Below are 72,089 nucleotides of genomic sequence, written 5' to 3'. Positions count from 1 at the left end.
ATGACGGTTGGCCCGTCACGCATGTGACGTCCGTCATCGTTGTGCAGAATGCGAAAATCAGCATTTTTGCCATGGTTGCACTTCCAGGCCTCAAATTTTGACCTCAAATGACCTTACATGCACAACAAACCATCAATCATGAATAATACAACATTTAATCACATTAAACATCAGAATTTTGACATATGCATCATCATTCAAACATGAAGTTATCCTCATATTTCATAAAGTCCTAACATAAATTCAAGAGCATCACAAATCCGAATTTAACACACATAATCCTATAATTCACAACAATTTTAGATCATAAAACAAAATCACATAAACACAATCTAAAGAGGTTTGCACAACTATCTCAAGATTCAAAACCACGGAGAAAAATGACTGGAACAAGGAAAAAGGATAAAGAGTCCTCTATATCCTTCATACTTAAACACACATATCATGAATAATTTCCCCATTACCTCAAATTTTCATCAACCTTGAAGCTTTAGCTATGGACATTCTCTATTCTCCTTCCAAAAACTCTCATAGGATTTCTTTCTGACTCTACTGGCAACTTTTTCTCCTAAGCAACACCTAACTCTAATTCTCCTATCTATTTAAATAAAACCCGACTATTTTTATTAATTCACCAACTCTCCTCAATTCTCACTAATTCCACCATTTTCTTTAATTTTAATTTAAATTCTAATTTCTTCTCTAAAGCTCAATTTCTCATTATTCGATTATTTAAATAAATAAAATTAATAATAATTCTAATAAAATTCTACCAATCCTCAATGATACCAATAAGTTAAATAGAACATTCAAATAAAATAATATAAAGTTTTTCAAATTCAATAAAAATAAAATAAACGAAAAACCGGAATGTTACACAAGTTGGTCAATAATTGCATTTGAATTACAAGGAAGAAAGAACTTGACAATGATGTGAAGAACTATTGGAACACAAAACTCAAGAAATATTTTTATGGACATGAATCAATTGCTGGAGATGAAATCTCAACAAGTTACCCTTTTATCCATTCTTCAAAACTCAACAATATCATCTTTATCATTATCATTCACGGATTCCTTTTCCTACTCATCAACAACATCTTCAAGTCTTTTGAGTGGAAATTATTTTAATCAGTGTTGGTGCACAAAGTGAAATGGATGAAAATGGAAGAAGAGAGAGAGGAGAGAATAACAAACTTCCACTACTCTGCTAAAACGATTACAGTAAATAGTTGCACACACACACACACACACAGTTGCACAGACTGCTCTTGCAGCTATTACATACTTAATGGCTAACCACAATACTACTTATATACACAAACAATAATGCCACGTAGGAAAAATACTAAAATACTAAATTACCCTTCAACACCATCCCTTAGTTCAGGGTTTAACTAATCAAAACTAACAACACCAATTCCATCCCTCAACTGGAGAAATTGATCAGTCTTGATCGTTTTCGTCAGAACATCTGCCAACTGCTTCTGAGTGCTACAGTGCATAACTTATAGCACTCTATTCTGAACCTGACTTCTCATAAAATGATACTTAGTCTCAATATGTTTGCTTCTCCCATACAACACTGGGTTCTTGGCAAGATTGATTGCAGACTTGTTATCAATCATCAGCTTCAGAAACTTGTTTATCTTGATCTTCAGATTCTATAGTAAATTCAGAAGCCAAAGAGTTTAACATGCATCCATAACACCTATAATATATTCTCTTTCACAGGTTGACAAAGAAACAACTGGTTGCTTCTTGGAACACCAAGAAATAGGACTTCCCATAAACTCAAACAAGTATCCAGAAGTACTTCTCATATCAACTCTGTCTCCACACTAATTAGAGTCTAAGTAACCCATCAACTTTGAATTATCCTTTCCTCCAGAAGGGAACAAAATCCATACTTCAAAGTTCCCTTTATATACCTCATAACCCTGGCAGCAACTTGGTAATAGGGTCACTTTGGTTTACTCATGAACCTACTAACCATTTCAACTGCATAACAAATGTCAGGTCTGGTATTACACAAATACCCTAGAGATCCAACCAACTGCTTCAAAGTTGTGGCATCTACATCATCACCTTCAGAATCAAAATCCAATTTATGATTTATTTCTAACGGTGTGACAACAACCTTACAATTCAGAAGCTTGAATCTCTTCAGAAGCTCAAGTTCATACTTCAGCCGATGCAAAATGATACCCTTCTCAGAGTAAATAAACTTCATCCCTAGGAAATATGTCATATTTCCTAGATTAGTCATCTCAAACTCATTCATCATCACCTTCTTGAACTTAGCTATCTCGTGTTCATGGCTCCTTGTTAGCAATCTGTCATTAACATAGAGACATACCATAATCATATTGCCTTCAAAAGTATGTTGAACATACACACCATACTCCATCTCACACTTTCTGAATCCTTGATGCTTGAAAAATGAATCAATCTTCAGATTTCAAGCTCTAGGAGCTTCTTTCAGTCCATACAAGGCTTTATACAACTTGTACACCATCCCTTTCTGATTCTTTTTCTCAAATCCATGAGGTTGTGACACATGTACCTCTTCTTGTAATGGACCATTCAGAAATGCAGATTTCACATCTAAATGCATCATAGGCTTATTCCTGTTAGCAGTTATTGCAATCACCAGTCTGATTGTCTCATGTCTCGCTACAGGAGCAAACACCTTAAAATAGTCTAACCCATGTTTCTATAGAAAACCTTTTGCCACTAACCTTGCTTTGTGTTTGCCAATTGATCCATCTGATTTCAGTTTCTCCTTGAAAACCGATATGACACTGATGGCTTTCTTGTCCTTTGAAAGCTTAGTCAACTCCCAAGTTTCGTTTCTTTCTATAGCCTCAAGTTCTTCTTTCATGGCCTTCAGCCACACTTTCTTCTTGAGCTCTTCCTCAACACTGACTATTTCAAAGTCTACTAACATGGTACACTGGATAACTTCTCCTTCAGGGTCTACTTTAGTGTCTTGTAACATATCAAACTTTGCAAATCTCCTTGGAATATTTCTGATTTTTTGTGGCCTCTGAACTTGTTCAGAATCTCCTTTGGATTCTGGAACCCCAGAAGTACCACCTTCAGAGGCATGACCACCTTCAGAGTTTGGAATATTCCCAGAGTATGGATCTCTACCAGAGAGTGAATCACCATCAGAATCTGGATCAAAATTAGATTCGCCTTTAGATTCAGACTCGCCTTCAAAGTCACTTTCAAAATCTGCTTTTGATTCCGACTCACCTTCAACTTCTGAGTCATCTTCTGACTCTGACTCATCTTCAGTACCCTTAGATTATGACTCTTCTTTAGAACCTTCAGATTCTAACTCATATTCATAATCATACTCGACTTCAAATTCATAGTCATTTTCTGACTTTGACTGATATTCAGAGTCTCCTTCAGAATCATAAATCGTCAATCACACATGTTCATCATCATCAGATTCATAAGCCATCAGTAACACATGTTCATCATCAAAATCTCCTCTGGCTATGTTTTCTTCTTCTGATTTCCTTTCCTTGTTTGACCAATAATCAACAGCGAAGTGGCCAAACTTCTTACAACAATAACACTAAACTTTCTTCTTGTCATACTTCTTATTCCCCTTCTAAGCACTCTTTTGCCTTCCAGAAGTTGAGGTTTATGACTTTTGAACACCATCAGATCTCTTTTGGGCTTCTGACCAAGACATCTTATGATATTTCTTACCAGAAGCTGCTTTCAGAGCCTGCTGTTCTACCTCTATTTCATAGTTTCTCTCAGTCGGACGCAACTTTTATGCCTCTAGACTATTTTGTAGCTCTTTTATCCTCATGGTGCTAAGATCCTTAAAATGTTCAATTGCTACAACGATGTAATCAAACTGAGAAGTAAGGGATCTAAGTACCTTCTCAATGATACTTTCTTCATAGAGAGTTTCTCCACACGACTTTATCTCATTCGTGAACAGAATCACTATGGAGATGTGGTCAGATACCTTCTCATTGTTCTTCATGCTGAGATTATCATATTGCTTACATAGAGACTGAAGCTTCACCTTCTTCACTAATGCATCACCATCGTAGCATCGTACCATTGTGTCTCACACAACCTTCATTGTTGTTGAATCGATGACTTTATCAAACACATTCACATCCACACACTGATGGATGTAAAACAACGCCTTATGATTCTTCTTCCTCAGATCATGCTGAGCATTTCTCTACACATCAGTTGCATTATCACGAAGTGCAACCTGTATGTAATCGTCGTTGACGAAATCAAGAACATCTTGAGCGTCAAACAACACACACATCTGAATCATCCAACGATTCCAGTTCTTACCATCGAATACTGGAAGCTTTGTACTTAGATTACTGTTTCTGTTCATCTTCAACCTTGTGCAAAACTCAAATCTCACCAAACACTAGTGTTTCTCAATCTCGCAAAATCAAGAAATGTGATTATGTTACGATTTCAATCAAAAGTTCAACATGAACTCAAGAAATGAAATTAATCATACAACGTCTCACCATTCACTCGTGTTTCCCTGTGCTTCCTAGTGGATCTGAACCGGAGCTTTAGATATCAATTATTGGTGCACAAGGTGAAATGGATAAAGATGGAAGAAGAGAGAGAAGAGAGAATAACAAACTTCCATTACTCTGCTAAAACGGTTATAATAAATGGTTGCACACACACACTACTACACAGATTTCTCTTGTAGCTATTACATACTTAATGACTAAGCACACTACTACTTATATACACAAACAATAATGTCACGTATGCTAAATACTAAAATACAGAATTATCCTTCAACACTCAACACAAGAAAGTTTCACTGGTCCCTCTCAGAGCAATATAAAAAACCAAACCTTCATGAAGTCTCCAAATATCTTCTACGAAAATATACTTCCGGATTTATTTCGAAAATATATTTTCAAACTAATTTTTAATAAAATAGGTGTATAGTTCACTTATGAAATATTTTGATGTGATACATCCGATAGTAGATTTTCGAATTTAGAGACATTATTGGTTTTTCATCTTGGTGCATTAAACATCCTTTCGTAAGCTAACAACATACTCATTTTACTAAAAAAAAATAGTCCAAAAATATACTTTCGGGTTAGTATATATTCGTAGGATATTATTGGTTTATTTTTTTTCCTTCATATTTATGATTTGCTTTTCAAAACACAATATCACACATTAATAAAATATCATGAAATATTCAATGTTAGAAAAATTATTCATTCAAGTGTGAGATTTGTTTTTTACTATTGAAATGATTTGTTTTTAAAATCAAACTCTTGTACATTTCATGGTGCTTTAAATTGGGGTTAATTGTTTTTAGAGTTCAAGGGTTTGTTTGGTTCAAATGAGGAGGAGGAGAAGAGAGGAATTTTAATGAAGGGAAGGGAGAGGGAGGGAATATTTTTAATTATATATTCTCCCATCTTTTTTTCTCCATTTATCCCAAATCAAATACATCCAAGGAGGTTGACATTAATTTTCTTTTGACATCAATTTTCTTTTGTAGAAAAGATCTTAGAGCAAATTTATTAAAGATGAAATGAACACGAATTTTTAATTAATTAATCTTATTTTACAAATTTTAGATTGAAGATTACCGTGCTTTGAAAAACAAATTATAAATATGATAAAAAAAAATAAACCAAATATTTTTGGACTATTTTAATTTAGGTTAATAGTAGTTATTCTCTTGCTATATAGACGACTTTTACTTTTTTCCAATATTTTTTTTATTTTGTTGGTAAAACTAAATTGATGAAGATTCTATTTGAACATAAGACCTTCACATTCCTTGCAAGGAGTGCCTACCACTGAAACAATTTATTTGTTATGATCTGTTTTCCCACTGAAATGAATATATTACATAATTGTTTACCATATTTCATATTTCTATTATATTTTTTGTTTAAACTATTTTATATTTTATATTTAGTAATATTATATTATTCTATCAATATTATTTAATATTTAATAATATTTATTTTAGAATTTAAATGCATAATTATTTAAATGTATGATTTTTTTTAATATTATTAAAAATTAATTTTAATTTGATACTAATTTTGTTTAAACATGAATATATGTTATTCAAAAAATGAATGAAAGTTATTAATTGTGTTAAAATTTAAATATGAATTTAAATGTGTTCAATAATCATTTCTATTTTTTTTATAAATTCCATTTCAATAAATACAATTGATCCCATCCGGATCCATGAACAACAAAACTCCTAAGATAACTATTCTATTCTAAGATGCTCTCCATTTATACGAGTACTTAGTCTTCAACGCATAGTACATCTCAATAATATATTATACATGATATTTTCTATTATCTTAGAATGAAAGCAATGTTGCGAAAATATCATTTCATTCCTTATTTTTCAAATGCTATAGATTATTTCCGCTACAACAATTTTTAGAATCTGTCTTTTCCACATTTTCTTCTTGGTCTCTAGAGTAAGCTAAACTTTCTAATTAGACCAATCTGTAGGATATCTATGATAGCTTTGTTGGTGCACAAGGTTGAAGATGAAGAAGATGATGGAAGAGAAAAGAGAGAGAAAGTAATATGTAACTAACTTTTACTATTAAAATTGAAATTCTGTTACAAAATGATTCACACTACAATTCTCTTACAACTGAAAACTCGACTTTTGCTTATATACTATAAGAACTTAATTGACATTGATCCGCCGTCGCACACGAGTTAAATAAGAGTTTAGAAAAATGTAGTAAACGGGAAGCGACACCTCGAGTCATATCGCAAAGACTCTTGACTTAATTAACCAAATAAGAAAACGAAATAGGAGGATTTAGATTTCATTGAGAATAAATGCTTATAAAAAGTAATTATGAAATAAGCCGATCTACTGATTCGATTTCCTAACTTATCATTGGTTAATATAATTTTCATGTCCTAAGAGGATTCTAATCCCTTTTAGATTACCGTAACAATAACAAATGCATTGATACTAATATATGATATTTGTTCATAATTTCTGAATTAAACAAATGCGGTTATGGAACATATATCAATCAAAATTAATCAACACATATTATATAGAACTTAAATAACCTCAAAGTATCGGCAGAAACCGATTACAGCAGATCAACCTTGTAAACTTTAGTTCTATATGAAATTGGTATCCTAACCTCTAATTTTCGTGAATGTAGAATGTAATTACTGTAGCAGCAAAAATCCTAATATAACAAAGGGGAAATTCGAGCCCTTATGAAAACCGACCCAAAAATTAAAAAAACTAACCCACATTAACTATTTATTTAAGTCTGGAACTTCAACGAATTATTCGACCAATCCTCACTCTGAATCAGCTTTTGACTTCAACACTAAACTTGTAGCTCTTTCTCTTAGATTTGCAACACATATAAGAATGCATCAATCTGATTCTCGGAGCTCAAGTTATGGTCTGCACAGTGACAAAGTATCAAATAACTATTTAAGTTGAAAATAAAGTATGAAAATAAAATAAAGTCAAAAATAAACTTAAATATAAAAACACACTAAAAGAGTAAAAATAATATAATAAACTACATAGTTGCATAAGTGCAATAGTAGAATAAGGTGCATCAAAACACACTGATCAAATTCCCCCACACTTGAACTTTTACACTCCGAGCAAAATTATAAAAATAAAACAGAGCATGCAATTCCAAAAGTTCTTAGGATACAACGTGCAAGCAAAATTCTAAGTATAAGCTTCAAGAAAATGGCATTAGTAAGTAACTCTTTTGTTATATTCAAAGCAAACACGAAAAACTGATTTTCAAAGAGTACATCAAAAGCAGCAAAATCCTCACAAGATGAAATTCACTCAACTCTCAGGTGTTTAGGTTGACTGTTTACACTCAAAGCACAACATGAAAATTAGGACTACCGTAAGCTTAAAAAAACTCTAACATCCACAATTGAATTACATGCACACAAAGATCAAAAAGACTTTTATTTGTTTGTAACTTGGTGAGGGTACGGGTGAGATGAATCCTAAGGTGAACTAGGCTAAGATTTAAAAGGAGAAAAAAAACATGAAAGAACTTGCGGGAGTTGAACTACATTGGTCCACTTTCAAACACAACTTTTCCGCTATTTTTCTTCTCTTTTATCGTTTTTTCTTTATTTTTCAAAAGGACTATGTAATGACATCTTTCTTTTCTTTTTCTATTTTTTTAATTTTTAATTATTTTTTTAGATTATGTGTGATGCATCTAACTATGCAGTGTGAGCGGTCCTTGCACAAAGTGTGGACAAGGTTGTCCATGTTATTTATTATGCTTCTAGAACTTTAGATTCTGCACAGTCTAATTACACCACTACTCAAAAGGAACTTTTAGCTATTGTTTTTGCTCTTGATAAATTTAGATCATAGTTTCTAAGTTCCAAGGTTGTTGTTTTTATTGACCATGCAGCTTTGAAGTATCTTTTAAAGAAACCAAAAGCAAAACTGAGATTAATTTGGTGGGTGATGTTGCTCCAAGAGTTTAATATTGAGATTAAAGATAAAAGTGGAGATGAGAATCTAGTGGCTGATCACTAAAGCATAATAGAGCAGGATGAAGATCCTTCCCCCATTCAGGATGATTTTCCATATGAGCTGCTTTTATAGTTGCATGGGGTAACTCCTTCGTTTGCTGATATTGTTAATTATCTTTTTGCTGGTGTTTTTTCTGCAGGTGCATCTAGGACACAAATTCACAAGCTCAAGAGTGATGCAAAATATTATGTGTCAGACGATCCATATCTATGGAAATTTGGTCACAATCAGGTTATTATGAGGCGTGTCCCTGACTATGAGATTGAATCTATTTTGCATCTTTCTCATGCTTCTCAAGTAGGGGGGACACTTTGGTCCTCAAAGGACTACAAGAAAAGTCCTAGACTTAGGTTTCTATTGGCCCAATATTTTTAAATATGCTTATGAGACTTACCGCACTTGTAAAGAGTGTCAGATAGCAGGTACAACCATCACTCGTATGAAATGTCACCCAGATCTGACATTTCAAATTCCTTGTTGATATCACCTTTGAAGTCTTCGATCTTCTTCTTGCAGCTACCTGTTATCAACAAGTCATCGACATAGAGGCATAATATAAGCAATTCATTCTTGCTTCTTCTTACATATACTCCATGTTCAGATTTGCACTTCACAAATTCCTTCTCCCTTAGAAAGCCATCTATCTTCTTGTTCCAAGCTCTTGGAGCTTGTTTAAGTCCGTATAAGGCTTTATGCAGCCTTGAAGCTAACGAAAATATACCTGAACGCATCGTACGCTCGAACATACAACAGAGTCCCCATCAAACTTTATTTATTCTCGAAGGAAAGGGAAAACATCGATAAAACCCCGGGGGAAAGAGATATGTTGCGTAAGGAAGTCGGTTATGCAAGGGGGAAATATTAACACTCCAACACATCCATGGTACTCCATGGGAACCGTTTTGATTGTTCTCACTCGAATGAGTGTTAGATCTAAAGATTGCTCGCAAAAGAATAAGGGAAAAGGAAAAGAAATAGATAAAGTGCTCGGCGAGGATTGAGGCCCTCATGCCTACGTATCCTCATGGTGTAATGAGGAATTCAGAGCTCTGTAGTTCAAAGAACTAGAGGCGGTAGGTGAAAAGAATTGTGATCGAAGTATGATCTAAATCAAAGGATTATCTGATTTGAAACTCCAACAAGGGTGAAAAGATGAACCCAAGAGTAAGGTGAAGATATAAATGTTTGGGGACGATCCAAACATCTCTTGGTTCACAAGGTGACGCGGGAAGGAGCACAAAGAGGTAGTGTATTTGGCTCAAAGGTAACTGGTATATCACATGGAGTGAAGGAAGGTAGTATATGAGTGCATCGTGGAGATGAATGGAATGAAGTGACCAAAGTCACAGAATAGAATATTTGGTGACAGGTGACTGAATAAGTATTGTTTGAAACTGAAAGGTGAAAGTGTATTGGAATCCATAGGAGAAACGGGATTTGCACCCTAGAGGGAAACATTTTTTAGCCAAAAAAGAAGGAATTAAATGTCTGGATACGAGCCAAACAACTCTAGGTAGAAATGCAGACTTTTTGCTAGGCGTCCTAAAAGGGAATATATGGAATTCCAAGGAAACTGTGTTTCGTTGTCAAGGAAATGATACGTCACCAGGTGAACGGTTTATAGTCAAAGGTAGATAATGAATCATGAAAGATATGAGTGGGGCCCTAAGGCGGAAGAAAGAATAATTAGAAGTATGCTCACCAAGGATTCACATCCTCGTGCCTACATATTCTCATTGTGCAATGAGAAAATCAGAGCAATCGTAGTTCATGGAATCACGAGGATAGAGAAAGAGACAAGGGTGATGAAAAATATAACTTGCACCAACAGGATGGTATCAAGGGAACCCACAACTGGATGGAACTTGGAATCAAAGAGTAAACATGTGTCTTAGCCAAAAACATGATGAATTAAATGTCTAGGTACGGTCCAAACAACTCTTGATTCACAAAATGAATTGTCGCTATATCGTCCTAAAAGGGTATAAGCGGGGCCCAAGAGAAAGTATTGTTGTATACAAGGAACAATATATCATTGGATGGGGAATAAATAGCTCGCGATCAAATAAGAATAGTATCTTGGATCCATGGAGAGATAGATTCTGAATCGAAGAGCAAGGTGGCATCTTAGCCGAAAAAGAGTCAATTAAATGTTTGGAGACGACCCAAACAACTCTCAATTGATGAGGTGGACTATCGCTATCACGTCCTAAAAGGATGTACAAGGAGTCCAAGGAGAAGTATATTTAATATCAAAAATATGGTATTGATTGAATAAATGGAGAAAGATTGGTTGATAAATAGGGTAGCTCGCGAAGAAACTGGGTTCTCCTGCCTATGTATCCTTATAGTGCAATAAGGAAATCAGAGCTTTCGTAGTTCAGCCCACTAGGGATGAAAATAAGGTGATTAAGGAGGCAAGAAGAGATGATAGAATGATTGAATGAAATGATGGAATAGACTTGATAGTTATTGGATAAGAATCATACTAAAATCTATGAGTAAAGGTGGATACGATAAGCAACGAGCCAAACGTCTCGCATCCAAAGATATCCAGAATGAGTGTGGGAAAGCTTCAATCTCATTCCTTCTTTACCACTTAAAGCTTGTGGCGTATGATCCGCATCCTAACTCTTAAGTTGCTGGAGGAGAATCTTTGTTATTATTGTTGTAATGGTGAAGAGAGAAAGACTTGCCAGTTGATTGACGAGAATCACACTAAAGTCTATGAATAAGGGCTAACACTTTGAATAGCTGAGGCCTACGCTCCGTACGCAAAGTCTCTCTAGACAAGGATGGGAGAAACTCCGTCTCATCATTCCCTATTACTTAAGGCTCATGGCACATGATACTTCTTATAATTGATAAGTTGTTGGGGAAGAATCTTCTTTGTTACTCCTTATGTTGATGTTGTTTTGTGTGAAGATGACTTGGTAGTTTATTCGACTCGTATTGCACTAAAGTCTATGAATAAGGGAGAACGCTTTGAATAGTTAGGGCCTACGCCCCGTACGCAAAGTCGCTCTAGACAAGGATATGAGAAACTCCGTCTCATCATTCCTTATTACTTAAGGCTCGTATCGTATAATTTGGATCGTATTTATCAAGTGTTAACCTTTGATTTATCTTGTATAATCCACTGTTTGATATGACTGAGGATGCCTTGACTGAAGATCTTGACTTGAGGCCTCGAGCTCCACAACTTAGAGAAAAAAAGTCTTATTAAGTGACCAAGGGTATTTTGGTCACTCAAGTTAGACTGTGGGATTATACAAGTTCAAAGGATTTAATTGATCAAAATTGCTTTTGATCAATTTAATCGGAGGGTTAAGATTTGGTTTTAAAACTAGGTAAGAACTTAATCTAATGGTTAGGATTATATAGACTATCCTAAGGGGCCATGTAATTGTTAAGACTTGATTAAAATTCTAATGTCAAATTCTAGTCCTAAGGGAGCATGTTACACTTAGTCAAAATCTCGATTAAAATTAAATGTTAAAAATGCTAAGGGAACATGTGATTATAATGCTAAAACACCAAAATCACCCCTAAAGGGTAAAATGGTCATATCACAAAATATTGGATTAGAAGCACAAATTAACCTTTAATCAAAATCTAACTATCGCCTAAAATTATAATCGAACTCAAACACTATCCAAATGTTAGAAATTCATCTAAAGCAAATCAATTAAATCCTAATTTCTTACCCTAATTACAAAGGTATTTCTAAAGATTTTAGTTAGTTATCCTACTAATTTAATCACTAACTAAATTCTAATAACCTAATTAATCCTAAAATATAATTAACCTAATCATGGGATTAATAAATTAGTTAAGACCTAATCAAGACTAAGCAACTCCTAATTACTAATTACTAAAGATTATGGTTGTACCAGATTAACAAAACAGCAAAGCCCACCAAAAAGGAAAACTGGGCCAAGAACAGTGGTCCTGGCCCAAGAGGATGTGAGTTAGCGCTATTTGGGCCCGGAAACAAACCAAAGGGATGATCCCAAAAACAGGGGGCGATGTGGCGCCGGATTTTTTTTTTTACCTTATACCCCTACAGTTAGCCCCATACCCCTACATTTAAATTTTTTTGACCAAAATACCCTCATATAAATAGGCTATATTTTCCATTTCAATTTTTTTTACCATTTTCGTTGAAGAGTTCCAGAGAAGAGAAATATTTGACTTTTTTGCATTGTAAACCGGAACACTCAAAGTAAGTCTTCCGGTTCATTAAATGTATACCGGAACACTTCTCTAAAGAGTTTCGGTTTGTTCCATTTTAGGGGCACTGAACCGGAAGTCTTTTAGAAAGTCTTCCGGTTTGGAATGTTGTATACCGGAACACTTTCTTAAAGACTTCCGGTTTGGATGATGTATACCGGAACTCTTTAAGAAAGTGTTCCGGAAGGCTTTTTTTTTTACTAACCGGAACTCTTCTTTGAAGTGTTCCGGTATGTAATTTTTTTTTTTTTAATTTTAATTATTTTTTAAAACATTTTTTTTTGCAGTGGTTCGAAGACGAGGTGCAGATGGTAGGATTCCAGTCCGCACGTTAGACCGAGGTGAATCTTCATCTGCAGCGGAGCCGGCTGGATATCCAGGAGGGCCGTACGATACGTCTCTTTTGGTGAAGTATGAGCATCATGTTGCTCGACATTTATGGTTCGGTGAGGTAAGTAAACGGGCTATATTTGAAAATGAATAATAGTTGAATATAACATATTTTGTTTTCTAATATGTGCTTTAATTTTTTTTTAGGAAAGAGGTCCAAAGAAAGAGTTGAAGGTTGTTGGACATGGACTGAAGTTGACTTCTAGGGTTCCATTGGCTCTTCCACCACAGATGGAGAGTTGGGTATCTAGATCCGGTTTTCTTCACTGTAGAGAACCAGTTTGAACAAGATAGACACAAATCTTGTCTCTGCATTTGTGGAAAGATGGCATCTAGAGACATCTTCATTTCATATACCGTTTGGTGAAATGAGCATTACTTTAGATGATGTCGCATGTATACTTCACTTGCCCATCAGGGGTATCTTCTGGAGTCCTCAGGATGTGACTGAAGAGGTAGCTGTTGAACTTGCTATTGACTACCTAGGAGTGTCACGGGGTCAGGCACAATCACATGTTTGTAGCTACAGGGGGTCGTATTACAAGTTGTAGTGGTTATACGATTTATTCGTACATCATAGAGCTGCTTCCAGCTGGGCATATGCGACTAGAGCATATCTATTGATGTTGGTGGATTCCACCATATTTGCTGATAAGACCTTTACACTTGTAGAGGCACGATACCTCCTCCTGTTTACGAACTTGGATGGATGTTCAGGATATAGTTGGGGAGCAGCTGCACTAGTTACCCTCTACAGATATCTTGGAGATGCGTCCATGTACAGTTGCAAACAGCTCGGTGGATATCCTACTCTCCTATAGGTATAAAATTTAATTTTGTTTATTAAGTGTTGGATTCATTTTATAAAATGTAAAATATGTTAACTTAATTTGTTTTATTTATTATGTTTGTATTTTGTAACAGTGTTAGATTCACGAGTACTTTCCAACTGTTGGAAAAAGAGGGGAGAATTGGAAACCTGCTGATAACTGTGGTCTTCCCCGAGCGATGAGATGGTCGTATAGGCAGGGAGTCCTGAAGGTCGATGATTTACGACCTATTTTGGACGAGCTGACACCTGCCGACGTCATATGCCGACCATTTGAGCATCATAGAGCATGGTGTGTATTTGATGAGATATGTCTTTACAGGGGCTGTTTGAAGTGGGGTGAAACAGTTGTCCCATACTTGCCTGTTAGATGTTTACGTCAGTTCGGGTATAGGCAGTATGTTCCATCCCCACCTCTGGATTGTATGATGGCGACGAATATTGATGTTGATTGGATCAGTTACCATCAGAGTGTTATCGCTGTGATCGGTTCATCTACCGTGGCCACCACTCCATCTGATGCAGTAGACGGTTATCTGGAGTGGTATTATTGTGTTTCCCATCCACGGTTGGTCCCTCCCCATCGTGACGCTCCTAGAGAGGTACCAGTTCCTGTATATGACGCCGGGCAGTTCCTGTATATGACGCCGGGCCATCTGATCCTGATTGGGCTCGTGTATCTACATTGATTCATCGCTATCTGAGACAGGTTAATGCCGAAGAGGAAGATCCACAGTTTTCTGATTTATTTGAAGCTTTGCATATTTCTCGTTCACATTGATTTTATGTATTAAGCTTTGAATATAATAGACATATTAATATAAAATTCATGTTTTGATTACATATTTATGTTTTGAGTACATAATCATGCTAATACAGGTGTAAGTAATTGCCAATGTTGCATACGTCCTGCAAATCCTAACATCCAAGTAGTTGCTATATGAGAACGAAATTTCTTCCAATCTAATGTGACCGGTGGCAATGGAAACCCCTCTTTCATGTTAACCTGATAAAGTAAAATAATTAAAAGATTAAGTCATATAACATAAAATATTAACTGAAATAATGTTTGTATTTAGGCATATAAATACGTACCTGAACCCAATGATTGCGGTTAACAAAACCAATGCAATAAATAAAGACATTTGGTGAATGTGAACTTGTCATCGGAAAGAAAGTCATGCACGGATTGCCTAAACAGACAAGTACAACATTATAGCGATTCGCTATCAAGTAACCCATATCTGGTAGACTCATCCATTTTTCAGGTGGCTGTGAACCAAAGGATTCTATCATCAAAGATTCTCTCACTACTGACAACCGATTAGAAAATAACTTGTCATACAAAGTTGACCTATCCTTGTCTATTAATTCCAACCCCAACTCTCTACGAACCATTGGCCAACCATCCTCACCATATCCATGCAATGATGCAATGACTCTAAATCCACAATTACCATCTGATTCAACATTAACTACATCTTCAATGTATGACCTAATATGATTAGGAAATTGAAGAATGAATTGTGGTTGCTTCTTTGATAATTTGATCTTCTTCGAAGTCTGTGATGGTTGAGATTGCCTTTGTGAAGATTGAGATTGCCTTTGTGAAGATTGAGATGCCTTATCAACATACTCATGATACGAAGGGTCCCTATAAACATCATAATCTGCTGGTTTTTTCCCTTTCTTCTTCACTCCTCCTTTGGTTTTTATTTTCTCAGGTGGTGGACACAATGTTGTCATTGTTGGGTATGCTAGTTCACATGCCCTACTCTTTAATGCCCTTTTCCCAATAACATCTGACCTAAATCGTCTCCACAACTCCTCCATTTCAAAAGTCATATCCACCTCTGATCCATCGTCTTCACCTACCTCTAACTCAACTTCCATAGTTAGTTTCCTCCAATGAACATGAACAGCATCAATGGGTATCGGTATACCACCTAGTCTGTATCTTCCTAACTCACAAGCACAAGGTAACCCATAAGATGTTCTAAGAGTACAACCACATATTTTCCTGTTAGTTCCAACATAATCAACTCTCGATAACTCTTCAGCAATACGTCTCAAAGCAACTCGAGATACGGAACCACGCAAATAACCATAAAAGGGACTTACGTGCGCGTGCTCAACTTCGTAAAAACTCTTTTGAAAAGAAGCTCTAATGTTTCCTAGTTGTAACCTCAAGTTGTTATTCATTGCTTCCCAACATTTGACCATGTCACCTATACTGTTTCCTAACATCTGCTTTAACTTCCAATGAGCAGATTCAACCCTAAAAATATTGAAAATAACACATAAAAAATACATAGAAATAATATCAGATATAAAAATAACAGATACAAATTTATAAGACGTACCGATTAGTCGTTGTGTTACCCAAATGTAGCACTCGATTAATCCATGCTCCAACAAATCTATGCCTATGTGGAGTCAACCATGTGTCTTTCACATAATTAATAAATCCACTATAATCAACACATGCTTGCTTAAGTTGATGCAACCGCTGACCATACTCAACCTCATCACTAGCCCAGACAACTTCCATCCATAATGTGTCTATCGTCTTTTGCAGGTCATTCACCACATGTTGTTTGCATTTGGCACCAATGTTTTTGTTAATGTGAAATCTACATAGCAAATTAATTGAGCTGGGAAACACAACTTCAATTGCTTTCATCAAAGCAAGATCTCTATCTGTCAAAATCACTTATGGACACATGTCTTTCTTCACAAAAAACTCTTTTAATTTCTCCAATACCCAGCAAAAATTCTCTGTTTGCTCAGACTCCATATACGCAAATCCAACAGCAAAAGTCAACTCGGTCGATGTCATGCTGATCAGTCACCATTTATGCTAGACATTCCACTATTTAACCGTAAATAAGTCAGGTAAACTGCGTAAACTGAAACATTTTTAGTTAGATATAAGCTCAATTCTATAATATGAAGTATGTTGTTACTTATGAATTTCTTGAGGATATTTTACACTTTTGGGTATGTTAGCAGGTCAAAAAGTAGTCTGGAAGCTCAGGGAATCAAACTCAGATGCTAAATTAAGCCCAGGCAAGAAAACGGAAGAAAAAACCAAATTCTTGGAGAACCTACTGGCCATACGCGTATGGCCTTACTTGATACGCGTATGGACCTTCCCAGTACGCGTAGCATACGCAAATGCCCAGAGGGGTTGAAAATCAAGCAAAAAGACAAGCTTTTGGTGATACGCGTACCAAACTGGTGATACGCGTACCAGACTGGGCAATACGCGTACCAGACTGGGCAATACGCGTATCAGAGGCTGGCTTACGTGCAGTACGCGTACCAGACTGGGCAATACGCGTACCAGACTGGGCAATACGCGTATGGCCCCCAAAATCAGGAAAAGCCCAACTGCATAGCTATTTAGAGGGGAGAACACGATTTTCCGGGGGTTGGACGATTTGGAGAGAAAAAAGACGCTTTTCGAGAGCTGGAGACTCTACGATTATCAAAGGATTCATATGTTCAAGAGTTTTCCGACGATTGAAGATTGATTCCTCACGAAATTCTGTAATGACAACAATGTTAATCTTTGTTTTTATTTCGATTATGAGTAGCTAAAACCCCCCATTGCTAGGGGGGTGACCCTGATTCTGAATGTGACAGATTTTATGTTTATGAATGCATTGACTATTTCTTCTTTTCCATTGATTTGTTCTTATTACCGTTCTTTATGCTTTATTCGTCGGACCAACGAATGATGATTAATATGAATAGTTTAAGCTGGACAGCGATTATTCATTGATCTGGATAAGAACTTTGGATAGTAAAAATAACCTAGGACTAGGGATTTTCTATCTGACCGGTAATTCTTGATATTTGAATGCTTGAGTATGAACTTAATTATTTATGGACATAGTGATTAGGTTACATAATCAAAGGTCTGTTCACTGAGGACTTAGGAATAGATACCCTTGAGGACCGGAATTAATTTGACAGGAATAATGTCTAAGCCTTCATAAATTATATCTGTTACAGGAAGTTTCATTCACCGAACCCTAGCAATCTTCTCTCATTTGTATCTTGTTCAACCTTTTTACTTGTTTTATTTATTTGCAATTGGTAGTATAATTACTCACAACACAAAAACCAAAGGCTTTTGTCTAATTGAAACAATCTATAAACTCTGTATCGTCAAGCAGTCCTTGAGATCGACAAACGGGGAATTTCCCTTTTATTACTACAGTGAGAAAAATAGTACACTTGCTTTTTTCCCATCAAGTTTTTGGCGCCGTTGCCGGGGACTGCCAAAGATAATAGAGTTTATTAATTTATTTTCAATTAGAATTTTGTTGCTCTGCATCCAAAATTTTATTTACTGCTAATTTTTTTTTTTTATTGTTATTATAACTAATTTCTTTCTAATATGTGTATGCGAGGTAAGGCCTCAGCTGATTTTCATTTTGACGCAGAACCAGAGAGAACATTGCGTGCAAAGCTCAGAGAAGCTAGAAGAAAGAAACTGGCAAACTCTGACACCGAAGAACCGGCCACACCTAGAACACCAGCTTCTGTTCACTCCAAAAAATCTGAGTCAGACACATATTCACATCCAGACACTGTTAACATGGCTGCAGACCCACCCCCAGCGGAAAGACTTTTAGGTGACTATGGTAGACAGAATAACCCAGCAGTGCGGTTGACCATTGTTAACCAACCGGTTAATGTTGCTCACTTCCAGTTACACCCCTCAACTATCCGTCAGTTAGAAAGCAAACCTTTTGCAGGAAAGATCAATGAGGATGCAAACAAGCATCTGCAGAGGTTTCTTACTATGACTACATCATTGAAAATTGATGGGCATTCTGAAGAGGCAAAAAGATTGGTCATGTTTCCATTCACGTTATCTGAGGACGCTGAGGAATGGTTCTATTCCTTACCTGCAGGAAGCATTACTACATGGCAACAAATGGAAACAACATTCTTGAATGAGTATTTTCCTGCTTCTGTGTATATCCGTAAGAGGTATGACATTGTGAATTTTAAACAGAAAGAAGGAGAGACACTCGGAGATGCATACAAAAGATTCAAGAGATGTTTAGTTGCATGTCCTACACATAATCTGGATGAAACTGAACAAATGCAGAATTTTGTAAACGAGCTGAAGATGAGAACTAAGCAGCTCATTGATACTGCTGCTGGTGGCTCGTCTAATTTTTCTACAGCAACCGGTATCAAAAAAATCATCGAAGCTATTGCAGCAAATGAGCATTTGGAATTATATGACCGTACTGTAAATCAGCCGGAGGGAAAAATTGACTTGAAATTAGCAAATCAGGTAGTGAAAATGGAAGACCAGATTGCTGCTGCGGTTGAAAGAAGATTGAAAGCTATGAATTTAGGTACCCAGACTGTTGCTCAAGTTCAACCGGTTCCGACCATGATTTGTGAGATTTGTAGTGGACCACACTTTACCATGCATTGTGTTGCAACCGCAGAACAAGTGCAAGCTATAAATTACCTAAGGCAAAATAATCCCTACTCAAATACATATAATCCGGGGTGGAAAAATCATCCTAATTTCTCTTGGAAAGATCAGCAAGGTAATATTCAGAATCAAGGACCTCCACAACAACAACCACCTTACCAACCACAATATCAGCCGCAACAACAACCTTATCAGCAACAAATACCGAAGAAAGCGGATTGGGAGATTGCTATAGAGAAGATGGCAACTCAGAATATGCAATTTCAGGAGGAGACCAGGAATAATCAGAAGAGCACCAATGCATCCATTAAAAATCTGGAGATTCAATTGGGTCAGATAGCACAACAGATAACAAATTTTCAAACACCGGGCGCATTACCTAGTGCAACAGTGACAAATCCGAGGGAGCACCATAATGTGAGTGCGGTAACAACAAGAAGCGGAAGATATGTTGAAGAGCGTACGAAGAAGGATGAAGAAGAAGATCAGTTGCTTGAAGTGGACCTGGAAATCTTAGAAAACAAGACACCACCTGAGGAAGAAATTGTAATACCGCCGGTGGTACAAGAAAAGCTCCCTGAACCAAAACCCATCATTAAGCTTCCATTCCCACAAAGAAACAAAAAGAAGAAGCAAGATGAGAAATTTTTTCAGAAATTCATGGAGTTGTTCAAGAAATTAGAAATCAATATTCCATTCTCTGAGGCACTCGAGCAGATGCCTATCTATGCGAAATTCATGAAAGACATCATCTCCAAGAAGCGCACCACTGACACTGACCCTGTTATACTAACTGAAACTTGTAGTGCTATTTTGCAGGGTATGAAGATTCCAGTAAAGAAGCCAGATAGAGGTTCTGTGACTATCCCGTGTACCATTGGAGATAGGTCCTTTAAAAGGGCGCTGATTGATTTGGGGGCTAGTGTTAGCCTTATGCCTTTGTCTATTTACAGGAAGCTAGGAATTGGAAATGTTCAAGATACCAGAATGACACTTCAATTTGCTGACCACTCAGTGAAGATACCTTTTGGGGTAGTTGAGGATGTTCTGGTCAAAGTTGATAAATTTGTTTTTCCTGTTGATTTTGTAATTTTGGAAATGCCAGAAGATGAGGAGATACCTCTGATTCTAGGCAGACCTTTCTTAGAAACAGGGAGATGCAATATAGATATGGAGGGAGGTACCATGACCCTAAAGGTGTATGATGAAGAGCTCAGAATTGATGTCCGAGATACTATGAAACATAAAGAGAATATGTGTACAAACTACTCCGTGGAAGTGATTGATCAAATTGTAACTAGCACAATTCAAAGAAAGTTTCCTGAATTACCGTTAGAAAGAGTTCTTAGTCTGTCGGTCAGAGAGATAGAGGAAAAGGATGAGGAAAAAGAAAAAGAAGTGCTTGCTATGCTGGATACACAAACCCCTTGGAGGAAATACAACCCACGCAGGTGGGAGGATCTGAGAGCTTCACCAGAATTAGAAGATGAAAAGGTACTGAAGAAACATAAAAGTGGTATTGGTGTTTTAAATGAGAAGAATGGCGACACCTTCAAGGTTAATGGTCAGAGGTTGAAACCATATGATCCCGGTGAAGGGGGACCAATTGAAGCTTTTAAACTCATCTGAGTATGAGGTGTCCCGTCGAGCCATGCGACGTTAAACGAAGCGCTGCTTGGGAGGCAACCCAAGGGAGGTTTGAAATTTCTTTGTGTATTTTTCTTTTTGGTTTATTCAGTTTTTATTTTCTTTTGCTTGGATGTAATCACCTATTATGGGGTGGCTTAATCTAATGAATTTGATTTGGTTTACCCCCATTTTCCTGTTTATTTCGTTAGATACGTGACTATGTCTGGCTATTGGGTTTCTTGATCACTTACACCAAATACTTGGGCGTTCTCTCTTTCAGTCCCCTGACTGTAGATACTGTTGTTTATGATTGGACGCGCTGGTTAAGATTAACATCAAAACCACGAGCATGAGCTTTGAACTCAGAGGTATGATAGAACAAGTCAGCTTAACCCGTCCTGGTGAGCTCATAAAAAGCCAAACACTTATCATCATATGAGAGATATCAGGTATGTCTTTATCAATCTTGGTTTGCGTATGTTCTTTTATTATTATTAGCTGTACGACTACACACACTGAGGCATGTTTTTTGTTTATCACCTAGAGCCTTTCTAGCCATCCCATTATTATTATTATCCATTGTTTTACCCTGTTGAGCCTGTTAATCATTTATTTTTGATATACCCGTTGTTTTTCTAAAGCCATGACCTTGTACCTATCCTACCCTGTTCAGAGTATGTGAGGATTGATTTCATCTCTACGTTTCTATCTAAGTTTGGGGTTGCTGTTGGAATAGCAACCTTTAAGTTTGGGGTAGCTTTGCAGTACGTGAATAGTAAGTGAATGTCGTATAAAAGAAAAAAAAAAGAAGAAAAAAAAAAGAAGAGAAAAAGAAAAAAAAAAAAAAAAACAACAACAACATGAAAAGAAAGAAAGAGAAAAGCGAAAAACAATAAAAGAACAGCTTTTGAAAAATGCTACATTCACTATAGATAAAAGGAAAAGAGGATTGCAAAACCCTACAGGAATAATAGGAAAGAAACGTAGTGAGAGAATGATTTCATGTACTCTGAACCAAAAGACCCAAAAACCGTTGTTCCAATTTCATACCCTACCTAAACCAAAGCCCCGTTACAACCCAAAAAGACCTCAAAAAGTGTGTGTGATTGTACATGTTGATAGGATGAGAGAATTTATTCAAACTTCTGATTTGATATTGCATATTGTGATTTGAGAGTGATAACACTTTAACCCAGAGAGACTTGGTGAGAGTGTGATATAAGCTGACAGGTAAAGTCATATCTCTGAGGGAAAGAGTTTCTAGCTCGTTGGCCATGTGGAAGAATCAGAAAACCTGAAAAACATCAAGAGGTCCAGTGCGAAAGATTTCAGCAGTATTGTGGTAAGAACTGTTTTACAGTAAGTTTGGGGTGACATGATCGTATGGTAATAAAATGTTACTTGAGGATAAGCAACAAGCTAAGTTTGGGGTTGTGATCAGTCATCATTTATGCTAGACATTCCACTATTTATCCGTAAATAAGTCAGGTAAACTGCGTAAACTGAAGCATTTTTAGTTAGATATAAGCTCAATTCTATAATATGAAGTATGTTGTTACTTATGAATTTCTTGAGGATATTTTACACTTTTGGGTATGTTAGCAGGTCAAAAAGTAGTCTGGAAGCTCAGGGAATCAAACTCAGATGCTAAATTAAGCCCAGGCAAGAAAACGGAAGAAAAAACCAAATTCTTGGAGAACCTACTGGCCATACGCGTATGGCCTTACTTGATACGCGTATGGACCTTCCCAGTACGCGTAGCATACGCAAATGCCCAGAGGGGTTGAAAATCAAGCAAAAAGACAAGCTTCTGGTGATACGCGTACCAAACTGGTGATACGCGTACCAGACTGGGCAATACGCGTACCAGACTGGGCAATACGCGTATGGCCCCCAAAATCAGGAAAAGCCCAACTGCATAGCTATTTAGAGGGGAGAACACGATTTTCCGGGGGTTGGACGATTTGGAGAGAAAAAAGACGCTTTTCGAGAGCTGGAGACTCTACGATTATCAAAGGATTCATATGTTCAAGAGTTTTCCGACGATTGAAGATTGATTCCTCACGAAATTCTGTAATGACAACAATGTTAATCTTTGTTTTTATTTCGATTATGAGTAGCTAAAACCCCCCATTGCTAGGGGGGTGACCCTGATTCTGAATGTGACAGATTTTATGTTTATGAATGCATTGACTATTTCTTCTTTTCCATTGATTTGTTCTTATTACCGTTCTTTATGCTTTATTCATCGGACCAACGAATGATGATTAATATGAATAGTTTAAGCTGGACAGCGATTATTCATTGATCTGGATAAGAACTTTGGATAGTAAAAATAACCTAGGACTAGGGATTTTCTATCTGACCGGTAATTCTTGATATTTGAATGCTTGAGTATGAACTTAATTATTTATGGACATAGTGATTAGGTTACATAATCAAAGGTCTGTTCACTGAGGACTTAGGAATAGATACCCTTGAGGACCGGAATTAATTTGACAGGAATAATGTCTAAGCCTTCATAAATTATATCTGTTACAGGAAGTTTCATTCACCGAACCCTAGCAATCTTCTCTCATTTGTATCTTGTTCAACCTTTTTACTTGTTTTATTTATTTGCAATTGGTAGTATAATTACTCACAACACAAAAACCAAAGGCTTTTGTCTAATTGAAACAATCTATAAACTCTGTATCGTCAAGCAGTCCTTGAGATCGACAAACGGGGAATTTCTCTTTTATTACTACAGTGAGAAAAATAGTACACTTGCTATTTTCCCATCACATGCCAACAATTTCAAACAAAGGTTGTCTATATTTGTTTGTCTTGTAGGTGCTATCCATAACTAACACAATCGAAAATATATTCAACAACTTAACTGAATCAGGATGTGCCCAAAATATCTCTCTCACCACTTCCGAGTCATCCTTTTTTCTACTCCAATACACATATCCTGCATCCTCAATAAGCTTAAACAGATGTTGTATCTCACTCCTAGGACCTCTTATCTCTTTTTGTATCACACTCTTATGCTTGTATACTTGCGTAATCCGAGTGACATTCTCAGGATAATTGTCTTGCAAGGAAAGCAATATGTGTCTAGGTGCTACATGTCTCTTTGCCAAATCAGTGACATGTTGCTTCTCATCTGTGGTCAACCTACCAATAAACGAATGACCTTCTAATCTATCCGGTAAACCATGATTATGTAACCCACATTTTACATCAATCTTCCAACCAAATCCATCTTTCGCCGGAGTCGCCCTGATTTTAAATGGACATCCACATTTCTTCGACGCACTTTGGATACCACTATCACTAATCTTGTGTTTCCCACCTTTATCACAACCAAATATTATTTTGTTACTTCTCCCTCTCTTCCCCGTTTCAGTATCTGAACGACTGATAATAACAGTTACTTTATTGTTGATTCCAACCTCTTTAATCCATCTGATAACCTCTTCTCGTGTACCAAATCTTTCCGTCGTCATAAACGCATTAGTAGTATCTACACATATTTGGGGAAGATTTTCCATCCCTGCAAAATAAAAAAAAAAAAAAAACGAACCGAAAGACTTCTTGAAAGACTTTCGGAACACATATAATACATACCGGAACACTTCTCCAAAGAGTTCCGGTATGTAAATTTGTTCACCGGAACTCTTTCAAGAAGTGTTCCGGTTTTGTAAATTTTTTTTAATTGAACCGGAACTCTTTCATGAAGTGTTCCGGTTTGCTTTTTTGTGTGTTCCGGAAGTCATTCTTTAAGTCTTCCGGTTTGGGAAAAATACATGCCGGAAGTCTTTTTGCAGTAGTTCCGGTGCGAGGGGTGTGAAAGTGTAATTTCTGAAATTTTCAACTGAATAGTAAAAATGAAATGATAAATTGGTTAAAACCAATTAAAGATAGAATGAGAATTTTTAAAATTTTGTAGGGATATGGGACTAACCGTAGGGATACAAGGTAAAATTTTCCGCCGAAAAAGGTTCGGAGTGAAATTGGGCCCAAGGCCCAAAAACTTCACCCAAACAACTGAAATCACAGGGTTGAGCAACCACTGAAATCTTGTGCAGAAAACTTGGTGAATATTGAGAGCCAATGATTCCTCCTCCAACAGTGAATGATGGTGTTGATTAAATAGGGATCGGGTGGTGCTAACAGAAAGGGGCAACTGGGGCAGTTGTTCGGGCAAGTTCAAAACAATTACATTTCTGTTAAGGTCAGTTTTTCGCCTCCTTCTTCTGTTAGTTCAGTTAGGTAGTAAAACTGTTAGAATTAGTTGGGCTTGTGGTGAATTGGTTAGTTGAAATTTCTTTTAAACTGCTAAATAAATATTTATGTGAACGTAATTTGAACTGTCGACATAATGAACTTGACATCTGTTAGGGCAATTGAGGTTGGCAATTGATACTGAAAATTGGGAAATTAATGAAATGCCTTTTTTGGTTTTGACATTGCAGTAGCTACATTAACTTTAAAGGCTTCTACAGCAACCATTCATGTCGGGTCACGATTCTGGAAGCAATTCAAACACCTCACGATATTAATGAAGCTTGTCGAGGGACAAATGAGGGTGTCTTATTATACTCACCCATGAACCGCAAGTGGTGGATTTAATGGTAAGTTGATGCTCCAACCAAGACTTATCATATCTTCAAACTGCTAATTGGCTAAGGCTATGAAATAAGCTATGAGTATCGTGAGTCTTGGTCATGTTATTCGTTTTATTTGGAATTTTTTTGGGCCGAGTGACTAGAGCTCTTAAATGTCGTAGTATGCTTATGCAAAAATGATGAACTGAATATGATTTGGCGATTTTGGATGTCTATTGTTGAAAATAAAATACGTTAGAATTGTTACAGTTGGCGGGTAGTTAGAGTCCAATTGTGAGCTCATGTTTGGATGTTATATTGTTTTCTGCTTTGAATTGGAACTAGGTTGAAGAGCTTGGATGTTCATCACTAGCTATGATCTTAATTAAGGTGGAATTGGTTTGGTTATGCTGTTGTGTTAGGAATACTATTAACTTCTGTTACTTGTTGTAAAACCTGTTACGAAAATTAATCAAACTTGCACATGTTAATAAAGAACGAAATGGAATGAAATGTATGTGGACCTTATGATGATGGATTGTATTTGTAGGTGATACCGTTGTACTCTAGATTAAGCTGAATGTAATGCTAGTGGATTAGTGAAATGAGGGTGATTAGTTGTTGTATTCATTAGGATCTCTATTGTTTAGCTATTATTTACACCTGGCTTGATCTTCCTGGTCGGTTAATCAGCTTGCCGATTCTTCTCAATGTGGTTCCGAATTATTCTGCCTCGACCCATTTAGTTTGTCCATGATCAATAGCGTTAATCTATTATTTCTGTTTCAGGTGAAGACGCATCGCAGAAAACGTTTAGTCCCTGCTGAATGCCTCAGATCAAATGAATGGAAATGCTTGTGGAAATCCATGCTATCAAATTGAGTGCTTCAGAAAATGACTCGAAATCCGCTATCTGCGAATGATGTTGAGTCATTCTGAAATGGGACTCTCTACCCGACAGCAAGCCGTGAAAGAGTCGGTGTCTATCTTCGTCCAAGTGCCTGTGAACCAGTTCAGACGCACACTGCCCCGCATAACCCAATGCCGACAAATCATCAGAACAAACAGAGCCAAATACTTGCGTCCTCCGTACAGGTAATGGTGAGATTTTAACAAAGTTTCACAAAACCAGTTTTGGTAGGGACACTGCAATATCTATGATTGAAATTGCAATACGGACGTTGATGTTGAACGTTCACTGGCTTGTTCTTACCGTTAGCGTGTTCGAAATTCTATTTTCATTTTGATTCTCCTCTCTTTCGCAGGTTTAGTGACAAGGTTATGGAGAGATTGGAGGATAAGGTTACCAAATGAGTTCTGAGATGTGATGTTAGCTTAACATTGAACTCAACGACGTTGGTGTTTAGACTCTCCATACACTCCTTGCTACGTGAGCCAAAGAGAGTGATGGCGGTGGGCAGACAACACCCATGGGGGTACTGTTGTTACCCCAGTTTCCTTGCCCCAAGCGTAATGAAAAAGATACAATTGAGCAATTAATGTAAACCTTGTAAAGTAAAGCAATTATGTAATAGTTTTGAATAAAATCACTGCAACCAGTATTAGTAATATATATATCATCATGTGATCATCTTGTTACTCTCACCAATGTATTTTGGCATTCTTTAGTGGAAATGCATAAAAGTTTTGCCGTAGGACCAAAGAAGCCAGAAACACCATATGCAAAGTTTGTGCCATTCAAGAGGTTGCCCTTTAACCACTATAACCAGAACAGTAAGGGTCAAGAAATAAGTGGAATGCTTCAATTTCTTTCAAATCTTGTTTAGCAATGAGTTTTCTTTTATCAAAAAGAAAGAGAATGACTTTTAGACGAGTATTGGATTTGGTCAATCTTATGCCACACTATATAATTGAAGGAGAAGGGCGATCCAAAACGCAGCGGAATTTAAAATTTTCTCCTTTATTGATCCTTATGAATGAGCATGAATAGTGATAGAATCGTTACCTCTTGTGACGATTTAAACCTTTGATGCAGATCTATGGAGCGATCACGAATGTTGAATGGTGACAACACCTCTACTCAATCCACACGAACAAATTCCTTCAATCTCAATGCTAGCTGCTACGAATGAAGACTTTGAGTGAGAGAGAGAGAAACGAAATTGCAAATGCACAAATGCTTTTGCACAAGAGTTCTATTTATAGAACCACTTGTGTGGGCTACAAGCTAAAAAGCCCACATAAGTGTATGTAGCCCATATCTTATAATATGCCAAAATCACTTAAGCGCGTGGTACCTTACCATATTTTGTATTCTACTTAAGTACACCGTACCTTACGATGTTCTACAATTCACTTAAGTGCACCGTACTTTACGGTGTTCCTTAGTTATTCTATCTCTCATCAATCTGTCTTTTTGTGTGTGACCCTGTAGGTTTTCGCGGCATTGTCAATTATATTAAATCACGTATTTAACATAATAAACAATGAGCGGTATCTAGCAACACATCACTGCTACCCAAGACACGAAAATGTCATGTGATCTGATAAATCCTTTTGTGATAATACTTATGTGTATAATTACCCTTTTGCCCTTGTGTCTATATTGAACACAAGGCATAGACCGTGTCATCCTTGTCCAGTTAAATATTGGGCCCATAGACATTTATCTTGTTACGCAGGATGGGCAAATTCCATCTAGGTCACTCATGTCCCTCAACATGCTTCGTGGAGTACCCATCAAATGTCTTTATGGTCATCCAATTAGGGACAACGTTTGATCAGCAATAAGGCACTCGACTCTACATCTAGGGTCCATAGTATTTTCAGGTCGAAGGGTGATATACACCATTATCACCATGAGAATCACTTATGACACTTTGCATAAAATTCTATATAGTATTCTCATAGCGGGTCAATCCAGTATAAATATTACTCTTAATATTCATACATATGTTTAAGACTTGATAACTCCTTATCTATGATCCATGAGATGTGATCATCAGTCTATATACATAATAGTCTTAATGCTTTAATGTTATCCCACTTCACAATAAAGCTCGACTACGAATACTTTAAGAATATTGTCCTTATGTTTAATGTGATCTCATGATTAAGTCACACTTGATACATTAAACAGACTAGCTATTCTAGGGACTTTATTAAACAAACATAATAAAGAAAAAACCTTTTATTATTAATAAATAATTCGATACAAGTACCAAAAGTATTGGCCTCTAGGGATTACACCAACAATCTCCCACTAGCACTATAGCCAATCAGGCATACCCCTAATGCCCATAGATCTAGTATGACCATCATGCTTCTGCTGCGCAAGAGGCTTTGTCAGTGGGTTAGCAATATTGTCAAGTATAGGTACTCTGCATATTTTCACATCTCCTCTATCTATTATCTCTCAAATGAGGTGATAACGCCTAAGTATGTCTTTGGATCGTTGGTGAGATCTAGACTCCTTAGCTTGTGCGATAGCACCATTGTTATCACAATAGAGACCAATGGGATCCACAATGCTAGGAACTATGCCAAGTTCACTAATGAACGTTTTAATCCAAACAACTTCCTTTGCTGCACTTGAGGCAGCAATATACTCGGTCTCGGTTGTAGAATCAGCAACTGTATCTTGCTTTGAACTTTTCCAGCTCACAGCGCCACTATTTAAGCAAAACACATAACCAGATTGCGATCTAAAGTCATCCTTATCTGTCTAGAAGCTAGCATCGGTGTATCCATTTACAGCAAGCTCTTCCTGACCTCCATATGTCAAGAATGAGTCCTTAGTCCTTCTCAAATACTTAAGGATATTCATGACAGCTACCCAATAAGCATCATCGGGATCAGATTGGTACCTACTCGTTGCACTTAAAGCATACGAGACATCTGGTCAAGTACATAACATGACATACATGATATATCCTATTGAAGATGCATATGGAATCTTATTCATGCGATCCCTTTCTTCCTTAGTTGAAGGGGATTGTGTTTTTGATAGACACAAGCCATGTTGCATAGGTATGAATCCTTTCTTGGAATCATGCATATTAAAGCGTCTCATCACTTTGTCTATGTATGTACTCTGACTTAGGCCAAACAGTTTTTGTGATCTATCTCAATAGATCCTGATTCCTAATATATAGGCTGCTTCACCTAGGTCCTTCATAGAAAAGCATTTCCCCAACCAAGACTTTACTTGTTGCAGGGTAGGGACATCGTTTCCAATGAGTAATATGTCATCTACATATAATACCAGGAAAACGATCATGCTACCACTAACCTTCTTGTAGACACAAGACTCATCTTCGTTCTTGATGAATCCATATTGTTTTACTGTTTCATCAAAACGAAGATTCCAGCTTCTGGAAGCTTGCTTCAATCCATAGATTTGTTAATACCTTAGGATTGACATTAATTTTGTAAAACAAATAATGTAATCATCTCTGTTGTTTTAATATGTTGGGTTGAAGAAGTTCAACATCTGGACCAACATGTCATGTACGATGTGTAACACGGTGGGAGAACTGACTTTAGTTAAATGTTGCGGATAGCAAGAGTCGCCACCGACTTTTATTTTATCCAAAAGGAAAGGACATAAAAGAACAGGAAAGACCTTAAAAAGATTTTGAGTTCGGGGGGTAGGTTATACAAAGGGAAGGTATTAGCACCCTTTATATCCATGGTTATCCACGGGCTCTTAGTTACTTAGCTCACTTTGTTTGTTTGCAAGAGTGTAGTGTGTGATTAGAAAAATTTCTTTAAGTACTTTGTAATGACCCTCGTATGGGTGTATACAAAGCCTAGTTTAGAAATTGTGAGGTGTAAAAGTAATTTTGAAAAGTGTGAGCAAGTAACTATGAGATACCTACCCTAGATTAAGTCTTTCGTGTTCTCGTATATTCTTTCAATGGTAAGACTGTCCCTATTATTAAGGAATAGGTAGTCATTACCTTGGATGTGTTTAAGGGACGGGCGTAGGGTCATCGTATGGTCAATGAAGGCAACAGAAGGGGTGTCTTTTGTAACACCCTTCTAAAATACCCCAAATATTTAATCAAAATAACAAATATGTATCTATCAGAGTAAATATGCAATTAAGGGTGTCACACAATATTTCACACTATTCATCAAAGTAGCTTGTCATGCTCATTTATTTATCAATTAAAACAGTTGCATAATACGCAGCGGATAGAGATCAAATCGATCATTCAAAACATGCAACATACTACATGTAAACTGGTTCAACAATCATCAACAATACAATTAAAATGTTCCCTCCCGATGTTACATCTATCAGAGCATGACCCACTAAGGAGACTACACTAGACTCCAAGCATTAGCTTTTACTCAACTCATTGCTCGTTACCTGAAAAATAGTTGTAAGGGTGAGTTCCTCAATCGATATAGTAAGCATTATAAAATATCATGTCATGTTAAGTAATTTAACACATTAATCACCCTAATCATATCACACATTCAGTAATGGCACATCAACCCAATTATCATACTCAATACTACACAATTCATACTCATACTCAATGTCAACACAACCACACGTATAATATTGGAATACATCCATTCATATTATACGCCATACATACATTATGCAATGAGACTCCACACATGCGGTACCGACTATTCTTGAACATATAGTTCAAGCTCACCGATCAAATCCAGATACGGCTACTAAGCTCACTAGTCCCACTCATTTGAGATCTAGTGACTCACTCACTAATTCCTCACCATGGGAATTAGCTACAGCCCCAAAGGCTATGCTATGCACACTAATCACCTAGCATGCAAACATCAACAACGAATCCACAATGATTCACTCACTAATTCCTCACCATGGGAATTAGCTACAACCCCAAGGGCTATGCTATGCACGCTAATCATCTAGCAATGCAACATCAACAACAATCCACAATGGACATATGCTCACACTCTAAGCCATACAACAGTCCATTCACAAATACATGCATAATATATACATTCACAACATTATGCATACCATCAGACATCATCAACACATTTATCAAACATCATATCATGTCAAATAATTAATCACAGTATTAGCACACTCTACTAGTACCTCTACTGCTCAAAACAGTGGGAAATGATCCCTACTATATCACACACCGATATAGGCAACCATCAATTAGGCACACAACATTTTAAATAACAATTTTTCCACTTTTCAACAGTGTTAACCGGTTAACGCCCTGGGTTAACCGGTTAACGCAGCACAAACACGCTTCCTGCCCAAAACTTAACAGTGTTAACCGGTTAACGCCCTGGGTTAACCGGTTAACGCAGACAGAACAGCAATATCTCAGAAATCACAACAGTGTTAACCGGTTAACACCCTGGGTTAACCGGTTAACGCAGACAAAACAACAATTTTACACAATACAACACAGTGTTAACCGGTTAACACCCTGGGTTAACCGGTTAACGCAAGATAGAAAGCCGTTCCTGCGCTAACACAAAGCAGAATGCAGAATTCTCCGCATTTTCCGCCGTTGGAGGACTTCCGGACCTCCGATTCCAATTCCGTAACAAGCTATACGTCCAGCAAATTACGACTCACACGACTATCGATTCAATTACAGTTTTTAACACAGTTTATCCAACATAATTTTCAGCATTCACAATCCCAATTAGGGTCAATTCAACGGTTTATCACTACCCATTACATGCTAACCCATAATACCCATTAAACGACGATAAACCCCCTTTACCTGATTAATCCGGCAAATCTTTGAGCTCCAAGCTCTTCTCTTCTCCAACCTTCTTCCTCTTGCTCTGCCTCTTTGCCCTTTTCCTCTTTTCAGCCGCTTCTCTGCTTTCACGTGAAAACCCTCTTTACCAAAATGGAACTCTTTTTCCTTATTTCCAACTTATATATATTTTCCAATAATTATTATTCCAATAATAATAATAATAATAATCCAATAATTCCAATTATTTAATTAAATTAATAAAATAATATTAATTCAAATTAAATAATTATCTTATTTTTATCGGGGTGTTACAACTCTCCCCCACTAAAAGAGTTTTCGTCCTCGAAAACATACCTCAAGCGAATAACTCCGGATAAGACTCCTTCATCTGACTCTCAAGTTCCCAAGTCACATTGCCACCTGCTGGTCCTCCCCAAGCTACCTTCACCAAGGCAATCTCTTTACCCCGCAACTGCTTCAACTCTCGATCCTCGATCCTCATAGGTGATGTTTCAACAGTCAGGTTATCTCTCACCTGTACATCATCTATTTGGACTACATGCGACGGATCATGAATGTACCTCCTCAACTGAGACACATGAAAAACCTCATGCAAATTTGCAAGTGACGGCGGTAAAGCGATACGATAGGCTACCTCCCCTATCCTCTCCAAAATCTGATAAGGGCCAATAAATCGAGGTGTCAACTTCCTCGACTTCAAAGCTCGACCAACCCCAGTTATCGGAGTAACACGAAGAAACACATGATCTCCCTCTTGGAACTCAAGTGACTTCCTCCTCTTGTCGTGATAACTCTTCTGACAACTCTGAGCAATTCTCATCTTCTCCTGAATCATCTTAATCTTTTCCGTAGTCTGTTGAACAATCTCCGGTCCAACCACAGCACTCTCACCAGACTCATACCAACATAAAGGTGTCCGACATCTCCTACCATACAAAGCTTCAAACGGTGCCATACCAATGCTCGAATGAAAACTATTGTTGTAGGTAAACTCAATCAAAGGCAAATAACAATCCCAAGCACCTCCCTTTTCCAAAACACAAGCCCTCAAAAGATCCTCTAGTGACTGAATCGTCCTCTCAGTCTGACCATCAGTCTGCGGATGATATGCAGAACTCAATCTCAGCTTAGTTCCCATAGCCTTCTGTAAACCTTCCCAGAACTTCGATGTAAATCTAGGATCTCTGTCCGAAACAATACTCGACGGAATACCATGCAAACTTACAATCTTCTCAATATACAACTCAGCTAATCTCTCTAACGGATAATCCATTCTGATCGGAATGAAATGAGCCGATTTCGTCAATCTATCAACAATCACCCAAATAGCTTCACAATTCTTATTTGTCCTCGGTAAACCAGAAACAAAATCCATACTGATACTATCCCACTTCCACTCTGGAATAGCCAACGGTTGCATTAGCCCAGACGGCTTCTGATGCTCAATCTTTGACTTCTGACAAGTCAAACAGGAATAAACAAAACTCGCAATTTCTCTTTTCATTCCCGGCCACCAAAATAACTTTTTCAAATCATGATACATCTTCAAGAATACTCTTCTTAAGTTCGGTAACATCCGGAATACACACCCGATTACCAAATTTCAAAACACCATTCTCATCAACTCTGAATTCACCACCTTGACCTTGATTCACTAGAGTCAACTTATCAACCAAAAGCACATCGGATTTCTGACCCTCTCTAATCTCATCCAGAATACCACTCGTTAATTTCAACATCCCCAATTTAACACTATTGTGAGTACTCTCACACACCAAACTCAAGTCTCTAAACTGCTCAATTAAATCCAATTCCTTAACCATTAGCATAGACATATGCAATGATTTCCGACTCAATGCATCAACCACTACGTTTGCTTTACCCGGATGGTAATTCAAACCAAAGTCATAATCCTTCAGAAATTCTAACCATCTCCTCTGTCTCATATTCAGCTCTTTCTGATCAAACAAATACTTTAAACTTTTATGGTCACTGAAAACCTCAAATCTTGATCCATACAAGTAATGCCTCCATAACTTCAGAACAAATACCACAGCTGCCAACTCTAAATCGTGTGTCGGATAGTTCCTCTCATGAACCCTCAGTTGTCTCGAAGCATAAGCTATAACCTGCTTATTCTGCATCAACACACCACCCAAACCCAACAATGAAGCATCACAGTAAACCTCAAATGGTTCCGACGGACTCGGTAATATCAGAATAGGAGCAATAGTTAACCTTCTCTTTAACTCTTGGAAACCTTCTTCACATTTTGAGTCCCAAACATACGCTTGCCCCTTTCTGGTCAACATCGTCAACGGTAACGCCAACTCAGAAAATCCCTCAATGAACTTCCTATAATAACCAGCCAATCCAAGGAAACTTCGAATCTCAGCAACAGACTTCGGAGCTTCCCACTTAGATACCGCTTCTATCTTAGAAGGATCAACAGTAACACCACCTCTTGAAATTACATGACCAAGAAAACTAACCTCTTCTAACCAAAATTCACACTTAGACAGTTTAGCAAATAACTTCTTTTTTCGGAGAACTTCTAAAACCACTCTCAATTGCTCAGCATGCTCTTCTTCAGATTTCGAATACACCAAAATATCGTCAATAAACACCACAACAAACTGATCTAGGTACGGATGGAAAATCCTATTCATATACTCCATAAACACTCCAGGCGCATTAGTCACACCAAAAGGCATCACAGAATACTCATAATGTCCATACCTTGTTCTGAAAGCAGTCTTCTGAATATCCTCAGTTTTCACACGTATCTGATGATACCCAGATCTCAAATCTATTTTGCTGAACACACTCGCACCAACCAACTGATCCATCAAATCATCAATCCTCGGCAAAGGATACCGATTCTTGATCGTCACTTTATTCAGTTGCCTGTAGTCCACACACAACCTCATAGTACCTTCTTTCTTCTTAACCAATAACACTGGTGCACCCCACGGTGACACACTCGGACGAATAAATTTCTTATCCAACAGATCTTCCAACTGACTCTTCAATTCAGTTAACTCAACAGCAGACATACGGTACGGAGCCATCGATATCGGTCTAGTACCAGGTACCAAATCAATCGAGAACTCAACTTCACGCTCTGGCGGTAATTCATTCACTTCTTCTGGAAACACATCAGGAAAATCACATACCACGGCTAGATCGCAAATCGCCAGTTTATCTTTAGCCTCCAAAGTCGCTAACAGCATAAACAACTCTGCCCCATCTGCTACTGCCTCATTCACCTGCCTCGCTGATAGAAACAAACTCTTTCCTTCCTCATTCTCAGGAAAGATCACAGTGTTATCAAAACAGTTGATAGAAACCCGGTTAGACACCAACCAGTTCATACCCAAGATAACGTCAATCTGCACTAGTGGAAGACACACAAGGTCCATCCCAAAGTCTCTACCAAAAATACTCAAAGGACAATTTAAACAAACTGAAGTAGTAGTCACTGAACCCTTCGCAGGAGTATCAATCACCATACTACCATGCATCTCAGATATCTCTAACTTAAGTTTCACAGCACAATCCAAAGATATAAAGGAATGAGTAGCACCTGTGTCGATAATAGCTACAAGAGGAAAGCCATTAATATAACACGTACCTCTGATCAAACGATCATCTGCAGAAGTCTCAGAACCCGATAAGGCAAAGACCTTGCCTCCTGACTGATTCTCTTTCTTCGGCTTAGGACACTGTGGACTGATATGACCCACCTCTCCACAGTTGAAACAAGTTACAGTCTTCAACCGGCACTCTGCAGCCAAATGACCACCTTTGCCACACTTGAAACATTTCATCTCAGCACTGGTACACTCATGGACACGATGTCCAACCCAACCACATCTATAACACTTAGCAGGGGCGCTAGAGTCTCCCCCACTAGGCCTCTTCATCCCACTCTGCTTCTGAAAACCTTTGCCAGCTGCATACGGTTTTCCACGATCATTCTGATTCTTGCCTTTCCTATCAACCCTTTGCTGATAGCTCTCTGCTCTGGCTTTGGAATCCTGTTCAAAAATCCTGCAACAGTCAACCAAGTCAGAAAACACTCTGATCCGTTGGTATCCAATAGCCTGCTTGATCTCGGGACGTAACCCGTTCTCAAACTTCACACATTTCGAAAATTCTCCAGTAGCCTCATTATAGGGAGTATAATACTTTGACAGCTCTGTGAACTTAGCAGCATACTCAGTAACAGACCTGTTACCCTGTTTCAATTCCAAGAACTCTATCTCTTTCTTTGCTCTGACATCCTCTGGAAAGTACTTCCTCAGAAATCTCTCTCTGAATACAGCCCAAGTGATCTCAGCATTCCCAGTAGTTTCCAACTCAGTGCGGGTAGCAACCCACCAATCATCTGCTTCTTCTGACAGCATGTGCGTACCGAACCTGACCTTCTGGTTATCGGCACACTCAGTCACTCGGAAGATTCTCTCTATCTCCTTCAACCACTTCTGAGCGCCATCTGGATCGTATGCTCCCTTGAACATTGGAGGATTGTTCTTCTGGAACGCGCTCAATTGACGAGCAGCTCCCATTCCCACAACATTCGGATTCCCTCCAAGTACTCCAGCCAGCATACCCAGAGCCTCAGCAATCGCAGCATCGTCTCTACCTCTTCCAGCCATCTCTATTCTGAAAACCCAACAAACTAAAACAATAAGTATTGATAGGGTTACACAATCTCTATCCCGTACAGGGGAACAGAATAATTACGACTCGACTCGACCAACTATGCTCTGATACCACTAATGTAACACCCTTCTAAAATACCCCAAATATTTAATCAAAATAACAAATATGTATCTATCAGAGTAAATATGCAATTAAGGGTGTCACACAATATTTCACACTATTCATCAAAGTAGCTTGTCATGCTCATTTATTTATCAATTAAAACAGTTGCATAATACGCAGCGGATAGAGATCAAATCGATCATTCAAAACATGCAACATACTACATGTAAACTGGTTCAACAATCATCAACAATACAATTAAAATGTTCCCTCCCGATGTTACATCTATTAGAGCATGACCCACTAAGGAGACTACACTAGACTCCAAGCATTAGCTTCTACTCAACTCATTGCTCGTTACCTGAAAAATAGTTGTAAGGGTGAGTTCCTCAATCGATATAGTAAGCATTATAAAATATCATGTCATGTTAAGTAATTTAACACATTAATCACCCTAATCATATCACACATTCAGTAACGGCACATCAACCCAATTATCATACTCAATACTACACAATTCATACTCATACTCAATGTCAACACAACCACACGTATAATATTGGAATACATCCATTCATATTATACGCCATACATACATTATGCAATGAGACTCCACACATGCGGTACCGACTATTCTTGAACATATAGTTTAAGCTCACCGATCAAATCCAGATACGGCTACTAAGCTCACTAGTCCCACTCATTTGAGATCTAGTGACTCACTCACTAATTCCTCACCATGGGAATTAGCTACAGCCCCAAAGGCTATGCTATGCACACTAATCACCTAGCATGCAAACATCAACAACGAATCCACAATGATTCACTCACTAATTCCTCACCATGGGAATTAGCTACAACCCCAAGGGCTATGCTATGCACGCTAATCATCTAGCAATGCAACATCAACAACAATCCACAATGGACATATGCTCACACTCTAAGCCATACAACAGTCCATTCACAAATACATGCATAATATATACATTCACAACATTATGCATACCATCAGACATCATCAACACATTTATCAAACATCATATCATGTCAAATAATTAATCACAGTATTAGCACACTCTACTAATACCTCTACTGCTCAAAACAGTGGGAAATGATCCCTACTATATCACACACCGATATAGGCAACCATCAATTAGGCACACAACATTTTAAATAACAATTTTTCCACTTTTCAACAGTGTTAACCGGTTAACGCCCTGGGTTAACCGGTTAACGCAGCACAAACACGCTTCCTGCCCAAAACTTAACAGTGTTAACCGGTTAACGCCCTGGGTTAACCGGTTAACGCAGACAGAACAGCAATATCTCAGAAATCACAACAGTGTTAACCGGTTAACACCCTGGGTTAACCGGTTAACGCAGACAAAACAACAATTTTACACAATACAACACAGTGTTAACCGGTTAACACCCTGGGTTAACCGGTTAACGCAAGACAGAAAGCTGTTCCTGCGCTAACACAAAGCAGAATGCAGAATTCTCCGCATTTTCCGCCGTTGGAGGACTTCCGGACCTCCGATTCCAATTCCGTAACAAGCTATACGTCCAGCAAATTACGACTCACACGACTATCGATTCAATTACAGTTTTTAACACAGTTTATCCAACATAATTTTCAGCATTCACAATCCCAATTAGGGTCAATTCAACGGTTTATCACTACCCATTACATGCTAACCCATAATACCCATTAAACGACGATAAACCCCCTTTACCTGATTAATCCGGCAAATCTTTGAGCTCCAAGCTCTTCTCTTCTCCAACCTTCTTCCTCTTGCTCTGCCTCTTTGCCCTTTTCCTCTTTTCAGCCGCTTCTCTGCTTTCACGTGAAAACCCTCTTTACCAAAATGGAACTCTTTTTCCTTATTTCCAACTTATATATATTTTCCAATAATTATTATTCCAATAATAATAATAATAATAATCCAATAATTCCAATTATTTAATTAAATTAATAAAATAATATTAACTCAAATTAAATAATTATCTTATTTTTATCGGGGTGTTACATCTTTAGCAACTCGTAGGGACTATCATCATATTTACCGAAGGGACAAGATCATTATATCGTAGGCAACCTCGTAGGGACTTGATCTTTTAAGTTTATAGGGACTTGATGATTTTTCTGTTTGAAGGGACTTTGCTTAAGACACCCCTATTTTCGAGGGACTTGACCATTTAAAGAAGGCAACCAAGAGGAATACCCTAGGAAGTACATATGGCGATCAAAGATCGACTTACGTGTGTGAGTGTTATTTTTCATATATTTGTCTTGAATTTAATTTTCTAAGTTCAATTATTTACAGTTAGTTTTTTTGCACTCCCTAAATTACTAACCACGCAATAAATATTTACAAAAATAAAAGCAAGGAAAATAAATTCCTAAACTATTACATGGCTATGAGACAAATACATAATAATCAGGCGAGAAAGAATAAATTTACAACCTATACATTTGTTCCTAATATTATAAATAAAACAAAATTAAAATAAGGAAAATAATGAAGCAAAAATAGAATAGATAAAAGCAAATAATAATAAAATAATAAATAAACAATGGTAATAAAGCAATAATAAAATAACAATAATAATAAAGTGATAATAAAAAGGTTAGAATTTTAAAAGAAATTATTTTAAGTTAAACAAGTTAGATTTTTTTTTAGAAGTTATTAGAAAAATATGAGTTTAAAATAAATTAGTAATAATAAAAGAATTTAAAATATATTAATGTATAAATTATAAAATAAAAGAGTTATATGAAAAATATTAAGTTTGTTATTTACAAAATAAATAAAGATTATAGAAAATATCAAATTATTAGATTAATAGGTTTATTATTATTATTCAATTAGAAAAATGGTCAATTAGATTTTATTTACAAAATATATAAGGATTTATTATTATAAGTAATAAAAAAAAAGTTATTAAAATAGTTAGTATTTATTATTTATTTACAAAAAAAAAATAAAGGTTATAGAAAAATATTAAATAATTAATTTAGTAGGTTTTCACGCCCTACATTACTAAACCACGCAGTTAATATAGGATCAATGGCAGGAATTTAAATGGTAGAAAAATAAATGGCAGAAAAATAAAATGGTAGAAAATCAATGGCAGAAAATAAAACCCTAATTATTACAACGCTTTGGTGCAGTTACATAATAAAGATGGCGAAAAGTAAAACTGAAAATATTACAAGTTAAAACTTAAAATATTACAAGGGCGAAGCAGTTACGGTGTATGAATAACATAAATATGAGCGAAAATAGGAAATAATAATAAGGTTTGTTAAGGTTTAAGAAAAAGTTTATGGTTTAAAGGAAATAACACGTTAAAGTTTTAGGTTTGAAATTTAGAGTTTGTGGCGAAATTGTCAGGGTTTAGAAAAAATCAGGGTAGTTAGTTATGAAAAAAATGTGCAGATCTAAATATATGTATATATATAAAAAAAAAATATGAATTAAAAAAAATAACGGCGTTGCTAGCGCAAAATTGCGATCATCGCAACTGGATCGGATAACACAAATGTCACGCCTCATACACGTATATGTGAAAACGGCGTATTGACACGATCCGATCCGAAAACATAATCAAATATATCAACAAAATAGATAAAGTATATATCATATATAAACTATTACCAAACTGTGTGTACGATAGTATAGATCAGCCACTCTCAGTTTCTCTTTTTCGTTCTGTCTTTCGGCCTCTCTCTATCAGTCATGCTAGTAAATATATATAGGAACAAATTAGGTTAATGATAATGGGCCTAAGTTTATTTTGAAACCCAATATTAAATTAAAAACTGAATAAAGTTAAATAATTAAAATAGTTAAAATTAAAATAAAAACTAATTAACCTATTTATTTATTCTAGATCCAATATAAAAATAAATAGACTCAAAAAAAATAAAAGTCGGGTACCAAAATGCTCGAAAAAATAAAATGAACATGTCAAAATAATCAGCGCGAAATAAATGACTCGGAAAAATACAGCGTTTGGTCGGATTTTGAAATAAAAATTATGACCGTTTAAACCGCTCAGACTGATCAACATATGACCAAAAATAGTCGTAAAAATATTTTTAGCATGTCAAATTAAACCACGTGAACCGCAGATTAATGTTACCGACATTTGCAAACTTAAACTTGACATTTTTTCGTTGACTAATTTTAGGCACAGTTAAAAAGTTAATTTGACCAGTCTGTTTGTAAATTCCGAAAAATTATTCCGGCTAATATTAAGATAGAAAAAAATGTTATGCTATGAAGATGATGCAAATGAATGTGAAACAAAAAATTGGTTAGAGTTAAAAATAGAGGGCAAATTTTGGGGTGCAACAGCTGCCCCTGTTCAATTTTCTGAAACCTGAGGAGTTAGATTGGCCTGTGTGCCATTCGTGACTTGGAAGGTTGAAGGGGATTGAACACAAAAGCCCAAAAATTTGCACTCGCCGGTGCGTAAAGTAACACTGATGACTGGTTGTATATGCTTAAGTGGGCTTGAAGATGCCACTTGGAAGAACTGGAGATGGGCTTATAGATGCCATCCATAATATCAGGAGGTGATAATATCTTGATGTTGATACTGGATATCAGTACTAGGTCTTCGTATAGGCCGTCTCTGAATCGTATCTAAGAACATACTTTTAATTTAAGTGTCAGAACCAAATCTTCGTGGCGATTTCTTTCTGAATTAAGTATCAGCACTAGACCTTCGTATAGATCGTCTCTGAACTGTTTTGAATTGTTGAATAGACCAGTAGAAATAAATCTTCGTGATGATTATCTCTTCTGGAAATATCCTGGATTAGGGAATAAATCTTCGTATAGACCGTTTGCCTAATATCCAAGAACAAAAGAGTGTCAGGATGAAATCTCCTGAAAATATCCTGGACTAGGGAATAGATCTTCGTATAGACCGTTTGCCTACTATCCGAGGACAAAAGAGTATCAGGATTAACTCTCCTGAAAACATCCTGGACTAGGGAATAAATCTTCGTATAGACCGTTTGCCTACTATCCAAGGACACCTTGAGTAATGATTAAGTATCAACACTAGATCTTCGTATAGATCGTTTCTGACCTGTTGTGAATTGTTGATAGTATTTTATCTGTATATAACCATCCTGCAAGGAAAAGGTTAGTTTATGCAATATGTATGCATGCATGGCATGGTGCATCTAAGTAAATGTATTATGCACTTATGGATATACTATAGTATGATGTAAATGATGTATGTATGAATCATGCGGCCTGAAGCGTCCGGATATCTTTGTATAACAACTGCCGGCTAGGGAAAATAAATCCCGATTCGTTGCTGAAGAATATGAGGAACTCGTTCCCGTCTTGTTTGATAGTATAGTATTTGTCACTTCCCGTATTCGTTCGTCGTACTTCTATTGAAGGAATAAGTTCCTGAGTATCCCGACTGAGGATAAAAGAGATGGACATAAATTCAAGGGGAGACGTAATTCGAAGCATCTATAAAGATAGATTTGCTCTACTGGGATTTGTAGTGGGGATGAACCGGCGAAGCTTCGTTGAACTACTACCCTCGTTCGTCCTTAGTAAATACTATTACTGCATTTTATGCATTTCTGGTAGACATCAATCGTATTCAAAAGCATACATACATTCAAACACAACCAATGGACGTTTTCGCTTATGTAAATAGAGTAAAAGTAAATCTGGATTCAAAGATGAAATTTTATTTATATCACAAAGTGACCTATACATAGGCAAGTTTGTACAAGGAGACAGAAATCCTAGTAAGAGGAATTTGTCGTAATTTTTTTTTATAAAACAAAGAAAACAACTATGTGAAAAATGATCCTATTGAGTTTCAATTCTACTATTGCCATTATCTTCAAATATCTCATCTTCTGCTGTTGAGACAGAAACGATTGGATTGATCTTTATCTGTTTGAACTTGATTTAGGTAGCACCATCAGTTGAAGTTACATGAGTGATCCAAACGAGACATAGTCATACGCTTTAATCCCTAACTTTTGCCTGGATTGCCCTTTCAGGTTTTCAATCCACCGGGATACCCTTTTTTGCCCAAGCCGCCTTTTCAGGTTTTCGACTTGCCGGGTGTACATTTTTTTATATATATCCCTAATTTTTGCCCGAACCCTTTTGGTTTGCCGGGATGCCCTTATTTTTGCCTAGGCCAGTCAACCTAGCGGGTCTCTTTTTATGCGTAGTATTTTTTAACTATGTCTGCGTTTACAGGCTGTGGAAAGTCTTCACCATCCATAGTAGTAAGCATCATGACACCTCCTGAGAATACTCTTTTGACCACAAATGGTCCTTCATATGTAGGAGTCCACTTGCCCCTAGGATCACCCTGTGGTAGTATGATACGCTTGATTACCAAGTCACCAGCCTGATATACCTTTCGCTTAACCTTCTTATTGAAAGCTTTGATCATCCGTTTCTGGTACATCTGACCATGACAAACAGCTGCCAACCTCTTCTCATCAATCAAATTTATCTGGTCGAGTCGAGTCTGAATCCATTCATCCTCGTCTAAACCTGCCTCTTTCATGATTCTTAGAGAGGGAATCTGAACTTCCACTGGTAACACGACTTCCATTCCGTAGACCAAAGAGAAAGGAGTTGCCCCTGTCAAAGTGCGCACTGAAGTGCGATAACCATGAAGAGCAAAGGGTAACATCTCATGCCAGTCTTTGTATGTTACTGTCATCTTTTGTATGATCTTCTTAATATTCTTATTAGCAGCCTCCACGGCGCCATTCATCTTTGTCCGGTACGGAGAAGAGTTATGGTGTTTTATTTTGAACTGCGTGCAGAGTTCAGCAATCATCTTGTTGTTCTTCCGGAGAGAGCAGGTTTCTCAGATGTATATTTGATAAGATCCATCTTAGAAATCAATAAAGTGGTATGATTCAACATATACTGTCTTAGTCGGCGAGCAGCCTAAGCCAAAGCATAGCAAGCTTTCTCGAGCTGTGAGTATCTTGTTTCACAGTCGGTACCTTTTGCTAAGGTAGTATATTGCATGCTCTTTTCGACCAGACTCGTCATGTTGCCCCAACACACACCCTATTGAATTTTCTAACACGGTCAAATACATGATTAGAGGTCTTCCTTCAACTAGTGGCATCAGATTTATAGGTTCTTGGAGATACTTCTTGATTTTTTCAAAAGCTTCTTGACATTCATCATTCCATATCATCTCTTGATTTTTCCAGCGAAAACCTCTACATAGTCACGTAACATCTGACTCAATCTTTCTTTGACACTGTTTTCCAAGCCTGCTCCTATTTTGACTTCTTTCTTGTCTACTTCAGTACCCAGATTTACAACCTCAATTGATTCCTCATGCGGCTGTGTAACTTTCTCTTCTTGTTGTAATAACCTAGCAAGCTCTACAGGTACTTCACAATCTTCATCCTTTCCATCTTCAGCTTGATAGATCGGATTCTAGAAAAAATAATTGGCAATAGTAGAACTGTTATCAACAGGCTCCAGAGTGGATGAGGATCTGCATTTTAGTGATGTGGGTGTGTGTAAGAACACATAGCTGATGAAAATAAAATAAAAGAAAAACAAAGAGCCCAATATTTACGAAAACGAAACGTCCATTGATTTTTGTTGAATGAAGTATGCAAATGAAATGACATCCCGAAACAAGCATACCATTGTGCCCCGGGTAAGGCACAAGGCTTAAAAGTTTAATTGTTCAAAATTACAAACTTAAAAATAACAACACAGTAATAGTATTTACTCCTGACTAAAGGAGATAGGAATAACGTCTTCAGTCTTCCAATTGTTGAGCCCATCACCCACAGTAGGAAAAATCCAGTTATCCAGATTGTAGTATTCATTATAGTCACCCGCAACATTGATTTGATCTTTCATGTTCCCGGGATTGGCGATACGAACAGCACGAGCACGACGAACAGCCTTCTGGGACTCTGCAGTGAAACCCAGACCAAACTTGTCAGACTTGTAAGGAATGTCGGGAAGCTGACCCCAAATAGTACAACCACCTTCTTCAACCACAGCTCTAGCATCTTTGAGGGAAGCCATTGTAGGAGGTACTCTGGTAACCACAGGAACTCTTTTAACCACAGGAGGAGCTTCAGTAGCGGGAACGACCCAAGGAACTACTTCAAATGTCTGGCAAGGAGTCTCAACATATTCACCTTCCACTTCAACATACTTAAATGTATTCACATGACTGACCATATATTCTTCCTCTCCATAAACAGTTACGATCTTTCCCTTCACTGGATATCTCAACTTCTGATGTAGAGTGGAGGTCACAGCACCTGCCCCATGGATCCAGGGGCGCCCAAGCAAACAAGAGTACGCAGGACGAATATCCATTACATAGAAGGTAGAATCGAAGACTTGAGAGCCTACTTTGATCGGGAGATCTATTTCTCCATGCACCACTCTGCTTGAGCCATCAAAGGCTCTCACCACTATATTACTTGGTCTTAACACAGCATCTTCAGGACTGAGCTTGTTCAGAACCTCTTTGGGAAGTACATTCAATGAAGAGCCATTGTCTATTAACACATGAGTCAAGGTAGTGCCCCTACATTCAATGGAGATATGTAAAGCTCTGTTATGGTTTATTTTGGCAGGAGTCAAGTCAGCATCAGAAAAACCTAACCCATTATCATAAGTCAGATGTGCAACACAATTTTCAAATTGATCCACAGAAATTTCATTTGGTACATGAGCAGTCCTTAAGAATTTGATCAAGGCTTTAGCATGAGCCTCAGAACACAGCAACAAAGACAACATGGAAATTTTGGAGGGAGTATGCCCCAACTGGTCAACAATATCATAATCACTCTTACGAATGATCTTCAACACTTCTTCCATCTGTTTAGAGAGATTTTCAGCAGTCGGTGCTTCAGCTTGCACAGGTTCAACCACAAGACCTTTGCCTCGAGCATCAGTACTTGGCTCAGGAGTGGAGGTAGTAGTTGGAAGAACTGTATTTTTTGAGGTAGCTGGAGGAGAGAAAATTCCTCCACTTCTGGTGATCTTACTAGATCCAGCAATATTATCAACATCAAGGTTATCATCAGTAACAGGTGTATCAGTTAAAGGTTCCTGCTTAACACCATGGATATAAACATCAGAACCGTAATTCCAGGGTATAGCTTTATCAGAAGTATAAGGAATAGGGCCAGGAGTGGTAATAATCATGGGAGGCACTCTAACTTCAGAAACAGTCTTCACCAGGCCTTCAGCAGTAATTTTGATAGGACCCTTGGAAGTGATCTTGACAGTCTGTTCAAGAGCCATTTCTGCTGAAATAAACAGCGAGAAGATAAGATACCTGTTCATAAGAAACCTGTGATGCAATAATATGGTATGTAGATGCTTATGCAATGTTTTCAAGGACCGTAGGATTTAAATTTGTTTAAACCACCAAAAAGTAAACTTTTATTAGTAATAAACTTGTTTGCCCCTTGGGCTTACAATAAAAATGAAATGAATACAAAAAATGGGGTTTTAAGTCTCCCATGGACGTTTCCTCTTTGTGTTGAGGTATGAGTTGAGATTCCGCTCCTCGTGAAGTTGTTTTGTTAGCTCTAGGATTCTTTCCTGACTTGCCTTGTAATGAGTCTCAAAAGTATCTTTTTGCTCCTTCAACTGGATCCAGGACCTCTGTAACTCTTCCATGTCAGTGGGCATGTCTGGATGAAGAATGATGTAAGAAGTATCTCCTTCAGCAACAGGCTCCATGGTAACTGGCAGGATAGCAGGATATGGCATCATAAGAGTCTGAGCACGAGATCGTACCCATCTGAGATATGGTTCCATAGGAATAGTGTACTTGGGTTCCAAAGTCTTGCTGTCAACCTTGTTCACTTTACCCCATGCTCGTATGAACCTTTGACGGTAACCTTGAAGATCGTTGTCGTAGTCGAACACAATACCCTGAATAAGCATGTCATGAGGACCATCAGTCCGAGCGTAACCAAACTGACGTAGAGCTAAAGAAGGGTTGTAGGTAATGCCCCCTCTTATGCCAAGGAGTGGCACATTAGGGAACTCCCCACAACGGTCAATGATGGTAACATTCTCCATAGATCTAGAGCACCAATGAATATCTGAATAAGAAAGTGACATAATCCTCTTGGACCACCTGAACCCTTGTTCATTCTTCATCACTGATCGAGGAAGGTGAGAAATAAACCACCTAGATAATAGAGGTATGCAACACATCAGAGTTCCTCGTGCCTTCGTAGTACGGGTATGAAGAGAGTGTAAGATGTCTCCAAGTAATGTAGGCACTGGATTGCGAGTCAGAAATATGTTGATGGCGTGTACGTCTATGAACTGGTCTGGATTGGGGAACAATACTAAGCCATAAATCGATAGGGCTAAGATCTCCTCAAAAGCATCATAACTCATAGCCTTCAGGAATACTTGAGCTTTCTCCATCAATACCTTAGCAAGAATACCCTTAACTCCACTCCTTGTTTCTAGGACAATGTCTGATTTCTTTAAATGTAAGGCTGCAACAATGACTTCAGGTTTAGGCTCTTTTTCCAAGCCTGTGAAGGGTTTCTGATCAAGAATAGGTATACCCAGAAGCTTGGAGAACTCTTCCATTGTAGGAACCAGCTGATAGTCGGGAAATGTGAAGCAATGATGTTTAGGGTCAAAGAACTGAAACAGGACACTCATCATGTCTTCATTGAACCCTGAAGTGACTAGATCCAGTAGGTGACCATGCCTCTTGATGAACTGGGAGTTTTCAGAAACTTGAGAGACCAATTCCTTAAGCTTAGGAGGTATTCCTACAGAGTTGATCCGGATAGTATTCCTACGAGCAGAAGCCATGCCCTGCAACAAAGAACAAAGATAAATCCTTTGGTCCTTGAAATGGTTAGTGAAAATGCTATGCTTATGATGCATGATGATGCTATGATGTTATGCTCAATCACAAACATGTGGCACACACAAACAAGTCACACAATAGCCCTAGGTTTGAAGGCTTGCATGAGGTTTAAAGGTAAGTACCCTCCCCTGAAGTTTAGTTGATTCATCCTGTCTTACAAAAGTAACCAGGTTCTAAGGGATCTCAAAATCATTGATCCTTCACAAGGGTGGTTGTTCAGTAGGCAACTTACTTGCCAACCAAAACCCTCCAAGTTTAGGATCTCAATGAGTGTAGTATCGAGTATCAACCAACTTCAGTCTTCACCAAAGCCGGTTATCTCACTACTTTCTAAAGGCCAAGATGGGATGACTAGGGTTCTAAAAGTCAGTTAGTGTATTGACAACATATGGCAGCCTCATATTATCCTCAACTTGCTTAAGGAACATAAGCACCAACCAAGAAGTCACACTAACTATGGCCACCAGATCAACCATATCGATATACGCCGTACAGTTTCCTTGGTCTATTGCCATTTACCTAAGGTACACTAGATCCGGGTTAGGGTCTTTCACATATAAGAGCACCCAACAGATAAGTATAAAGCAAACAAGGCAAACAATTTTAAAGTGATCTAATTCCTAAGGGTACCCCTCTTTTATTAAATCCCCAGCAGAGTCGCCAGTTCTGTAACACGGTGGGAGAACTGACTTTAGTTAAATGTTGCGGATAGCAAGAGTCGCCACCGACTTTTATTTTATCCAAAAGGAAAGGACATAAAAGAACAGGAAAGACCTTAAAAAGATTTTGAGTTCGGGGGGTAGGTTATACAAAGGGAAGGTATTAGCACCCTTTATATCCATGGTTATCCATGGGCTCTTAGTTACTTAGCTCACTTTGTTTGTTTGCAAGAGTGTAGTGTGTGATTAGAAAAATTTCTTTAAGTACTTTGTAATGACCCTCGTATGGGTGTATACAAAGCCTAGTTTAGAAATTGTGAGGTGTAAAAGTAATTTTGAAAAGTGTGAGCAAGTAACTATGAGATACCTACCATAGATTAAGTCTTTCGTGTTCTCGTATATTCTTTCAATGGTAAGACTGTCCCTATTATTAAGGAATAGGTAGTCATTACCTTGGATGTGTTTAAGGGACGGGCGTAGGGTCATCGTATGGTCAATGAAGGCAACAGAAGGGGTGTCTTTAGCAACTCGTAGGGACTATCATCATATTTACCGAAGGGACAAGATCATTATATCGTAGGCAACCTCGTAGGGACTTGATCTTTTAAGTTTATAGGGGCTTGATGATTTTTCTGTTTGAAGGGACTTTGCTTAAGACACCCCTATTTTCGAGGGACTTGACCATTTAAAGAAGGCAACCAAGAGGAATACCCTAGGAAGTACAGATGGTGATCAAAGATCGACTTACGTGTGTGAGTGTTATTTTTCAGATATTTGTCTTGAATTTAATTTTATAAGTTCAATTATTTACAGTTAGTTTTTTTGCACTCCCTAAATTACTAACCACGCAATAAATATTTACAAAAATAAAAGCAAGGAAAATAAATTCCTAAACTATTACATGGCTATGGGACAGATACATAATAATCAGGCGAGAAAGAATAAATTTACAACCTATACATTTGTTCCTAATATTATAAATAAAACAAAATTAAAATAAGGAAAATAATGAAGCAAAAATAGAATAGATAAAAGTAAATAATAATAAAATAATAAATAAACAATGGTAATAAAGCAATAATAAAATAACAATAATAATAAAGTGATAATAAAAAGGTTAGAATTTTAAAAGAAATTATTTTAAGTTAAACAAGTTAGATTTTTTTTAGAAGTTATTAGAAAAATATGAGTTTAAAATAAATTAGTAATAATAAAAGAATTTAAAATATATTAATGTACAAATTATAAAATAAAAGAGTTATATGAAAAATATTAAGTTTGTTATTTACAAAATAAATAAAGATTATAGAAAATATCAAATTATTAGATTAATAGATTTATTATTATTATTCAATTAGAAAAATGGTCAATTAGATTTTATTTACAAAATATATAAGGATTTATTATTATAAGTAAGTAATAAAAAAAAGTTATTAAAATAGTTAGTATTTATTATTTATTTACAAAAAAATAAATAAAGGTTATAGAAAAATATTAAATAATTAATTTAGTAGGTTTTCACGCCCTACATTACTAAACCACGCAATTAATATAGGATCAATGGCAGAAATTTAAATGGCAGAAAAATAAATGGCAGAAAAATAAAATGGCAGAAAATCAATGGCAGAAAATAAAACCCTAATTATTACAACGCTTTGGTGCAGTTACATAATAAAGATGGCGAAAAGTAAAACTGAAAATATTACAAGTTAAAACTTAAAATATTATAAGGGCGAAGCAGTTACCGTGTATGAATAACATAAATATGAGCGAAAATAGGAAATAATAATAAGGTTTGTTAAGGTTTAAGAAAAAGTTTATGGTTTAAAGGAAATAACACGATTAAAGTTTTAGGTTTGAAATTTAGAGTTTGTGGCGAAATTGTCAGGGTTTAGGAAAAATCAGGGTAGTTAGTTATGAAAAAAATGTGCAGATCTAAATATATGTATATATAAATAAAAAAAAATATGAATTAAAAAAAACAACGGCGTTGCTAGCGCGAAATTCCGATCATCGCAACTGGATCGGATAACACAAATGTCACGCCTCATACACGTATATGTGAAAACGGCGTATTGACACGATCCGGTCCGAAAATATAATCAAATATATCAACAAAATAGATAAAGTATATATCATATATAAACTATTACCAAACTATGTGTACGATAGTATAGATCAGCCACTCTCAGTTTCTCTTTTTCGTTCTGTCTTTTGGCCTCTCTCTATCCGTCATGCTAGTAAATATATATAGGAACAAATTAGGTTAATGATAATGGGCCTAAGTTTATTTTGAAACCCAATATTAAATTAAAAACTGAATAAAGTTAAATAATTAAAATAGTTAAAATTAAAATAAAAACTAATTAACCTATTTATTTATTCTAGACCCAATATAAAAATAAATAGACTCAAAAAAAATAAAAGTCGGGCACCAAAATGCTCGAAAAAATAAAATGAACATGTCAAAATAATCAGCGCGAAATAAATGACTCGGAAAAATACAGCGTTTGGTCGGATTTTGAAATAAAAATTATGACCGTTTAAACCGCTCAGACTGATCAACATATGACCAAAAATAGTCGTAAAAATATTTTTAGCATGTCAAATTAAACCACGTGAACCGCAGATTAATGTTACCGACATTTGCAAACTTAAACTTGACATTTTTTCGTTGACTAATTTTAGGCACAGTTAAAAAGTTAATTTGACCAGTCTGTTTGTAAATTCTGAGAAATTATTCCGGCTAATATTAAGACAGAAAAAAATGTTATGCTACGAAGATGATGCAAATGAATGTGAAACAAAAAATTGGTTAGAGTTAAAAATAGAGGGCAAATTTTGGGGTGCAACAGGATGTCACGACATCGTGTCTGTGACATCGTACATGTGTAGAAAACTGAATTAATTAATTCAGTATATATTCTGGGATTAGTGAGGATATTTGGTGAATATCCTAACTTCCATGTGGAGGTCTTAAAGACTCAATCAGAATATATATAGGCTCCAAATATGGAGATATATATGGAGAGATTTTAGGATTGAAGACCTTGTTTGTAGCAGAAATTTTCTGCTGGCTTTGTAACAGCAAAGAAGAAGTTTGCTGCGATTTCTGAAGGCCCAAATCCAGTTGGGTGATTAGGTTATAAATAGCAAATTGTAACCTAGTTTTTGTAAGCCTCTTAGAATGAAAAATTAGGGGTGTGTGTGAGGTAAACCTCCCAACCTGTGGGAAGGTTACCATGTGTTTCTCAGTGTTCAAAGCTGAGAGTATTTGTAACTCAAAGCCTGTAGGTAAGAGTTGTTTGTTCTTGAATGAAGCTGTGAAGCAAGTTCAAGTTGTTTTAACATTACATTGCATTTGTAGTGATAGGAATGGAAACTGGAGGTTTCTATCTATGAGTTCCTAGGTATAGATTGCATTGGGTAGGGATTAAGTGAAGAGTTATAAACGGGGGAGTTTAACTCTGAATTAATACTGCTGATAGTGGATCTTCTTCCTGGCTTGGTATGCCCCCAGAGTAGGTGATGTTGCACCGAACTGGGTTAACAGTTTCCTGTGTTTGTTTAACTTCTGCATGTTATAATCCTGTCTGCCATAACTCAGCTTGTATTTCAGTTTGCTTATCAAGATAATAACAAACCTGAATCATAGCCTTCTGTTTGAATGTCAATCAAAATGTTTTGACATTCGTCATTAACAACATATACTGAATAATAGGCAGGTTGGTTTGTCTGCTTCAGTTTAGTATTTATTTCAGTCTAGCTATCAAGAGGATAACAGACCTGGGCAAAGGATCATTGTGAAACTGTCAAACTGGATGTCTTGACAGTTAGTCATGTATGCTGATACTGAAGTAGAGACTGGTTAGTCTATTGCAGTACAACAAATTTAGCACAGTCGGGTTTCAGGGACATAACTGAATCAGCATGAGGTTTATGTCTGGTTGTCAAACTGAATGTTGTAACATTCATTCCTGACAGCATATGCTGAATTGTTGGATGATTAGTTTTTCTGTTTCAGTAATTTTCTCAGGCTAAAATCCAGGAAACTAACAACTGAACTACATGTAATGAACCTAACAAATAGCCTATTTGTTAGCACCCTAATAAGTGGAAATTAGATTAACTTGTACAAGTACAAGGCCAGCAAACTGGATTAATGTAACAGATAATGTCCAAATCACTATTGAGACATATTGCTGATAACTGTGTAGGAAAATAACAAAAGTTAGAGCTATGGTTGCTCTCTACTGAGTCTTTCTACCAGATGCACAAAACTAGGTGTTCCTCCATTCTAGGGTGACATAGAAGCAGATGTCGTGACATCTGTGTACATGTGTATATTAGTACAGGGTTTAAATTGTATAACTGTCTTGTTGTATTAGTGATAATGTTGGATCAGATGTCATGACTTGGAGTAGAACATATGAATTCTGACTATGCCAGAATTTCAAATGGTATCAGAGCAGGCATCCTGTTCTGTTTCTGGATGAGATCCATGGGTGATACTTTCTGGTATCTTGCAAGGAGTTATGTTAGTACTGATGTTGGAACCTGTGGAAGGTTCTGTGGTTCCCCTGAATGGTCCCTTGAAGTAGGTGGATGGATTATTCATAATGGGAACTGTGTGGACCTGTCTCCGGAGGTTGGCAATTGGTCCTTGTGTGGGACAGATGTACTAGCATTGAATCATATTCAAATTTGGTCTGTTCTTGGAGGCTGATCTGGTGAAGTGTGTGTTCATAGGTTGAGTTGTATTATGAATTCCGCTGCATAATACCTGACAAAACTCAAACTCTGATGCAGTTTCCCCTCATATGGATGAAAGACTGCTGTATTCAAGATTTCATCATAATCTACTGAGGATGTCAAAGATACTTGAGTCTCCTCAAGTCCACTCATCATGGTAAGAATCACCTGATCACTGATTCTTTTACTCACTTGGGTAGTGCATATGAAGACCTTGAAGACTTTCAAGGAGGGTTTGTTCCAAGCAGGTGGAACTAATGTTCTATGTGATGTTAGATCATGCTGTTCAACAAGTATGCACCTACTGGTTGAAGAGCAGATGGTTTTAGGCGTCAAACAAAGAGATACTTTTGTTTGGAACCTACTCCTGACCTGGAAGAGGAGACATCTGTGTGTGCTAAAGTGACAAGGGTAGGGTCAACTGTGTGTGAGCTCAAGAAGGTCACTTTTAGAAGTCTGATCTCTAGAAGTGGAGCTGGTTGAGATGTGACATTGTGCAATTTCCTGTTGTTTGTCCTATTCCTGTAGATTGATCAGGGCTGGATAGCTGTTCTCTGGAGTACTATGTTGTGTGGAAAGACAAGCCCTCTGGATGTTAGAAGTCAATAATGGGATAACTTGATTGCTATTTCATTTAAGAGGATTGGAACCATGAATCTTGTTATTCAAACACCACAATCAGAAGTGGCAGTTCTTTCAAGGAGTGAGAATATGAAGATTTAGAGGCTGGTTGAGGTTGTATGCTCTGGCAATGCATATCTACTATTGACTGGTGTTTTATTTTCACTAGTACTTATGGTCAGCTGGAGTCTGATTGGTGTGATTGGAGTATGTATAGGTATAACTCATAGAGTTAGTGCCACTGGTAGGGATGGTGTATGTCATGTTGAGACATTTGTGTACAATGCATAGATATTGGTGTGGAGTTTCCATGCTTGTTAATTTGAGGGGGCGCTTTGATTAACCTCCTCACGTTTGGTCAGCCTAGGGTCTGATTGGCTGTTGACCTGTGTCACATGGGTTCTGGTTGTTGTGTGACACATTTGCAAGGAAGGATTCATCTCTCTCATTCCTAAGGGTGAATCTAATCTGGAAAGATTCTCAAAACTATTGAGGTGCTTGCAAGCAGAAGATCTTGACACAAGAAGAGTATTTTCAAAGTATTCTTCTGGTGGAAATATCTGAAAGGATAATTGGGAAAGGATTTAAGATCAATGTCTACTTGTGCCAAGTACAAGTATTTAATTGATTATCCTTGGAGCTCCAGAGAACTGATGTTCTTAAAGATGTTGGAACATCTCATCTTCAAGATTCTGTGCAGAATCACAGGAAGGATAGTACATTGGTTTATGATCTATCTCTTTGGTGGCAGCAAGAGCATATGATCTCTGAAAAGGTTTCCTGGCAAGAAACGTGTTCAGCCTTGGTGTGTACAAGAAGAAGAAGACATCATAGTCTTGATGGTGGTTACTTGGATCAGTTTATTTCTGATCTAGGTAAGGAAGTGCATTGGCTAATGCACACTGTGGAGTTAAGAACAAGTGGCAACATTCTTGACATCATGGAAACAACTTTGCTTTAGGAAGTGGAATCCTTGGTATAGCTGAAGGGTTAGTCTCTAACTGGTCCTTCTGAAGACTCATGCATCAGAGTGTCTGATGTCTTTGGTAAAGAAGCAGGGATGCATCAGGGTGTGAGCTTGGATGACTTATCTGCAAACCTGCAGGATGGAGGTTGTTTACTCAAACTTGGTTCCTCAATCAAGTCTATGAGAGCATTGAACTCTTGTTCTGTGTAGGGAGGAAGTTCCTTCAAGTGGCAGAAGAAGAAGCTGAATTCAACAGCTAAATGGTAAAACACAATGTTGTGACATTTGGTTCAACATCAGTATCTTAGTTGGTGAAGTGGCACATCAACTTAAGATAGAAGGGTCTACAGAGCTGTAGATTGGGTACTTCAAAAAGCTTGAAGTTCAAGTCTCACTTGGAAGGTCAGCTAATCTTTGGGAGAAGTCTGATAAACTTGGAGAGGTCAAAAAGTGGCATTTGACTTTTTCATATGAGGATTCATGAAGGAGGTAATCAACCAGTGGCAGTTGGTCTATCTCAGAAGTGAGTACGAAGAATCAAGATGATCAACATCTGGCAACTGATTATTCTTGAGGAAAGCCTGAGACAAATTACTTTTGAGCAGAAAAGTAGTAAGTTGAAGACAAAAGGAGGTGTTTTCTATTCATCTCTTGGAGCTTGTGGTAGGAGTTCTGAGCTATCTATGGAAGATTATCTCTTGTAATGGGATGAGAATGTATATGTCCCAAGTTCTGTCTGGGCTCTTGTGGATCAAGATAATAACTCAGTGATATCTGAAGAGTATCAGATGGAGTTATGTTATGAAGGATGTCCTAACTCATGTTAGAACATTTTGTGAAGTGGTTCTCTGCTCTGGTTAGAAGAGAGATTGACACAGAGTGTGGATGTGTTCAGCTAAGAGGGTTGAATAGAGGGTGTGCTCTTGAAGACATGAAGATGAGTCTTATGTTTTCCATTCATCAAGTGGTCTGGGTTCTTTTTGAATCAGGAAGTATGTGCAGGTCCAACTGTGGGGTGTTGGATATGTTCATGTGTGATCTCCAAGTTCAAGAGGAGAGTTGGTTGTTCATGACAGGGGGAGTTCTGTCCGTGTGCTGCAAGTAATCATCAAGCTTGTGGTCAATGTGTTCTCAGATAATAAGCTATGGCACCTTGTTAGTTATTGAGATGATGTGGTGAGTATCAAGGCTGAGTGAGCAGAAGAATGTCTGACCGGATGTCATGACATTGCCTTGGACAATATTGTTATTTCCCTCTAAAACTCACAGTCATGAGGAAATATAGATGTGATGTGCCTAATATTGTTGATATATTAGGACAAGCCTGAATGTTACAGCTGTGTGGTTCAGGGGGAGTAACCACCTACTGTTGTTTGTGATTCTGGATGTAGTGATGCCAGATGTCCAGCTCCTACTGGAGGTACGAAAGTGGTCTAAGGAAATGATGATAGGAAGAATACAGGCAAAAGCCGTATTGAATGTTAAGACATCGCGTGCAACGTGTTTGACTGCATATATGGAATAGTCTCCATGCATTGGAACTGTTGTTTTGGAAAAGAAACAGTCAAGAGCTATAAAAGGTATTCAAAGATAGTCTGAGATTTTGTTGGTGATTCTCTGACTGTTTCTCAGCAAATATTAATGAATCTTCACCAAGCATTTATTCCTACCGTTAATTCCTAAGCACGGGCTGGACTATTTAAAGGATGTAATAGCACTCTTCTTCTCACAAGAGAAACACTCCATTCCCTCTAAACCATGGGGTATGTTAAGGTTTGGGCAAACTGCGCCTGGATCTGGTTTTGTGAGGGGTTCATTTACAAATGTTTAGCTAAAAAGGGGGAGAGAAATATAGTCCTGAGAATGTACCAGAAGCAAGTAAAATGTGGTAGCAAGCAGAAGTTGGCTTCAGGCACAAAAGTCACTAACTGGGCATATCACTTGTGTCTTGTGATCTGAGTTAAGAGGACAGTTGTGTCTTGTGATCTGAGTTACACTATCTATGTACTCAGCATTACATATTCTTCAGGAAGCTCTACCGTTGAGGGGAAGGGTTCTGATGCAACTGATTCTTGTACCTCTACTTCCTCATGTACACCAACTCTGGTGTTTGTGGTGGTGGAGACAATGATAGAGATGAAGAGCATACCCATATTGGGATGTATTGTCCAGTGTAATGTTTATTTGTTTTAGCTAAAATTTGCCAAAGGGGGAGATTGTTAATACCTTAGGATTGACATTAATTTTGTAAAATAAATAATGTAATCGTCTCTGTTATTTTAATATGTTGGGTTGAAGAAGTTCAACATCTGGACCAACATGTCATGTACGATGTCACGACATCGTGTCTGTGACATCGTACATGTGTAGAAAACTGAATTAATTAATTCAATATATATTCTGGGATTAGTGAGGATATTTGGTGAATATCCTAACTTCCATGTGGAGGTCTTAAAGACTCAATCAGAATATATATAGGCTCCAAATATGGAGATATATATGGAGAGATTTTAGGATTGAAGACCTTGTTTGTAGCAGAAATTTTCTGCTGGCTTTGTAACAGCAAAGAAGAAGTTTGCTGCGATTTCTGAAGGCCCAAATCCAGTTGGGTGATTAGGTTATAAATAGCAAATTGTAACCTAGTTTTTGTAAGCCTCTTAGAATGAAAAATTAGGGGTGTGTGTGAGGTAAACCTCCCAACCTGTGGGAAGGTTACCATGTGTTTCTCAGTGTTCAAAGCTGAGAGTATTTGTAACTCAAAGCCTGTAGGTAAGAGTTGTTTGTTCTTGAATGAAGCTGTGAAGCAAGTTCAAGTTGTTTTAACATTACATTGCATTTGTAGTGATAGGAATGGAAACTGGAGGTTTCTATCTATGAGTTCCTAGGTATAGATTGCATTGGGTAGGGATTAAGTGAAGAGTTATAAACGGGGGAGTTTAACTCTGAATTAATACTGCTGATAGTGGATCTTCTTCCTGGCTTGGTATGCCCCCAGAGTAGGTGATGTTGCACCGAACTGGGTTAACAGTTTCCTGTGTTTGTTTAACTTCTGCATGTTATAATCCTGTCTGCCATAACTCAGCTTGTATTTCAGTTTGCTTATCAAGATAATAACAAACCTGAATCATAGCCTTCTGTTTGAATGTCAATCAGAATGTTTTGACATTCGTCATTAACAACATATACTGAATAATAGGCAGGTTGGTTTGTCTGCTTCAGTTTAGTATTTATTTCAGTCTAGCTATCAAGAGGATAACAGACCTGGGCAAAGGATCATTGTGAAACTGTCAAACTGGATATCTTGACAGTTAGTCATGTATGCTGATACTGAAGTAGAGACTGGTTAGTCTATTGCAGTACAACAAATTTAGCACAATCGGGTTTCAGGGACATAACTGAATCAGCATGAGGTTTATGTCTGGTTGTCAAACTGAATGTTGTAACATTCATTCCTGACAGCATGTGCTGAATTGTTGGATGATTAGTTTTTCTGTTTCAGTAATTTTCTCAGGCTAAAATCCAGGAAACTAACAACTGAACTACATGTAATGAACCTAACAAATAGCCTATTTGTTAGCACCCTAATAAGTGGAAATTAGATTAACTTGTACAAGTACAAGGCCAGCAAACTAGATTAACGTAACAGATGATGTCCAAATCACTATTGAGACATATTGCTGATAACTGTGTAGGAAAATAACAAAAGTTAGAGCTATGGTTGCTCTCTACTAAGTCTTTCTACCAGATGCACAAAACTAGGTGTTCCTCCATTCTAGGGTGACATAGAAGCAGATGTCGTGACATCTGTGTACATGTGTATATTAGTACAGGGTTTAAATTGTATAACTGTCTTGTTGTATTAGTGACAATGTTGGATCAGATGTCATGACTTGGAGTAGAACATCTGAATTCTGACTATGCCAGAATTCAAATGGTATCAGAGCAGGCATCCTGTTCTGTTTCTGGATGAGATCCATGGGTGATACTTTCTGGTATCTTGCAAGGAGTTATGTTAGTACTGATGTTGGAACCTGTGGAAGGTTCTGTGGTTCCCCTGAATGGTCCCTTGAAGTAGGTGGATGGATTATTCATAATGGGAACTGTGTGGACCTGTCTCCGGAGGTTGGCAATTGGTCCTTGTGTGGGACAGATGTACTAGCATTGAATCATATTCAAATTTGGTCTGTTCTTGGAGGCTGATCTGGTGAAGTGTGTGTTCATAGGTTGAGTTGTATTATGAATTCCGCTGCATAATACCTGACAAAACTCAAACTCTGATGCAGTTTCCCCTCATATGGATGAAAGACTGCTGTATTCAAGATTTCATCATAATCTACTGAGGATGTCAAAGATACTTGAGTCTCCTCAAGTCCACTCATCATGGTAAGAATCACCTGATCACTGATTCTTTTACTCACTTGGGTAGTGCATATGAAGACCTTGAAGACTTTCAAGGAGGGTTTGTTCCAAGCAGGTGGAACTAATGTTCTATGTGATGTTAGATCATGCTGTTCAACAAGTATGCACCTACTGGTTGAAGAGCAGATGGTTTTAGGCGTCAAACAAAGAGATACTTTTGTTTGGAACCTACTCCTGACCTGGAAGAGGAGACATCTGTGTGTGCTAAAGTGACAAGGGTAGGGTCAACTGTGTGTGAGCTCAAGAAGGTCACTTTTAGAAGTCTGATCTCTAGAAGTGGAGCTGGTTGAGATGTGACATTGTGCAATTTTCCTGTTGTTTGTCCTATTCCTGTAGATTGATCAGGGCTGGATAGCTGTTCTCTGGAGTACTATGTTATGTGGAAAGACAAGCCCTCTGGATGTTAGAAGTCAATAATGGGATAACTTGATTGCTATTTCATTTAAGAGGATTGGAACCATGAATCTTGTTATGCAAACACCACAATCAGAAGTGGCAGTTCTTTCAAGGAGTGAGAATATGAAGATTTAGAGGCTGGTTGAGGTTGTATGCTCTGGCAATGCATATCTACTATTGACTGGTGTTTTTTTTTCACTAGTACTTATGGTCAGCCGGAGTCTGATTGGTGTGATTGGAGTATGTATAGGTATAACTCATAGAGTTAGTGCCACTGGTAGGGATGGTGTATGTCATGTTGAGACATTTGTGTACAATGCATAGATATTGGTGTGGAGTTTCCATGCTTGTTAATTTGAGGGGGCGCTTTGATTAACCTCCTCACGTTTGGTCAGCCTAGGGTCTGATTGGCTGTTGACCTGTGTCACATGGGTTCTGGTTGTTGTGTGACACATTTGCAAGGAAGGATTCATCTCTCTCATTCCTAAGGGTGAATCTAATCTGGAAAGATTCTCAAAACTATTGAGGTGCTTGCAAGCAGAAGATCTTGACACAAGAAGAGTATTTTCAAAGTATTCTTCTGGTGGAAATATCTGAAAGGATAATTGGGAAAGGATTTAAGATCAATGTCTACTTGTGCCAAGTACAAGTATTTAATTGATTATCCTTGGAGCTCCAGAGAACTGATGTTCTTAAAGATGTTGGAACATCTCATCTTCAAGATTCTGTGCAGAATCACAGGAAGGATAGTACATTGGTTTATGATCTATCTCTTTGGTGGCAGCAAGAGCATATGATCTCTGAAAAGGTTTCCTGGCAAGAAACGTGTTCAGCCTTGGTGTGTACAAGAAGAAGAAGACATCATAGTCTTGATGGTGGTTACTTGGATCAGTTTATTTCTGATCTAGGTAAGGAAGTGCATTGGCTAATGCACACTGTGGAGTTAAGAACAAGTGGCAACATTCTTGACATCATGGAAACAACTTTGCTTTAGGAAGTGGAATCCTTGGTATAGCTGAAGGGTTAGTCTCTAACTGGTCCTTCTGAAGACTCATGCATCAGAGTGTCTGATGTCTTTGGTAAAGAAGCAGGGATGCATCAGGGTGTGAGCTTGGATGACTTATCTGCAAACCTGCAGGATGGAGGTTGTTTACTCAAACTTGGTTCCTCAATCAAGTCTATGAGAGCATTGAACTCTTGTTCTGTGTAGGGAGGAAGTTCCTTCAAGTGGCAGAAGAAGAAGCTGAATTCAACAGCTAAATGGTAAAACACAATGTTGTGACATTTGGTTCAACATCAGTATCTTAGTTGGTGAAGTGGCACATCAACTTAAGATAGAAGGGTCTACAGAGCTGTAGATTGGGTACTTCAAAAAGCTTGAAGTTCAAGTCTCACTTGGAAGGTCAGCTAATCTTTGGGAGAAGTCTGATAAACTTGGAGAGGTCAAAAAGTGGCATTTGACTTTTTCATATGAGGATTCATGAAGGAGGTAATCAACCAGTGGCAGTTGGTCTATCTCAGAAGTGAGTACGAAGAATCAAGATGATCAACATCTGGCAACTGATTATTCTTGAGGAAAGTCTGAGACAAATTACTTTTGAGCAGAAAAGTAGTAAGTTGAAGACAAAAGGAGGTGTTTTCTATTCATCTCTTGGAGCTTGTGGTAGGAGTTCTGAGCTATCTATGGAAGATTATCTCTTGTAATGGGATGAGAATGTATATGTCCCAAGTTCTGTCTGGGCTCTTGTGGATCAAGATAATAACTCAGTGATATTTGAAGAGTATCAGATGGAGTTATGTTATGAAGGATGTCCTAACTCATGTTAGAACATTTTGTGAAGTGGTTCTCTGCTCTGGTTAGAAGAGAGATTGACACAGAGTGTGGATGTGTTCAGCTAAGAGGGTTGAATAGAGGGTGTGCTCTTGAAGACATGAAGATGAGTCTTATGTTTTCCATTCATCAAGTGGTCTGGGTTCTCTTTGAATCAGGAAGTATGTGCAGGTCCAACTGTGGGGTGTTGGATATGTTCATGTGTGATCTCCAAGTTCAAGAGGAGAGTTGGTTGTTCATGACAGGGGGAGTTCTGTCCGTGTGCTGCAAGTAATCATCAAGCTTGTGGTCAATGTGTTCTCAGATAATAAGCTATGGCACCTTGTTAGTTATTGAGATGATGTGGTGAGTATCAAGGCTGAGTGAGCAGAAGAATGTCTGACCGGATGTCATGACATTGCCTTGGACAATATTGTTATTTCCCTCTAAAACTCACAGTCATGAGGAAATATAGATGTGATGTGCCTAATATTGTTGATATATTAGGACAAGCCTGAATGTTACAGCTGTGTGGTTCAGGGGGAGTAACCACCTACTGTTGTTTGTGATTCTGGATGTAGTGATGCCAGATGTCCAGCTCCTACTGGAGGTACGAAAGTGGTCTAAGGAAATGATGATAGGAAGAATACAGGCAAAAGCCGTATTGAATGTTAAGACATCGCGTGCAACGTGTTTGACTGCATATATGGAATAGTCTCCATGCATTGGAACTGTTGTTTTGGAAAAGAAACAGTCAAGAGCTATAAAAGGTATTCAAAGATAGTCTGAGATTTTGTTGGTGATTCTCTGACTGTTTCTCAGCAAATATTAATGAATCTTCACCAAGCATTTATTCCTACCGTTAATTCCTAAGCACGGGCTGGACTATTTAAAGGATGTAATAGCACTCTTCTTCTCACAAGAGAAACACTCCATTCCCTCTAAACCATGGGGTATGTTAAGGTTTGGGCAAACTGCGCCTGGATCTGGTTTTGTGAGGGGTTCATTTACAAATGTTTAGCTAAAAAGGGGGAGAGAAATATAGTCCTGAGAATGTACCAGAAGCAAGTAAAATGTGGTAGCAAGCAGAAGTTGGCTTCAGGCACAAAAGTCACTAACTGGGCATATCACTTGTGTCTTGTGATCTGAGTTAAGAGGACAGTTGTGTCTTGTGATCTGAGTTACACTATCTATGTACTCAGCATTACATATTCTTCAGGAAGCTCTACCGTTGAGGGGAAGGGTTCTGATGCAACTGATTCTTGTACCTCTACTTCCTCATGTACACCAACTCTGGTGTTTGTGGTGGTGGAGACAATGATAGAGATGAAGAGCATACCCATATTGGGATGTATTGTCCAGTGTAATGTTTATTTGTTTTAGCTAAAATTTGCCAAAGGGGGAGATTGTTAATACCTTAGGATTGACATTAATTTTGTAAAATAAATAATGTAATCGTCTCTGTTATTTTAATATGTTGGGTTGAAGAATTTCAACATCTGGACCAACATGTCATGTACGATGTCACGACATCGTGTCTGTGACATCGTACATGTGTAGAAAACTGAATTAATTAATTCAATATATATTCTGGGATTAGTGAGGATATTTGGTGAATATCCTAACTTCCATGTGGAGGTCTTAAAGACTCAATCAGAATATATATAGGCTCCAAATATGGAGATATATATGGAGAGATTTTAGGATTGAAGACCTTGTTTGTAGCAGAAATTTTCTGCTGGCTTTGTAACAGCAAAGAAGAAGTTTGCTGCGATTTCTGAAGGCCCAAATCCAGTTGGGTGATTAGGTTATAAATAGCAAATTGTAACCTAGTTTTTGTAAGCCTCTTAGAATGAAAAATTAGGGGTGTGTGTGAGGTAAACCTCCCAACCTGTGGGAAGGTTACCATGTGTTTCTCAGTGTTCAAAGCTGAGAGTATTTGTAACTCAAAGCCTGTAGGTAAGAGTTGTTTGTTCTTGAATGAAGCTGTGAAGCAAGTTCAAGTTGTTTTAACATTACATTGCATTTGTAGTGATAGGAATGGAAACTGGAGGTTTCTATCTATGAGTTCCTAGGTATAGATTGCATTGGGTAGGGATTAAGTGAAGAGTTATAAACGGGGGAGTTTAACTCTGAATTAATACTGCTGATAGTGGATCTTCTTCCTGGCTTGGTATGCCCCCAGAGTAGGTGATGTTGCACCGAACTGGGTTAACAGTTTCCTGTGTTTGTTTAACTTCTGCATGTTATAATCCTGTCTGCCATAACTCAGCTTGTATTTCAGTTTGCTTATCAAGATAATAACAAACCTGAATCATAGCCTTCTGTTTGAATGTCAATCAGAATGTTTTGACATTCGTCATTAACCACATATACTGAATAATAGGCAGGTTGGTTTGTTTGCTTCAGTTCAGTATTTATTTCAGTCTGGCTATCAAGAGGATAACAGACCTGGGCAAAGGATCATTGTGAAACTGTCAAACTGGATGTCTTGACAGTTAGTCATGTATGCTGATACTGAAGTAGAGATTGGTTAGTCTATTGCAGTACAACAAATTTAGCACAGTCGGGTTTCAGGGACATAACTGAATCAGCATGAGGTTTATGTCTGGTTGTCAAACTGAATGTTGTAACATTCATTCCTGATAGCATGTGCTGAATTTTTGGATGATTAGTTTTTCTGTTTCAGTAATTTTCTCAGGCTAAAATCCAGGAAACTAACAACTGAACTACATGTAATGAACCTAACAAATAGCCTATTTGTTAGCACCCTAATAAGTGGAAATTAGATTAACTTGTTCAACCTTTATTTTAGGAAATACAAGTACAAGGCCAGCAAACTGGATTAATGTAACGGATGATGTCCAAATCACTATTGAGACATCTTGCTGATAACTGTGTAGGAAAACAACAAAAGTTAGAGCTATGGTTGCTTTCTACTGATTCTTTCTACCAGATGGACAGAACTAGGTGTTCCTCCATTCTAGGGTGACATAGAAGCAGATGTCGTGACATCTGTGTACATGTGTATATTAGTACAGGGTTTAAATTGTATAACTGTCTTGCTGTATTAGTGACAATGTTGGATCAGATGTCATGACTTGGAGTAGAACATCTGAATTCTGACTATGCCAGAATTTCAAGATTGATCTTTGTAACTTACATATCTTTTGGGCTTCTTCTGGTATGTCAAATCCTTCAGGATGTGTCATGTACACATCCTCAAGAAGATTCCCATTAAGGAAAGCAGTTTTGACATCCATCTGCCATATTTCATAATCATGATATGCAGTGATAGCAAGTAAAACCCGAACAGATTTAAGCATTGCAACTGGTGAAAAGGTTTCATCATAGTCAACCCCATGTATTTGGTTATATCCTTTTGCAACCAGTCTTGCCTTATAGGTATGTACCTTACCATCCATGTCAATCTTCTTTTTGAAGACCCTCTTTGCATCCTATAGGGTTAACTTCTACAGGAGGTTCTACCAAGGTCCAAACATGGTCTGTGTACATGGAATCCATTTCAGATTTCATGGCTTCTAGCCACTTCTCAGACTCGGGACCAGTTATGGCCTCTTGGTAGGTAATAGGCTCATCTTAATCCATGAGTAATACATCACCTTGATCAGTTATGAGATATCCATATTTCTCAGGTAGGTGACGTATCCTGCTTGACCTACGATGGTCTTGTTCTACTTGAGCAGTTTGCTCTTCCACAACTACTTGTGTTTCCTGCTCTAATTCCTCCATAGGTGTATCAGTGCTTTGTGATTCTTGAATTTCTTCAAGCTCTACTTTCCTCCCACTGATTCCTTTGGAAATAAAATCCTTTTCTAGGAAAACTCCAGTTTGAGCGACAAACACTTTGCCCTCAGAAGGCTTGTAGAAGTAATACCCTCTTGTTTCTTTAGGATACCCCACAAATAAGCATTTGTCAGACTTGGGCTCAAGCTTAGTTGAAATTTGTCATTTCACATAAACTTCGCAACCCCAAATCTTCATGTAAGACATATGTGGTTTCTTACCACTCCATATCTCATATGGTATCTTCTCAACCTTTTTGGATGGAACACAGTTAAGTGTGTAAGCTGTTGTCAATAGTGTATGTCCCCAAAAGGAGTTTGGAAGATCGGCATGACTCATCATGGATCAGACCATGTCTAACAGGGTTCGATTTCTTCTCTCAGATACACCATTCCATTGGGGTGTTCCAGGAGGAGTAAGTTGGGATAGGATCCCACACTCTTTCAGATGGTCATCAAACTCTAGGCTTAAATACTCACCACCTCGATCTAATTGAAGAGTTTTAATATTCTTACCTAGTTGGGTTTGTACTTCATTCTTGAATTCCTTGAACTTTTCAAAGGACTCTGATTTGTGTTTCATTAAATACACATAACCATATCTACTGAAATCATTAGTAAATGTGATGAAATACTGAAAACCTCCTCTGGCTGGTATGTTCAGTGGTCCATATACATCAGTATGTATGAGGGCCAAAAGATCATTAGCTCTTTCACCGTTTCCTGTGAATGAAGACTTTGTCATTTTTCCAATTAAACAAGATTTTCATGTCTCATATGATTCATAATCAAAAGAGTCCAAGAGTCCATCTTTATGGAGTTTGGAAATGCGTTTCTCATTTATGTGGCCTAATCGACAATGCCAAAGATAAGTTGGATTTAACTCATTAGGTTTCATCCTTTTAGTATTAATGTTATAAATAGGAATTTCAAGATCAAGGACATATAGTCCATTGTTCATTTGTGCAGTAGCATAGAATATATCATTCAAATAAATTGAGCAACAATTGTTCTTTATTATAAATGAAAAACCAAACTTGTCCAAACAAGAAACGGAAATAATATTCCTGCTAATTGCAGGTACATAATAACAGTTCTCTAACTGAATTATTAAACCACTAGGTAAAGTCAATACATAAGTTCCTACGGCTAAAGCACCAACCTTTGCTCCATTGCCAACTCGTAGGTAAACTTTACCTTTTGCCAAATCTCTACTCCTTTTTAGCCCCTGCACATTGGTACAAATGTGAGAACCGCATCCATTATCTAATACCCATGATGCAGAAGTAGATAAATTAATTTCAATAACAAAAATACCTGAAGTTGAAGTCTCTACTCCATTCTTCTTATCTTCCAGGTACTTTGGGCAGTTTCTCTTCCAGTGTTCGGTCTTACTGCAATGGAAGCAGGTGCCTTCCTTTGCTATGCCTCCACTAGGCTTCAAAGTAGAAACAATGGGTTTGGGTTTGGCAACTTCCTTGCCTTTCCCTTTATCACCCTGCCTGGTGGGTCTTTTGTTCTGTCTCTTTCCATTTCCGATCATCATAATGGACTTTCCTTTTGACTTCAGATTCTGCTCAGCAGTTCTTAACATGGCTAGCAGTTCAGGAAGAGATTTGTCCATATCATTCATATTGAAATTAAGGACAAATTGACTGAATCTATCTGACAACGATTGCAAGATCAAATCAGTCGCAAGTTCCTTTCCGAGGGGAAAACCCAACCTCTCAAGGTTCTCCACATAACCAATCAGGGGGACCTACTGGGGCTCCCTCAGCTAACTTGCCTTGAAAAAGGGCTTTTGAAACTTCAAACCTTTCATTCCTTGCTTTCTCTTGATAGAGCATCTTCAGGTGTTTGATCATATCGAACGCTGCCATGTTCTCATGTTGCTTTTGCAACTATGAGTTCATGGTAGCTAGCATGAGGCAAGCAGTTTCATTGGCATCATCGACATGCTTCTTATAACCATCTCTTTCTGCCTTAGGTGCAGAACTAGGAGGTTCCTCTTCAAGAACAGGTTTCTCCAAGACATACAACTTTCTATCATGTTTGAGGACAATCCTCAGATTTCGGTGCCAATCCAGAAAATTTGTCCTAGACAATTTTTCCTTGTCAAGGATTGATCGCAAAATGTTGTTAGAGGTGTTTGTTGTCATGGTAATCTACATGAAAATAATGAAAATATAAGTATCAATAACATATTTAATTAGGCCTTTAATTAAATATGCTCCCACTATTTTACTCAAAACAAATGACCCTCACCATTTGATTCAGAAAATCCCGTTGAAAGATTTTCTAGTGGGTCGAGATCCACATTTCACTTTGTTTTAAGTCCGCGTGGGCGGATTACATAAAACTAGGTTATTTAGGTAAGAACTCCTTCCAATTGTATCTAATACAACTCTCAAATATTTTAGTTGGGTGAATAACTCCTTATTCCAATCCATCACATGGATCATTTCCAACTCTTGCTTCTAAACATATATATGAAGGAGAAGGGCGATCCAAAATGCAACGGAATTTAAAATTTCTCCTTTAATGATCCTTACGAATGGGCATGATCAGTGATAGAATCGTTACCTCTTGTGGCGATTGTAAACTTTGATGCAGATCTACGGAGCGATCACGAACGTTGAACGATGACAACGCCTCTTCTCAGTCCACACGAACGAATTCCTTCAATCTCAGTGTTAGCTGCTACGAATGAAGGCTTTGAGTGAGAGAGAGAGAGAGAGGAACGAAATTGCAACTTCTAAATGCTTCTACACAAGGGTTCTATTTATAGAACCACTTGCGTAGGCTTCAAGCTAAAAAACCCACTTAAGTGTATGTGGCCCATATCTTATAATATGCCAAATTCACTTAAGCGCATGGTACCTTACCCTATTTCGTATTCTACTTAAGTACACCGTACCTTACGATGTTCTACAATTCACTTAAGTGCACCGTACCTTACGGTGTTCCTTAGTTACTCTATCTCTCATCAATCCGTCCTTTGTGTGTGACCCTGTAGGTTTTCGCGGCATTGACCATTATATTAAATCACGTATTTAACATAATAAACAGTGAGCGGTATCTAGCAACACATCACTGCTACCCAAGACACGAAAAATGTCATGTGATCTGACAAATCCTTCTGTGATAATACTAATGTGCACAATTACCCTTTTCCCCTTATGTCTATATTGAACACAAGGCATAGACCGTGTCATCCTTGTCCAGTTCAATATTGGCCCCATAGACATTTATCCTGTTACGCAGGATGGGCAAATTCCATCTAGGTCACTCATGTCCCTTAGCATGCTTCGTGGAGTACCCATCAACTGTCTTTATGGTCATTCAATTACGAATAACGTTTGATCAACAATAAGGCACTCAACTCTACATCTAGGGTCCATAGTGGTTTCAGGTCGAAGGGTGGTATACACCACTATCACCATGAGAATAACTTATGACACTTTGCATAACATTCTATATAGTATTCTCATAGCGGGTCAATCTAGTATAAATATTACTCTTAATATTCATACCTATGTTTAAGACTTGATAACTCCTTATCCATGATCCATGAGATGTGATCATCAGTCTATAAACATAATAGTCTTCATGCTTTAATGTTATCCCACTTCACAATAAATCTCGACTACGGATACTTTAAGAATAGTGTCCTTATGTTTAATGTGATCTCATGATTAAGTCATACTTGATACATTAAACGGACTAGCTATTCTAGGAACTTTATTAAACAAACATAATAAAGAAAAAGCCTTTTATTATTAATAAATAATTCGATACAAGTACCAAAAGTATTGGCCTCTAGGGCTTACACAAACAATATAATCTTATTATAATTTGTTTAGTTAAGTTTGACCCATTGTTTTAGCAATTGGATATTACAATTATCCCATCGCACCTTACTAATATAGAACATGCACCTCACGTAGGCGAAACCTACATTATCCGATACTAGTCTTGATGAGTGCTAAAGCTTGGAAAGCATAAACTTAATATTTAATTTGAGGGAATTTGCAATTATTCTGATCTCACCGGCTTATTTATCATATAAATCGTCTCTCACATGCATCGACATACATTCACATGCATCAACATACATTATGAAACAGTTATGGCCCCTAGCGCAATTGTTCTCCCAAGCCAATGAGAGAACCTAAGCTAACCTAATAACGATATAAGATTCTACAAGCAAGATCTTCAAGGTTGTCCTCCTTTGATATTGTATTCTTCTCTTTCTTCATAACATTACATTACATAAAAGAAACTCGTTTTACATACGAGGGAGTGGGATGAGAAAAGAAGTTACATTAAGAGATTAAAAGTGAGGCACGACACGCAAGTCGTATTTTAAAATCACAAAACAAAATAAAGGAAAAATAAGGCCATAACCGATCACCACAAGACAATAATAATAAACACATTATTATTATTAATTTAAATTCTGTTAATTAATTAAAACCAAATTAAATTTCAGTGATCGATCACACTACACAGAGTTGCAGAGGCAAAGCCCCGACTTAAAATTTTTAATGAACAATTCATTTGAAATCGACGTCGTTTTTCGCATCAACACTTGATACTTTAAAGCACAACTCTTGCGCAGTCACAACCCTAATCGTATAACTCTTTGACATCACAACCCTTGTGTCGTCATTAACCCTAATGCACCAATTTCAGACCGTCAAAGACACCTCGATTGTTAATTCAGTATGATTGATCAACATGTCATTGCTTCACCATACTAATGTCGGATCAAGAAGCAAATGACCATTGATCGCTCAAAGGAAAAAACCATTAAGTGTTTGAATGAACGAAACAGAAACAGTATATCATATATACCGTATTTTGCATTAGGATTACTTATATCATATATATAACTTGATCGATCTCAATTGCGTAACCTATGTGACGATCGATGTATCGCTGCTTCACCATACTAACATCGGATTCCGAAGCATAGTCAACATCAATCATCCAAATCATACACCCATGATGCCAAATTTACTTAATTGTTTATTCTTTGATTCATTCTGTCTTTAATCGTATTAATACAGAAAATACAGAAAATAAACAGCTATCAGATGCATGGTTTCGTAAGTGGCTCTGATACCACTGAAGGAGAAGGGCGATCCAAAACGCAGCGAAATTTAAAATTTTCTCCTTTAGTGATCCTTACGAATAGGCATGATCAGTGATAGAATCGTTATCTCTTGTGGCGATTTAAACCTTTGATGCAGGTCTACGGAGCGATCACGAACGTTGAATGGTGACAACGCCTCTACTCAGTCCACACGAACAAACTCCTTCAATCTTAGTGCTAGCTGCTACGAATGAATGCTTTGAGTGAGAGAGAGAGAGAGAGAGAGAGAGAGAGAGAGAGAGAGAGAGAGAGAGAGAAATGAAATTACAACTGCACAAATGCTTCTGCATAAGGGTTCTATTTATAGAACCACTTGTGTGGGCTGCAAGCTAAAAAGCCCACTTAAGTGTATGTGACCCATATCTTATAATATGCCAAAATCACTTAAGCGCATGGTACCTTACCAGATTTCGTATTTTACTTAAGTACACCGTACCTTACGATGTTCTACAATTCACTTAAGTGCACCGTACTTTACAGTGTTCCTTAGTTACTCTATCTCTCATCAATCCGTCCTTTTGTGTGTGACCCGTAGGTTTTTGCGACATTGGCAATTATATTAAATCACGTATTTAACATAATAAACAATGAGCGGTATCTAGCAACACATCACTACTACCCAAGACACGAAAATGTTATGTGATATGATAAATCCTTTTGTGATAATACTTATGTGTATAATTACCCTTTTGCCCTTATGTCTATATTGAACACAAGGCATAGACCGTGTCATCCTTGTCTAGTTCAATATTGGGCCCATAGACATTTATCCTGTTACACAGGATGGACAAATTCCATCTAGGTCACTCATGTCCCTCAGCATGCTTCGTGGAGTACCCATCAAATGTCTTTATGGTCATCCAGTTACGGACAATGTTTGATCAGCAATAAGGCACTCAACTCTACATCTAGGGTCCATAGTGTTTTTAGGTCGAAGGGTGGTATACACCATTATCACCATGAGAATAACTTATGACACTTTGCATAATATTCTATATAGTATTCTCATAGCGGGTCAATCCAGTATAAATATTACTCTTAATATTCATACCTATGTTTAAGACTTGATAACTCATTATCCATGATCCATGAGATGTGATCATCAGTCTATATACATAATAATCTTAATGCTTTAATGTTATCCCACTTCACAATAAAGCTCAACTACGGATACTTTAAGAATAATGTCCTTATGTTTAATGTGATCTCATGATTAAGTCACACTTGATACATTAAATGGACTAGCTATTCTAGGGACTTTATTAAACAAACATAATAAAGAAAAAGCCTTTTATTGTTAATAGATAATTCGATACAAGTACCAAAAATATTGGCCTTTAGGGATTACACCAACAATAA

At 37.4% G+C, this 72,089-nt stretch overlaps 1 long non-coding RNA gene across 2 annotated transcripts; it reads left to right on the top strand.

The window, feature by feature from the left end:
* The first annotated feature begins 25,165 nt into the window (after positions 1–25,165).
* On the top strand, positions 25,166–27,324 carry LOC127101622 (uncharacterized). 2 transcript variants are annotated; one of them, XR_007794678.1, is made up of 4 exons: positions 25,166–25,360; positions 25,602–25,760; positions 26,523–26,828; positions 26,999–27,324. It is a non-coding gene; the product is annotated as an uncharacterized LOC127101622 (long non-coding RNA). The 2 variants fall into 2 exon arrangements; XR_007794679.1 differs by having other exon boundaries at positions 26,523–26,834.
* Positions 27,325–72,089: the final 44,765 nt, after the last annotated feature.

Source organism: Lathyrus oleraceus, chromosome 7 (genome assembly GCF_024323335.1).
Source record: "Lathyrus oleraceus cultivar Zhongwan6 chromosome 7, CAAS_Psat_ZW6_1.0, whole genome shotgun sequence".
Classification (NCBI taxonomy): Eukaryota; Viridiplantae; Streptophyta; class Magnoliopsida; order Fabales; family Fabaceae; genus Lathyrus; species Lathyrus oleraceus.
Note: the sequence above shows the minus strand (reverse complement) of the source record. Positions and strands in the feature narration are given on the sequence as shown.